At 35.5% G+C, this 65,624-nt stretch overlaps 1 protein-coding gene across 1 annotated transcript; it reads right to left on the bottom strand.

Moving 5' to 3' along the window:
• Nucleotides 1-38,530: 38,530 nt before the first annotated feature.
• Nucleotides 38,531-64,337, bottom strand: LOC108680992. Its single transcript, XM_018169926.2, has 5 exons — nucleotides 64,117-64,337; nucleotides 55,123-55,232; nucleotides 51,726-52,716; nucleotides 41,151-41,249; nucleotides 38,531-38,760 (listed from the first exon to the last, which is right to left on the bottom strand). Exons 1-5 carry the CDS (start codon nucleotides 64,217-64,219, stop codon nucleotides 38,531-38,533), a joined length of 1,533 nt encoding a protein of 510 aa, XP_018025415.1. The 5' UTR covers nucleotides 64,220-64,337.
• Nucleotides 64,338-65,624: the final 1,287 nt, after the last annotated feature.

Raw genomic sequence — 65,624 nt, 5'->3', positions numbered from 1 at the left:
ATAGTATAGTATAGTATAGTATAGTATGATTTATTTGATTAATAACAAAATTAACGATCACTCCATAACTTGATAGTATCAAAAAACAAATGAAGAAATTTTCATTGAAAATAACAATAATTAATGCCCTAGAGAGGAATGAAGACGAGCTTATGAAAGTGTTAAAATGATTTCATAGGCTGAGGTAGAAACTTAAACTTCATTTTACTGCTCGTCCCTATGTTTGGTTTAAATGATTATCAACAGTTCAAAAAAAGCTCCTACGAAGCAGAAAAAATATAAAGACTGTTCTGTTACGAAATATTTAAACAAGTAAATTCAATATTATTATATTATGTATGATATTCAAGAATCATTATAAAATATGAATTCTTAGCAAGCTCTCCACATATGCGCATGCGACGTCAAGCGCTTGCAAATATAATAATTTTAAATTATGAATAAAAGCATAAGTTCTTTCCTGCGTCGTATTTTAAACAGAAATTTCACAGACCCATCTTGCACTTTATTTATTCTGCCGCGCGAGATAACATTGTCGTTGTAGTGGTTTAAAGTCTTGTAGAAATAACTCAAAAGACGCTAAGGTTCTGAAATAGTTTCCCCTGAAGCCGGGCCTTACGGCCGTATTTACGCCGCTCTGCGCAGGTGCTTTAGCACCACATGCATCAGTGGGACTGGGACCGCATGCATCAGTGGGACTGGGACTAGAGGCATCAGTGGGACTGGGACCACATGCATCAGTGGGACTGGTGTAGAAATAACTCAAAAGACGCTAAGGTTCTGAAATAGTTTCCCCTGAAGCCGGGCCTTACGGCCGTATTTACGCCGCTCTGCCCCCGTGCTTTAGCACCGCATGCATCAGTGGGACTGAGACCGCATGCATCAGTGGGACAGGAACTAGAGGCATCAGTGGGACTGGGACCACATGCATCAGTGGGACTAAGACCACATGCATCAGTGGGACTAGGACCGCATGCATCAGTGGGACTGGGACCGGGTCATAAGAAGGTGAGTAAGTCCTGAATTACAGCTGCCAACAACTGTACACTTCACTTCAAGAGAGCTGCAAACTGCGCAGCTCTTGAAATATTGCTGCTGCTGCTGCTGCTGCTGCTGCTGCGAGGTCGGCCTTATGACTTATCGCGGCGCTAGGCAGGCTACAAAAGCAGTGGCTGCATGGGAACTCTGCTGATTTTAAGGAAACGGTATTTCTGTTAGTTTCCTCAGCGCTTCTGTCATTTTTCTCAGTGCTTCTGTTATTTTACTCAGTGCTTCTGTTATTTTACTCAGTGCTTCTGTTACTTTCAACGGCACTTCTGTTACTTCACGTTTTCGTCGTTTTTGAGAAAATGCGCTCTCTGTCACTCACTGCAGTGAGCACTGAGTTACATTTTTTTGCACAATACTTCTGTTATTTTCCTCAGTGCTTCTGTTACTTTTCTCGATGCTTTCGTTCTTTTTCACTGTGCTTCTGTTATTTTTCTAAGTGCTTTTGTCATTTTGTTCAGTGCTTGTTATTTTTCTCAGTACTTCCGTTGTTTTTTACGGGAAATCCTGCACTTCAAAATATTCCTGTTTTTTACAGCACTTCTGTTATTTTTCACGGTAATTCTGAAATTTTTCAAAGTACTTCGTTATTTTCTACAGTATATCTTTTATTTTTTTAACAGTACTTCTCTTATTTTCTTCACAATACTTCTGTTACTTTTCACAGAATTTCTTTTAATTTTCACAGTACCTCTGTTATTTCTCATGGTATTTCAGATAAACAGCTTTTATAATATATTTTGGAATCTTCGGTGTAGTTGGAAAACGAGCTAAATTAATTAACATAATAAGAAATTTGTTCGTGTTGATTTGAATAAAATTGTAGTTGATTATTTGGATGAAATACTCGGTGTTGATATTGAAGAAGTATTTGAATGATGTGGTTGCTGGTTATAAGCATTAAATTGGTGTAGGTGATCATTTGGGTTAAAGGTTTTATTCAGATTTGGAATTTGGAATGAAGAATTAACTAAATTTAGAGCGAAATTGGGCAAATTCTTTCGGTTATCCAATACTTTGAATCTGTTGAAAAATTTCATTGATATTGCATTGATCTTGAATTGATCTTTGTATGTCTGTTAAGGCATCAGTGACACCCGCTGCACGTGTTAAAGTTGAATCGAAATCAAAAAGTTGATAAAGTTGAAGTAAAGTGTTCAGCGGGATATATTTTAGTTTACATTATAGCATGAGATTGTGGCAATTCAGAAGCCTTCAGGATTACTGATCAAACACGTAGGAACATAATCGGGAGAAGTCAATTGACACATGGGCTTTTCAAGTGAATTGATAATGCTTAAGTATTGTAAATTATTTACAATAATTTGAATGTGTTATTTCAATAAATTAATATAAATGAAATTGTTGCGAAGAGTAGTCTATACAAACATACAATTTCATAATTTCGTGTCAAATCATCCTGTGTTTTCAAATTGGTCTAAAAGATGGATCCAGTAGAATTTTGTTCAATTTAAACGGAATATTTCGTGTTCTCAGTGTAATGTTTAAAAAAGAATGGCAAAAAAAGCCTAAATTACGGTCCAATAGCAAACTGGCTCGGATAAATGAATGAATAATTAATGAGTTGCATTCATTCATCTACATAACTAATCGTGTTTTCGCAGGCTAAGCGTGACCGCAAACTGCATCCAACAAAAAGCCATTACGGCCCCAGCTTCATCATTTCCTGATTTGCTGGGAAATTGTGTTGTACAGGTGGAAGAGAAATGGGAAAGTCGGTCATCACGAGGCAAGTTTAAATGCTTCATCATTGCCCTGTAATGATCAAACACTTCAGTATTATAAGCTACGCATACCATTGTTCATAATTTGCAGTGATAACACGAAATATTTCTTATTCATAATTGACTTTCATTGCTCCACATTTAATTCTGGGACTGCTCTCCGAGCACGTTAAAAGATATCGAAATTTAATGCCTACTCTAATATCTCTATAAGTGAAATATTATCAGTGAAAAATATAGGCACATATATTACTTGTAAATTACTGACACCACCAACCCATTGATTTCTACTCCTAACATTGCGTCTAGAATAATTTAAAATTAGTTTTTTAAAGCATTTGCACCATGAAGTTTACAGATTAATAATTCTGCGGGACAACAAAGCCATGATTCATGACGACATGCGGGCTTAAGACTTTCTAGCTATTTAAAAATTTTTTATATTTATAGTCGTGCTAGCTTTGATTAGGCCATTGATCCTGTCGCTAGTTCTGAACATCGCGGAATTTTCGCAGCTTGTTGCGTGTCTCGAACATGCAACTCACTGCCCCAAATTTTGCTCAGCTTAAGCGTCCGGCCATCTCGCTGATTTTGAACTGAACTGTCACACGTAGCTGGGATCGAACCAGCAACTCACTGCTTCAATCCATAAACTCTGAGCTGTATTCCCTGGGGTGCCATACTAATAATAATAATTTTAAATATTAAAAATTTTAATTGTGGGTAGAACACGTGACTAACTCAGAGAACTGAGTGAGACTTTGTCTAAATACCGACGCATATTTTGCCATCGGGTAGGTCATCTTGATCATGTTTGTTCTGGTAAGAGGGAGCGTTAGTCCTACGTACGTATTCTGCTCGTGCTCAAGATAAGATGAAAGTTTCATTATTTGTATAGTAATACACATTCATTTTCCTGAAAATCAACATATCTCGACCAGTTAAATTTAATTAAATTATCGTTACCGATATTTGAGAGCTAAAAAACCTAGAATTTAAATTTTACAACGTAAATTTCTCCCATTATTCAAAGTTCTTACTTTACTCGAATTCGACAGAAATTTGCGAGTGGTCAGCAATGAACCCTCGGATGTTCGTTCCGCCCGAGCAGCGCAGGTGAGGGTAACTGCAATAAATATCGAGGCCGAAGTAACACATCAAGCCATTATAGAGGGGCGCTTTGCTCCCCCTAACTCTTGTTGCTAATGGCCGTACGCCGGCCGAAATAAATTATTGCAAGCGACCTCTACTTCGGTCTGATTGCGGCGACGGATGTTCGGAAAAAGATGGGTTATTCATGTTTAAGTTAGTATTTTTTTCTCAGTCAGGAAATAATGCTTACGAACAAAGAAGATCACAACGGAAAAAATAGTCATAAATTAAATTCGGGGGTAGAGGTAAAGCCAGGAAGTGAGTAAAAGTTTTGGCAAATGTTTTACTTTGCTCACTGTAATAAGTAGGCCGTTAAGATCAAGCGTGATCAGCTCTGACATGAGCGTTATTACATATTTGGTAGCTGTTAGTTAAGCTGCTGATCCCGGCTGGCGTATTGATTCCTGTCTTGTAGTATTCTAACTCCGACACGACTTAAAATCAACGTGGGAATGTCTTCACATTCTAAAATATCGTGATGTCAGTGAACATATAATTGATTTATCATGCTTAGGTATTTATTATTAGTTTTCTGTTTTTAGGATCACGTGCTTTATCTCATAACCCCCAGCTCTAGGTCTCTCTTTACGCACTAGATTTGTCACGGCTTTCTTTCGTGTCCGATTTGCTAGTAATTATTTTCGAGTCTCCAATTTATTAAATTTTCTGTTTTATCATATCGCATTCGTTACCCGTTCTGATTTGTCACTTTAGTAGTTGGCAGTTTACCTTTAATAAATTAACTTTAACTTGTCATTGGCGTTTCAAAACCCCTTCCAGCCTTATTTTATGGTCATTGGTAGACGTGAAGAGAGAACCATCCGAACTTTCTAGTTGACGCGACTACTAATCTGAATATTAAAGGATAGTTCATCACGACAATAATATCTCACCCTGCATACATACCATCAACTTTGCACCTCGATGTTCGTTTGACAACAGACCAGATTTGAATGAACTATTATTATTATTAAACGCGCGTCTATTGCGCTGCGTTGCGGATAAAAGCTGCGCGACTATTTCGGTACATTGCTAACAAATGAGCATCTATTGCGCTACACTGGAAACAAACGCGCGGATACCGTGCTGCACTGCCGACAAATGTGCAGCTATTGCACTGCATTGCCGACAAGCGTGCAGCTATTGCACTGCATTGCTGACAAACGCGCGGTTATTGCGCTGCATTGCCGACAAACGCGCGGCTATTGCGCTGCATTGCCGGCAAACGCGCGGCTATTGCGCTGCATTGCCGGCAAACGCGCGGTTATTGCGCTTCCTTGCCGACAAACGCGCGGTTATTGCGCTGCATTGCTGACAAACGCGCGGTTATTGCGCTGCATTGCCGACAAACGTCCGGTTATTGCGCTGCATTGCTGACAAACGTGCGGTTATTGCGCTGCATTGCTGACAAACGCGCGGTTATTGCGCAGGATATTGCGTTCGCCTATTATTTGTGCACAAAGCTATCGCGACCCATTATTGTTACATGCGGATCCATTACGGTAGAGTAGAGAAGGAAGTTTTATGGGTCGAATTTAATCAGCATAAAATGCACGTGGTAAAGGGTGAACGTTCGTACCCTTCTAAGTACTTTGTTTGTGACCAGCGCAGATACTTTCCTTGATGGTTCGGACCATTACACGAGTGGACTGCGCGCCCACACTTCGCAATTATTCACAAACACTTCATCAAGAGCCCGTACGTGTTTACCGCGTCTGACGAGACATGGATGAAGGAAAACTAATTGATGGCTATGAGCCTTCACTTACACGATTTGTGCTATTGCCTCAATGGCAGACTCGTGGCATTTGGCATCGATTGCAATCGCTCAGTTTCCGGCAGATTGAGAGGCAACGCAATCAGGGGCCCGAGCTTCTCGATTGAGTTTCACGAGAATCGCCTCGTTCAGTGCCTCTGCCTGATGCTGGGGATTTTATTTTGCGTCAGCCAGAATCGCAGTTGCAGAAGTTCAGCTTGAAGCTCAAATTATTTCTGGAATTACTACGGCAAAATCTCAGATTAACAAAATTGTTGAAAATTTTTCTGTCTCATGTGCAAATCGATCGTTTAAATTGTAGGGAATAATAGGGTAGTATTTTTTTAACATTTCCGCTAGAAGCGCTATATTTTTCACTGCTTAGAATTTTAGCTACAGAAAATTGTTCATTATGCGCCTTTCGTACATCATTCACAGGCAACGTTACAGTATGCACCAGTACCCAGTCTCAGCATTCCAGTAGTGAACAGAGATTCTCTAATCAACCTCAGCATTCCAGTAGTATTCAAAGGTCCCTACATATGCTCAGAATTTCATTTACATTCGAAAATTCTACGAGCATTTCCGTCGCAAGCAATGCACACATTAACAACATTAGCATTTCAGTCACAGGCAATTCAGTTCTGCGTCGAGCTTCAGCATTTCAGTCGTAGGCAATTCAGTGTTGCGTCGAGCTTCAGCATTTCAGTTGCAAGCAATTCAGTGTTACGTCGAGCTTCAGCATTTCAGCCGCAGGCAATTCAGTGTTGCGTCGAGCTTCAGCATTTCAGCCGCAGGCAATTCAGTGTTGCGTCGAGCTTCAGCATTTCAGCCGCAGGCATTTCAGTGCTGCGTCATGCTTCAGCATTTCAGTCGCAGGCAATTCAGTGCTGCGCCGAGTTTCAGCATTTCAGTCGCAGGCTATACAGCGCTGCGTTGATTTTCAGCATTTCAGTTGCAATCAATTCAGTGTTACGGCGATTATCATCATTTCAGTCTCAGGAAATTCAGTGCTGCGTCGAGCTTTCAATCGTTTGGAGAAAATAGAGCTTTTAAAATAATGAAACCTTAGAGTTGTTTAAATGTCGCATGATCTAAAAGAAAAGATGTTTTTAACAGAAGTTTTCAAATAGTTTTTTTAGTCATAATAAAATGATGTGTTTGTTAAATGACATGTGGAGGCATACATTTATTTTTCCTGTAATGGCAACACACTTAGAATACATCATTCAAACGAAGCAAAAGCTTACGGAGAAATGTTTACGCGGCCGTTTTTTTAGTCATAATACGGTCATACAAAGCGGTAATACAAAGCGACCGAGAAATATCTGCGCGACCTTTTTTTAGTCATAATACAGTCAATACAATTTTTTAATAATAATACAATTTTTATAGTCATAATTCATACAAAGCGGTCATACAAAGCGACCGAGAAATGTTTACGTGACCGTTTTTTTAGTCATAATACAGTCATACAAAGCGGTCGATGAGGGTCGAGCAAGCAATATCATGAATATCGACGGCGATATGACTCAGTACCAAAGAAATATTGTATGGCTATAGCAGCTGCGGCAAGCCATGCACATTAATTATACAGCTCCTATAGGAATGCCGTCCTTTGTCCTGTAGGAGCGACAGTTGGCTCTATGCAGCACCCAAATATGTGCACATGGGAACACTTGCCGCCGTATTATATTCCTTGAGAAATTCGAGTACCATCTAATGATGATTATCATATTATTGTTAATAAAAGAAAGACTGTACTGAGATTTTTTAACAAAGAAAATGTTATGTCATCCTGAGCATGATTAATTATGTTTTTTTAACTATTAATTCGTTGTCTTTATCAAGATATCATTTCATGCGCCGGCACACAAGTTTTTCATCCGTCAAACTTACTTACTTATCCGTCAAACTTTTTCATCCGTCAAATTTACTTTAGCCATGGTCATCGTGCGAGAATGATAGTCTTTAGCTTGTTTATTTGCATTGCTCTCCAGGTTTTCTAATTTTGTTATAATTTTATTTACATCGCGACATATTTTTTCTAGGTTTAGGAAATTTCTTTGACATACAGCGGATTTTCTTTTGGACTCATTTTGAAAACATTTTGACATCGTATCCAAAAAATATTTTTTAAGACATGATGTTTACATGATAAACTGACTGCAATAATTTGAATCAAGACGATCTTACGATACATCAAGACCAATTTTGACGACATCAAGGTTTGTCTTCTCGATAAAGAAACAGCTTTTCACAAGATCCATGTACAGGTGTTCTCGACAAAAGAATAGCTTTTCTCGAGATATATACAGGTGTTCTCGTCAAAAGAACAGCTTTTCTCGAGATCTATGCAGGTGTTCTCGTCAAAAGAACAGCTTTTCTCGAGATCTATACAAGTGTTCTCGACAAAAGAACAGTTTTTCTCGAGATCTACACAGGTGTTCTCGACAAAAGAACAGTTTTTCTCGAGATCCATACAGGTGTTCTCGACAAAAGAACAGCTTTTCTCGAGATCTATACAGGTGTTCTCGACAAAAGAACAGCTTTTTTCGAGATCCATACAGTTGTTCTCGACAAAAGAACAGCTTCTCTCGAGATCCATACAGGTGTTCTCGACAAAAGAACAGCTTTTCTCGAGATGCATACAGGTGTTCTCGACAAAAGAACAGCTTTTTTCGAGATCCATACAGTTGTTCTCGACAAAAGAACAGCTTCTCTCGAGATCCATACAGGTGTTCTCGACAAAAGAACAGCTTTTCTCGAGATGCATACAGGTGTTCTCGACAAAAGAACAGCTTTTCTCGAGATCGAGACGAGTGTTCTCGACATCAATATGGCTTCTCTCAAGATCGAGACGGATTCTCTGAAGATCGAGGCTGTTGGTCTGGACGCCATAAAAGTTTGCAGGGGCTTTGATGGTCCAGGTAAGAGGTCCTATTCGGTCGCAGCGCTGCGAAAATGATGATAGAAGTGAAACAATAACCATATGAAGAGCCTTGCCCACGTATATCCTTTGTGTCTGAGCAATGCAAGGGCGACACATATGATTCCATCTGATGTGTGACTCGCATGTGGGCGCGCTACGTGTCTTTGATACGCCATCAATGTTGTGCTACTGACAGGTACATTTGCCCTGTGTTTGATATGTGCGAAATTTTGATGGAATAACTACAAGTTTTTTATGCGTCGTCAATGTTGTTCAGAGGCCTGAGTCAGTGCCGTGTTTGATGCAAATATTTTATGTAATAAGAATTTTCTATACAAATTGTTAGGAAAAGAAAAACGGTAATGCTTGTTGAAGCCTTTAACGCACGTGGCTGAGTTGAGAAATTTTAATGAAGTCTCGAACTGATCATTGTCGATTAATTACAGATGTTACAATGTCTTACAGTAGCCTTGTTGTCGTCATATCATTCATTTCTATATTGTAAATGTACATTTTCTTCATTTCTCAAAAGATTTAATCACAGATAAATAGTTCATGATTTTCACACATGGCTCTAAATACTTGGTTATGTCCATAATTAGTATGCAGTACCAGCTTAGTCATTTCTTGATTTTCAAACTGAGTTCAATGCTTATAAATACAATCTATTTATTAATATATTGCGTTTTTGTATAAAAGTTATTGACAGTTTCATTCAAATATCATACATACATCTAAGAGATGTTAGTTTTTGATAACATAACCCCAGTTAATAAAAATGTAATGCCAGTGAATGCCGGGGAACGTTTTACATGCCCAAATTGAAAACATTGTGAAATATTTTCGCGTCTAAATTTTCAATGTTATAAATTGTTGTTTATTTGTGCATCGATTATCGCCAAATAAGTAACATAATTTCCACGCTCTTCACTTGGCGCATTTTTGTGGCAGAAAAAAGCAATTGGCCGCAAAGTTCGCACGTCCGCCCTGGAATGATGGCCATCAGCGGCCAACTTCTGGAGGATGATGGACGGGAAGCCATTGATGGAAGGCACTGAAGACTTGCAAGTGTCCATCCCTGTCACTCAAATGTCCATCCCTGCCACCCAAGTGTCCATTCCTGCCACTAAAACAGTGGCAGAACAACTCTTTAATTTCCCTCGAACGGATTGCCAAGGGACAGAGATTTAATTATTTCCTGCTGAGAGAGTGACAAGGAAAAGGGCTCAATTTACCCTTTAATAGAGTGGCGAGGCAAAGGGCTTCAATTTCCCTTTTAGGGAGTGACAAGATAAAAGGGCTTAATTTACCCTTTCATAGAGTGGCAAGGAAAAGGGCTTCAATTTACCTCTTAGGGAGCGACAGGATAAGATTGCTCAATTAACCCTTTAATAGAGTGGCGAGGTAAAGAGCTTTAATTTCCATCTAAGAGAGTGACGGAATATAAAAGGCGATATTTACCTTTTAATGGAGTGGCAAGGAAATGCACTCCGATTTCCCTCTGCTGGAAGAGTAAGGAAAAGTTTCAGAATTACTTTCTAATGGAGTAGCACAGAGAGTGCTTTACTTACCACCTAAGGGATTTCCCTCTGAGCAAGTTACATGAAAAATGTCGAAATTACCAAAAAATGTATATTTCATTTAAATTTAAATGTCACTCGAAGAGAACTATAAAGTTTTCAGGTTCATTTTCTTCGAAAAAATTTGCAGAATTTTTGATAGATTTTCTTATATTAATGTTATGTGTAAAAATAGTAGTTGGAAGTGAAACGATTTTTACGGATTTCCAAGAACACATTTTATATAATAAACCAGCAGGCAATGTCAGGTCGAATCAACGTTGAAACTATGAAACTCACGACGTTGAAATATCGTTGAATATTAGTTTAGAATGAAAATTGAATGAATGTAATTTTTCAACGTTGTACATTCGACATTGTTTCAACGTTGAAATCGCTTTAAATTCTGACTTAAAAATCGCATATATTTATTCGCGATCTTACCGTTGGATGTCAACGCGATTTCAACGTTGAAACAACGTCGAAATGTACGACGATGAAAAAATGACGTTGATTAAATTTTCATTCTAAACTAATTTTCAACGTTTTGTCAACGTCGTGAGTTTTGTTGTATCAACCTTAATTCAACCTGACATTGCCTGGTGGAATATTTAATTACTGCAAGAAAAACCTGCATTCCAATTTTGCATAACATTTTTTCGAATCATATTTGTATTTCATGAACAGGTTCACTAGCAATAAACTGAATAAACTCCACGGAGATCCTCAGCCTGGTTTGCGAGCTACAAGTCGCAGACCGGATTGAAAACAGACACGTTGAATATAGACGAGAAGATATTCTGTAGAATGGCTTGCTATGATCCGTACACAGTCAATTTCAATATTGAAGAGATCGTACAATTCTATGGAAGAGAACTAAGAAACTTTACCGGAGTTTTGTTCGAGTTCTTCAAATCTGGTCTACTTGTTTGGTCCAATAGATGACGACTTCCGTCTATAGCAAATAGAAATATAATTTCTCATTGTTCATTGAAAATATTTTACTAACATTCGCACGCTAATTTGATGCTTATAAATTTTCAAGTTAATTATAGTATGAAAAATCAAATCAGAGTCAATTTTTGATAAACAGTTTGTAATTAGCGAATTTTTCATTTACAATTTGCCATACCTTAAGCAAATACGAATTTGGCGGGAAATTGAAGCCCTCAGTATTTTTATGGCAATTGCATTTAGTTAAGATAAAAATTTATTATAGGAAGAATCCATCAGTTTGATTTAATTCAGCACTCCCTCTTGATATTAAGAACATGCATCCATGAAAATGATCGCTATTTTTGATTGATAATAGCTTCCACTGCAGCAGGTATGTACTGGAACCAAACGCACAGCTGGTCCAGCATTAGGCACCAAACGCACAGCTGGCCCAGCATTAGGCACCAAACGCACAGCAGGCCCAGCATTAGGCACCAAACGCACAGCAGGCTCAGCATTAGGCACCAAACGCACAGCAGGCCCAGCATTAGGCACCAAACGCACAGCTGGCCCAGCATTGTGTTTAAGTTATTTATTCTGAATGCAATACAAAATAAGCGCTAATTCTACGTAAGCTCGCCCATTTAATTTGCTGCTTTGAATTATTATAATCACATTTACATTTTAAGCGTACCATTTTTGTTTTGAAATTTCAAAAAATTGCGCCTTTATGGAACGCGATTAAATTAACATGTTAAGAAATTAAAAGTAACATTTTAAAATTCAGATAAGATAATTTCAGCTAAGTAAATCGCATTATCATCACATTTGAAATTAGAAACCTGATATGTTGCGCAACATGGTAATTAAGCGTGATTATTAAAAAAATGAAAGTGAAGACAATATGTTCAACATGGAATGCGTGAATGATATTGTCAGAATTGCTAGCATAAATGCTAGCAAGAAAATACAATTAATTTTTTAATAAGGAAATAAATTTTTATCGTGCATAGGACAAACACAAATATTTCACTAGATATTGCAAACATCAACGAAGTTACAATTATCAATGTTCCCGGAATTCGTCTCCCAGCTTAGCAAACTACGCGCAAAGTTCATTTACGTGTACCGTGTCCGTAGCATCTGCATATATGCGCTTACGCCATTGAGATGTTAATGCACACAAAAGACTTTCCATTCACCCGGGACTTGCGTGCATAATTAAGCGTTCGCCGAAATGTCCCTGCAGTGACGGCGAAATGAAAGTAAGCGGCTCGTGCGTCGTCCACTTACGGTTTGTCTTGCCCAACCGCATGAAAAGATGGTGACTTACGAAACTACTTCCGGTGAATCTTTCTTAGCGTCTGAGGATGCTTGATTTTGAGAGATTAAAATGGAAACTTTTATTTATTGTTGCTTAAAACTACTTGTAATACTTTGAACAGCATATATTCCGCTAATTTAGAGTGTTAACGTAAAGATGATGACTCACATAGTGATGTCGGCGCTGAAGTGTAGGCCTGATGTGGCCTGTCGCCCTTACGAAGCGACTTCCGGTGAATCTTTCTTAGCGTCAAGGACTGAGGATGCTTGATTTTGAGAGATTAAAATGGAAATTTTTATTTATTGTTGTTAGAAAAAACTACTTGTAATACTTTGATTGAAGATCATATTTTCCTCTAATTCAGAGTGTCAAGTCAGTTAGTAAATGCATGGAAACTTTTATTTATTGCTGTTTTTTGAAGAAAACTACTAGAATAAATACTTTGATTGAATAGTGAGGATGCTTGATTTTGAGAGATTAAAATAGAAATTTATATTTATTGTTGTTTTAAACTATACTTGTAATGCTTTGATTGAACAGCATATATTCACCTAATTAAGAGTGTCAAGTAAGTTAGTAAGAACGACGCGATGTATTCATTTTTTGGTAATAAAAAATGAAACAAAAAAATTTTCTCGAAATCATAAATGATCATCATATATTAATTTTTCCAACGTTTCATCACAAATGACTCCAAACCGTTTCGAAATTATGGCGAAGCGAAAGCAAAATCAAATATATGATGTTGAAACACAAACAAAGTTTCGAACAAAGTGTACTCGTATATGATACGATAAGTCTCAACCTAAAACCCAAAAATTAGTTACCGTTGTACGAAGCTACGAGAAATTTTCAATAATCATTTGGAAGCACACATGGAAGTTGACACAAATGAATTGCAATTTTGAGCGAGTTTTCTGGGAATAATATTTTCCTTTCAATAATGCAGCTATATTGCCTGAAGGTACAATGGAATGTTTTCTTTGCTCGCGACTTACCTTTGTTAAAATGGCTCTATCGCATATTTTGTCTCCCTGATATGAAAAATATCAAAAAAGAAAAATTTTCCAAGACGAAGGCAGTGAATGGAAAGTTAAAAAAAAAGTTTTTGGAGAGAATTGGCAGGATGAAATCATTCAACTCATTAAAAATCTTATATATTACGCGTTTCACAATATTGTCAATGATGAATTAGTGTGGTAATAAATATATACATCACGGAGACAAGATGGAACAGAAACACTTTCCTGGAAAATCTCGCGGTCTCCGCAAAGGATACCGAGCTCGTTGCCGCAAGATGAAGCATCAGTCATGCATGGTTCCAAAAGAAGAGCATAATGCGCCAGCCTCGTGACAATATATACTTTTTGGGCAAGACTGGGTGCGCAAAAAGTCTCACAGAGAAGGAATTGCAGAAGCCGTGCATTCATTATGCATGACCAGAATTTTTAGCCGCAAGGTCCTAAGAAAATAAATAGAATGCATTCTGTAGAACTCATGCTGCTGCCATGCGGAGGTGCGACCATGTTGCAACGCCGCAATATAATAAATAATCGGCCACATACAGTGAAGGGAACTAAACAAAGTTAAAACATGATAGATTATTTTTCTAGCACCTCCATATATATTCATTAGCAAAAATTCAGACTCAATAATTTTGCATATATAATTTATTAATTAAGAATAATTAGGACTAAGAAGTTTCATATCAATTTTATACACACAATTTGCTAATAATTGCGTAAATTATATAACTCGGTATTCACTGCGGTGAGTGGCAAAGAGCGCATTTTCTCGTCGACGAAAACGTGAAGTCACGGACGGACAGACGGACGGACGGACGGGCGGACATGGATAGTACAATGGCGCCTTTTTTTATATAAGTGAGAAAATGCGCTAAAAATGGAAGTTCATGAATATTTAGACTTCAAATATTCGGATTAAAAGGCTCACTACCTTTACCAGTACTAAAGAGCATTAATTTAAAGGCTACAACATTATAATATTTCTGCAGAACATTAAACCTGATTAACGAACAATTATCCTTCAATAATCTGCCTTGTCGACGCCGAAGCAACACGTCAACACAGATAAGAAGCCACATTCCATTAAGGCTGACAAGCGACAATCTATTCATGAGGACAATGGAAACGCATCCAGAAGCACAAGTGCGCCGAGCTCTTGCGATGTTCGGACACGAGAGGGCGCTTTGAAATGCAGCGCGTTTGTTGCTTTAGTTTAATGTCCGTGAATGTTGGAGTTATGTAGCGGCCAATGGGTGGCCAATCTCGCCCGGCATTTGGCTGGCATTTGGCCGGCATTTGGCCGGACTGCCGGCATTTGGCCGGCCGTCCATGATTTAACTTCAAAATTATGATCAGAGGTCCATGATTTAATTTTAAAATTATGGTCCAGGCCGAAAAGGCAACAGGCCAATGGCCATGGGCCTTTTTCTTCAGTGCCGACACTTCTATTCTAAAATAATATTTTATATATGAGTTAGATTAAGGACGAATTATAGGTGTTATCAAAGCGATAAGCAGCACAAGTTGAGAGAAAGTTGTCATTTACATTTCATGCTTCCGAGCATGAAAATAGCGCTATAATATTTATAGGATTTTCTATAGGCAAGCATTCAAAATTTTCATTTCAATTCTGAAGAATATTAGGGTAATGCTATATGGAGCCATGAAAATTATAAAGTAAACTGTTATATATTGATGAATGACCCTTGAATTAATAATATATAAGACGTACGATTATATTGACAAATGAATATGAGAATAAATATTACCAGAGTCCTACCACATCGAAAAATTATGCAATTATTAGAATTGCTCAAAAATAATCCTAAAAAATTCGTAAACAAAATTCTTTGATAATGTGTTAAATTATTACAAATTGAATTTATTGGTTACTCTTTGACAGGTCGGCGTACTATATCATATATATAATTCCTATAACAAAGTATAATGGTTCTAACATCAAAGTGATTTACGCCTTCTTTCAAGACAAAAGGACATCTCATCTTAGAGTCATCGATATGAGACTCGTGTTATGTAGAATTGATATACGGATCGTTACTGTTGAATTGTTATGAGAATGGAGAGAAACAACAAAGCACCTAAAGGACGAACTGCCTCATGCGTCACAGCTGCACGAAGTTACAAATGTGCCTCTAACAACTAGGGATAATAGAGGAGGATATTCGTTATACTAGGATGCACATCGGTAGCATTCAAGCAGGATTGGAAATTTCCTATGATATTTGAGGTAAATTAGAGACTGTTTTTAATAATAAGACTCGATTATATTTAGAGATTAAGTCTGATTATATGCATTCGATCCCTTCGTATTTAATTTTAATGGATATTTTCAATAATTTTTGTCAAATTCTCAAGTTTTTCAAGTAGGAAAATTTGTAATTGAAACAAGTTATGTGAAAAATTGAAAACAAGTTAAAGAAAACGTCGCGCTGACGAAAAATTCACAGATATTGATGAAATATTTTAAATGTTATTGCTATGTCGTTGATACCCAACGGAAGCACGTCAGACCATCAGCAAGCACTGATCATGAGAGAACAATTTTTATCACAGGATGGAATTTTATGGATTTTTTTTTCGCAGCCTCGCGCCTGATATTAGGATGTGATGTTTTGCGGACTCGAACTTGCAATCAGCAGAGTGGCAGAACGCAGTCCCAGCAGACATGGAGTTTTTCCTTATGACGCCAACAACATTAAAGTTTTGCTAGCTTCTGATGTTCCTTATAGTGCCCCGAATTATTGACATCTGAGGTATGGCAATGTACATGATTGTGTGGATGTTAAGATGGTTTTTGCCCAGCCTGATGTATTTATTGGCTGCAGAATTTTAAAATCGCAATTATAAAATGTTTGGGAATTTTTGAAAAGTGTTTCAAAGATTTTCTTTGAGAATGCATCCAGTTTCAAACATATAGTTATACCTTACCAAAAAATTAGAAGAAGTTGTGTGCATATCACTTTTAGAATTTAGCATGAGCTTTTTTCATTCTTGAATCATTGAAAATGATTATTTAAAAATCATCTAAAATATTTATGATTAAATAGTTAAGGAAGTTTCATCGAATCTTTGAGTTGGAACAGGTGGAAGTCGTTTCGTTGGCTGGCCAAACGTCCATTTGGTTTAGTGAATAGAATAATCCGCTGTGAGTCGTGATTGCGACTCATCACACGAACTGGGAACTAAAAAAATGTCTGGAGAAATGTTCGGATGTCAGAAGGCTTGGCGCTATAAAATTGCCGTCGAATAACGTCTTTGTGAAAAAATTCGAGTTAAGACTTGCAGTTTTCTGTTGTAAATCCCTTACGAGTTTCCGGGCAATTCATCGAACTGATTTGCAGCATCTGTCAGCTTGGGCACTTGGTTCTGATTATAAGGTGCTGCTGAGACCGAGACGGCCGACGAAATTCTGTCGCCCTTAACACTAAATACTTTTAAACTACGACAAAAATTCTGTTGCACACAGTGCTAAAGGGCTTCAAGTACGAGAAAAATTTTGTCGCCCACAACACTAAATGCCTTCAAACTACGACAAAAATTCTATCGAACACAGTGCTAAAGGGCTTCAAGTACGAAAAAAATTTTGTCGCCCACAACCCTAAATGCGTGCAACCTAATTTATAAAAATCTGTCGCCCTCCGTCAAACGTTCTTTTACGAAGCAGCAAAAATTCTCACACTCCATCCTAAATGCCTCGAAATTACATCTGTCATAAAGCTCAAAATAAGCAAAAAACGCAACTTCAACTCAAAGCACTGAAATGATGTTTTGCAGCTGGCAAACGCAATTCCAAATCAATTTAAACAAATGTTGATATCTGTAACAACAGTTATTGATATCAGATTATTTCAACGAATATGCATGCTTAGAACGAAAACAACGAAAATGTCAATTAAATTGATTAGATTTTTATCAGTCTAATCAAATTAGGAAATTAATTTTTAAGGCTCTTATCAATATTCTCAAATTGTTCCTTAGGTTCATAAATGAACATCTCTGCGTAGGTTTTAAAATTCGTGTAAGAATTTCAGAAAAAAAATTATTAGATAAAATAAGAAGTTCTGACAATAAACATAATATATCTGGTAGGCGCACAGCGAAAACAATTTGACTGCAAATGCACCTTGTACTGTATTGTTCAACATTAGGTCGGAAGCCTAGAGAGTAAAAGAACGCGAATTTAATTGATGTTAACAAGCCACAAAAAAATTATTATACACTATATAATTGTTCGGATCTTCTTTTTGTAAAATCATATTTTAAATGAATTTTGGAGAGAAATACATATATAGATTTATTGTTTCCGTATGTATATCTACTGATAATTTTTTAACTACTTAAAATTATTTTATATAAATGAAAAAAGGCGTAATTGAGGTCAAGAATTTTCGCTCACGAGCTGGAAAATGTAGAAAACTAATGAGCCGTAATGAGCGTTCGAGTACGTTGATCTTAATTATGCTAATCAAAAGTAGAAAAGGAGAAATATGATTTAAAAGGTACAACTCAAAATAAAAATAAGCAACACTGCCGTACGGTTATGATATTTTGGCATATAATAGGTTTAAAATAATGGACACATTTTTCATGCTGTTTCTACATCTTTGAGAAAGCCTCACGATAAAAAAATACATAAAAAACCTCTGACAATAAATTATTAAATTAGAACAAAGATGAACAACCAACTTTTTTATTTCAAGGAGCTTTCAGGTGAAAAAGTTTAGTTTTGCTTGGAGTTCCGAGTTGCGACTTAGAATTGTTAGGTACGGAGTAAAAAAATAAAATGGTGTGTTCTTGAGGTTTAAGTTGTGAAGAAACAGAAGTGTAACTCAAATTAGAGAGAGAAAAATCGGATGTAGTTTTGTACAGAAATACTGCTGTCTTGTAGCCGGTGTTTTGGAGAAACTTAATTTTTTTAATGAATGGAAAGAAAGAGCAGTTACGATTTTCCTGTGGGGCTGTGAACAAAACTGCCACATTTAAAATAAATAAAAATCAATCATTAAATACAATGAACAATATACAGTCAAATATGCAGGAAATTGTAGTCTTGCAATTAAAAACAATAAAAAATCGGAGTATAAATCACTAGAAATATATTGCAAATGCTCTTATTGCATAAAAACTGAAGCAAAATTTAGAGAAATGTATATCTTAAGTCTGCGTTAATATAATCTTATGATCTTCCTCAGCGGAAAATGCATAGAATCTTAGCAAGATGAATATGTCTGAAAATCATTTGGTTATGAATCTTTAAATATCCATCACGCAATATTTAGCCAGGTTACCAATTTAAATATAACGTTGGAATTCAACTCAAAACTTCTCTCGAAAAGCCGCGATTAAAAATAGCGCATGAAAGAGCATGAATAATGGCTCGAACAAAATCAAGCATATCTTTATTCATGCTGAATTCCTTTCGACGGTTCGTGTTAATTCCGAGTTATAAGACATTTATGGAAAATAATTAACTCGGTGATTTATTTCAAGCATCAACAGCGAGCTCGAATCTAATAAGCAGATGTACGCTGGAATTTTGAGTCATTCCCTGAATTTTTAAGCGGACTTGTTGCAGCCCAAGTTTACCTCATAAATTTTTATGTGTCAAGATTTCATCAACTTCAAATCCCTCATAAAAATCTGGAATTTTCTTGGCGCGTTCTTTTCTAACTTTGGCAATTAATCGAAAAGTCCTCAGGCTTTGCTCGCGCTGCCCGCTGATCTTCTGGCTGCCATTCACGAACAAAGGAATCTCAAAAATGAAGCAAAAAAGTTTAAATTTTAAGGATATTTTTTACTAACACATTTTTAGCAGGTTTCTAACTATGTATCCCATAAGATGGACGATATTATTCGCAGGAGAAAAATTTAACATCCGTACTTGATTCTATTGAATACTGAGAAAAATATTCCTCATCTAATAGTTCTCGTAATCCAACTTTTTATATTTTATTTGAAATCTCTTTGTCTCTCACTTAGTGCCCTCTCACCATATTTCTCTCTGGACAAATTATCCTCGTGTTTCTCCTGCAATGCATAATCTATATACTCATTCCTCAATGTCTCATGTCTCATCCTCCCATCCTGTAATTTTTCCATCACTGCTTTTTCTCCCGTGCCTTTCACTCTATGCCTCATCACAGTGTTTTCCCTCTATGTCTCATCACAGTGTTTTTCACTCTATGCCTCATTCCTGTTTTAATTTGTAAAATTTTTTCACCAGGCATGTTTTCTGCACGCATCACTCATACGTCACCTGTGCTTCGCCTTTTCTATACATCCTTCTCATATTTTTCCCGAAATACGCCTGTGTCGTATTCCTACAATAACCAATGAAACCTGGTCCAACAATTGCGGGTTTTGGCGCTGGGAGCCTCGTATTTCTTCCCGCACTCTGTGCGGCGAGTCATTTCCCGGCCCCGGCGCGCGGCGCTGGCCGCCCGTATTTGACGCTGGCCACCCTTAATTGGCGCTGGCCGCCCCGTATTTGGCGCTGGCCGCCCCGTATTGCTCCCCGCACTCTGCGCGNTAAACTAAATCTCAAGTAAAGGAGAAACACTGAAATCGCAGTAGCTATTTTGATTTTTTATTACCATTATTGTTGCATTTCTGAACTTTGAAGAAACGGAGTTGAGAATTGTAAAATATTTGATGTAGAGCAGGAATTTATATCGAAAAAAATCGTTAAAAATCCCAACTTGAAGCGCTTCGTCGATTTCATAGGTTAGGTTAGATTAGATATCATTAGATTACAGGTTAGATTAGATATCATTAGATTACAGCGCGCAATGCGCGGCAGCTTCTGATTCGAGTAATCAGAATCTGCGACGGCTCTAAATTTTGATTGAGCATGTTGAGCAAAACTCCCGAACCCAACCCAGGCACTATGCTATTGGGATCTAACTTAAACAAATTATACTTCATTTGTTATTCTTTATCCTTTATTCTCATAGGAGAAAACAACACGTAATAAATGAACAAAAGGATCAGGGAAGTGACAAAAAGATTTCCTAGTGAATGCCCATACAAGCCAAATATGTGTGTCCATACAAGCTTCGCGGGCGAATTATTAACTGACAAAGCGATCATAATATATATTCATAAAATCTGATGATAACATACATAACATGTATTTAGTATACATATTAAATATGTAAATATGTACAGCAACAGTGTTCTTGCTCAACTTTGATTACATCAATGCATTTTCTCTCCATGAACGAATGAAGTCAAAATTCAGTTCTTTCGGTGACAGAGTTTACTCGCGTCAAATCTAATTTTTCGTCTGTCAAAAAATAAAGTTCTATTGTCTTCAAAGTTTGAATTCTGTTCCTGAAAGTCTGAAATTGAGACTTTTTTCAGCAGAGTTTTGCTCTCGTAGCCGAAATAATGTTCGTTCTTAAGACACACGAAGACGGCCACTGTACGGCTGGGAATTGGCCGCACTTCATTTAAACTTTGCCTTCATTTCTGTGATTGCTCGCGCCGCTCCCAGCAGCTTCGCCTAAAACCGAAACTTTTTTCGCAGTTGTCCATAGTTCGGAGCTGGGAAAAAGGTTCTTCTATAGTATAAAAAATACAATAAACAGAAGGCTGGAGAGATTCTTGAGCTCAGAACGTGGGAAGAATTGGTGTTTTTCTGAACTTCTCGTTATGGTTGAGTGATTGTGATGCTATGGTGAGCTAGCGTGGCGAGTGAGTGATTGTGATGATATGGTGAGCTAGCGTGGCGAGTGAGTGAGTGTGATGACTTGGCGACAAACAAATGTGATAATTTACAGACCAATTTTGGCGTTTCAGTGACTTATCATGATAATCTAGTGAAGCAGAATGAAAATCTTATAAAGTAGCGTGATAATCCAATGAAGTGGATTATTACGGTGGATAATCAATATCTTTGACCAAATGATTTCAAGATCTCGGTCATGATTGATACTGAAAAGTTGTAACCTAGTGATTATGTGTCCCGGAAAATGAGAAATTTTTTGAGATAGTTGAGTCTTCATCGATATAATTATTGAAGTTATTAATAGATTTTAAAGGCTGGATGATTAAAATAAGAATTATTGACGCTCTTAGTGGATTTAAGAGTCAGGATGATTAAAATGTTCAACATCAGTCTCGCTGGGGCGTGGTTGTCACTGGAGCCCACACACTTCACTCGGTGCGAACGATCGACTACACGCGGTGCCGGCCTTAATTATAATTGAATGAGATGGCGGAGTGATAATGAACTACGGATCAATTGATGGGAATTGATGCGGTTTGATGGAGTTGTTTTACGGTCCTGATCAATTATTCATCAATCAGAATGATCAGCCGGCCAGTACAGGTGCCTTTGTACATATAGTTTTCACCATTAAGGCAACAATATTTTGTGAACGAGGAATAAACATGATGAACTGGTAGGTCGTTTCTATTTCAGAAATTTTACCCGTATTATCATTTCTGTGTTTAGAGAACTTTTTAAATTGTTCATATGTTTCTTCAATTGCTTTTTAAAATTGTCAATAGTGATTCTTCATATTTTTGTGCAATTGTTCATATTGTTAATTGTTATTCTCTCATGTCATGGCATGAACAAAAGTTGAAGCAATCCCCCATATAACCGTTAATATAATCATTTAAGATGTTAATACCAAAAAATATCGGCAGACAAATAACTTCTGAAAAGTCCATTGATTTATTCCTATTTTACCTTACCTATTTCCTCTAAGCCGGAGTGGAAAAGCTTTCCAGAACAGAAAAGCGGTCATGCAAGATCACAGTTCATGGCTGAGGGGAAAGTCGTCAACGAGGGAAGGCTAACACCACGAGTTCAATCCCCAAAGATCGGTAGCAATTAAAATATGCATAGTGGACAGACAAACAACATTTCTCAGAAATACTTTGATATAACATCGCAGTTGATTCAAATCCGATGATTGAAGTTCATGCAATTCTTTAAAATTCTCTTGTATCTCGCTAAGTTAACATGCACAATAATGTAGGAGATAAACTTATCAAAGCTCGTTTGTTTACGTAACTAGCGTCTTTTCTTTTCACTCTGCAATTTATTTTTCTACGTAACTAGCGATAATACGTACCCGTTCAATGCATCCTACACACTGTTTATTTTTTCAAGACCAAGAAATGCTGCATGTAGCTCCACCTTTGTTGGAACGGATTTTTAGCTCCGCTATACCAAGCCCAGAAGCTAAAGCACTCAAGCTGCGCTAGTTAAGACACATTGTTTTCCGTCGCTGAGCTGCATAGGCAGCTACCCTAACTTCAGACGTCCGCTTCAGTCGATACATTTGCATGAAATTGTGCAACTTCTGCTGGTTGTCGGCCCGTGCTCCCTGGAGAGCCGATATCACAAGTTGTTTCCTTGAGAACCTCGCGTCGCAGGTTCTTACGTTTTCGTGGAGCTTTGTGATATAATCTGACAACTTTGCTTAAACTGAACCTTGTTTTAGACTTGAAGTGAAAAGATCCTATTTTTTACTTTTACTATCAATTTTCGAATAATATGAAAGAATTTTTGATGATTATAAGTTTACACGCGCGGTAGAAATTCTATTCAAGGTGATATTTGATCAATTAAAATAAATTATTTCATTTTATTTTTGGGGGGAGGGAATTTCAAAGCGTACCACTCTAGATGTGAATATATTTTTAAAATAACCGTGATCGGATACCGCTACTTTTCAAGTACTGGAGCTGAATTTAAACCGAAAATGTTTGACGACTGCATCGTGTATTTCTATTAAGCTTCAGGCTAGGATTTTTTAAATTGGCTCAATTCATCAATGAATATTTTTCACTTATTCTATTAAATCAAATGAGGATCTCTTAAATCTGATTATTTTCCGGCTTCAATCAAGAGTGTGCAAAAATTACACGGTAACCACGTTTAAATTAACAAAATATTACACTAATACTGGAATTAAACACAGGTTACTTCATCTCAACATATTCATACTATACGATAACAACGTACGTTGTCAAGACTACAGTTTCTTTATAGATAATTGCTTGGTTTTTAACAGAATTGCTGTACCTGTAAGCAGACTGTATTATTCATTTCAATTCTAAGTAAAACGCTTTACTACGAGATAAATAAATTGTTCAGTAACTCGGTTTACGAAGAAAAAAAAATTTGTTACTGTTAATTACGCGAATAAAAGAAATAATCTAAGTTAAAGAACCTGATACCATCAAAGAGAAGAGAGATCCAAATTATTTGAATCGTATATAAAAAGAAAACACTCTGAATTAATATACTTTACATTATTAAAAATTTGCTCGCTTATTAAGAAACTTTTTCATTATTATTCCTAAACGTTGAAAATAAAACATTACTAATGTAATAAACATAAATTTTCCTTCTTTCACGTAAACTATCATCTCGCAAAATGACAATCTGTTAGATTGTCAGAAGATTCAGTGTTGGATTGTCAGAAATGTTAGATTCAGAGATCATTGAAAACCAATGAACAAATCATCTCCTCACACTGAATTTTTTATCTAATGGAGGTGCAATGTCATCGCTCATTAGAGAGCAAAATTGAATGCATTAGCGAGGGGTTCCCTTATCGATCTATGCAGGCAAGTCAAATCAGCGCCATTCACCGAGCTGCAAGATCAGCTCGTTTTTTTTTCCAGCTCAGCAATCGGCAGGGGCGACGATTGCTTCATTTGATGTAGCAATCCGGTATCGCGCGCCACCGGCACGCTTCAATCTCAGCGTGATTGTAATCAATCTCTTGATTGATTAAAATCACGTTTTTTAATTGAAGCTTATTTAATAATTGTCAATTATTTGCGAATTTTAGTTACTTATTTTTAATTCGGTAGCCAATTAATTTTTTCGTTTGAATACGAGGAAAAACTGAAAAGCTTGGTTTGCAATTTTGTTTTTGAAGCCAAATTTTGATTAGTATATTATTGAGTACACCGACCTTATGCTGGATGCTTCATGATGTAAAAAGCATTAAAATAATCTGCCAGCTCAATGATTTTTAAAGAATAACTTAACTTATATGTCTTTCAAAAAATTCTATTTCAAGAAAATTTTGAAATAAAATTTTTTTTGGAAAAAAAATATTTTCATAAAAATTCGAATTAAAAAAAATGTCAGCAAAATTTGAGCGAAATTACTGGCTATCGTGTCTTTTGAAGTGCTCATCTTTCACCAGAATGGCGTATAAAGTTTGCTTCCTTTACCTTGTAAAAGCTCGAATTATTCACCTCACATGCGTTGAAAGGCAGATGAAAACGTCCACAAACGTGGCCTAAAATCCGACGGAATTTTCCAGCCTAATTTCCCTCAAATACATATTAACCTTTTAAATGATTCAAGAGAAACTTGAGTGCGATGTTAACAAGATTATGTTTAGAGGCTTGAATGGAGCTTCGCTTAGAAAAAAATATTTATTTCACTTTGGATGAGCGTTGAAGCGACTTCTAATATTCAGGAGCCGTTTATCAAATGCGCGTGATAATTTCAGCTGTGAATGGTAGGTTAATCTGCCTCGATAGGATTAAGTCTCAATTAATCTCGAGTGTCTATGATAAGAAGAACTTGAAATATCATTGGGTGTGGGCTCAATTAGCGACCTGTGCAGATCTTTATAGCCAATTAGAAGCACCATTGCTGCGAGTGCGATTCCTTCATCATCCTTCCAGGATTTCACTTTGTGCGTCCGTTACTTTCCCATTATTTTGGATCCTGAAACGGAATTTTGATTTCAATTACAATTAAAATGAATAAAAAAACAATATAACTTATTATTATAATCGCATTTTGACAATTGTATATTTACTCCAGAAGTCATTTGAATATAAAATAAGTGCTTAGTTTGTAGCAGAGCAATTTGATGTTTCTGAACTTTAGCATCATGGGTGGGCAGAGTGGTCCAGTAAGTACAGTTCAGAGTATCAGGATTGCAGCAGAGAGGCGCGGGTTCGATCCCAGCTCTGTGCGCCAGTTTCTGGTCAGAATCGGCAAGGAGGCCGGGCGGTTAAGCACAGCAGAATTGTAGCTGAGACAATTAGAAAGATTACGAATCAACTCCAATGCAAGATCCCAACACCCAACACAAAATATCCTCCTTTCTATCCTCGACTGAATAATTGTACTTTGAGCATTGATTTTATTGGCATTTTTCTTAATTGTTAGTTGAATTTTATCAACTTAAACCGAAATATGTGCATAACATAGCATTTAAAATATTACTCAATATTATTTAATTAATTATTATTAAAAAATATATTAAAATCCTTTGTTTAGTTCACACACCGAGTCAGACTCATCGAATAAAACATTCGAATAGAAAAGCGCTCGTATATCACATAACTTGATTCAGCTTTTGTTCCTTAATTTCAGAAGCTCTGCTGTTGGCATGGAATTCGCAAGCCATCGATTTGAATAAACATTGGCAATATAAAATCCTATAGAAGAAAGTTCAAGGCTCAACGAACTTTTTTTGCTGGATCATAATAAAATTTTATTGCTTTATACAACGTAAATTATATAAGTGCTGGCTGGGATGTTTTGTGTTTTTCGGTATAATGAGCGATAAAAAAATATTTTTGCTAATCTTGCCGTGGTTGAGAGTGAAAATTCAATTCTCGGAAAGGGAACATTTATGGCCTAAATCTTTTTATTTTGAGATGCCAAAAATTTTACTCTGAAGACCCGAAATTAAGTAAATAATTTGCCAGTTGCTGATTAATTTGTTAAATTAGTTATAATCATTTCATTAAACTAATTTATTTTCATTTATTGATTTTAAAAGGGTTACCCCATCAAAAGAAAAAACTGAATTTTACAGTTATCGATAGAATTGTCTTGCTATACTACCTAAATTTTGCCTATCGCCCTGGCGTGGAGGGATTAATATAACTAAGAGAGCTCTAAAAAAATCTCTTGTTGTTATCAGAAAATCCTCAGACTAGAGCTTCTGTTCTAAAGGCTTCGAATGCAGTTAGGAAACAAAGGAAACGTATAAATTCTGCCGCCTGGAATTACTTCCGAATGTCTGATCCATTCTAAATTTTATGTTCAGGCATTCAACGTAAAGTGGAAAACCCTACATAAATTCGTTAACATTATGTACCGTGCTTCACTGAACACTAAGAGAAGTGAAATGGGTTTTTTATCTACCACAAGATCGCTCTGCTCTCAATTCAATTTGCGTAAGTTGTTCACATGCATGCCTGTTATAGAGCATCGGTTGCGTTTCAAATTTATTAGAGGAAGGTCGCTTTAAGCCGTTTTAGCGATATCACTTTAGGTAACACTAAATATTCTAATTATGATTAGTAAAAAGGAAGATGAGTATAAATAAACTTAGAAAGTTTTGACAAGGTTCAAACTTATCGTAACACATGTGACTTATCCATGACAAAGTTGAAAATAGCACATATAAGCAATGAAGTATAAGAGACAAAATATTCATGTGTTTAAACTCTCGCAGAAATAGCCTTACAAACTGTGCTGAACCCGAGGACATTTCTTCCAGGAACTTCGCCAGAAATAGACTTATTAAGTCGAGGCGATTTTAAGACGGAACTCCTGCCCCCGGAACGACTGTCGCTTGCGAAGATTAAGCCGCGAGATGTAGCGCTAAGCGTCGCTCCAGCGCTCGTTTAAGAATGCCTGGGACCACATGTTTGTTTTCGGTGTTCGGGCTAAAGATGGACTATTACGGGTTAATACAACATTAAAACAGACTCACAATACATGCAAACTGGTCATTTAATGTTACTTCATCGAATTGGTAGCATATGAGTAAGTGTTTAGGAATTTTTATCAGCAAAATAAGATAATTTCATTCCAATTTTCTTTCTAGTCACGAGAAATGCCACAAATAAAAGGAGCTCAAAGACAATCTGAAACACTTCAAAAACGTATCTGTATGATAATTTTAATGGTAAAGTAATCCAATTTAAATTTGATTCACGCCAAAAACTTGCAATTTTTAAAGGTTAAAATCATTCACACCGAAAATTTTAAAATAATTCCTTCGAAGGCGCCTGTCATTTGACTGAAGCTTGTCTCACTAGCATCACGAGTTCCTACAAACGCGCGTGACTGGGAATAAATGCGTGGGAATATTGTTGTGCATTCTTCTACAACATTTTTATTCTTCAATGGAAAATAAAATGTTGTCCGAAAGTGAAAAAGTACGGAAGCTAAATTCGAAGTCCGACAAACTGTTGGTTTTGTTTGAATTCTGATAGTTTCAATATTTTAAAAATTATTCAGGTGGTAAAATTTAGCCTACTCAGATGATTCATTTCAAATAATTACAGTAAATGCAGTTATCAGAACAGGATAGACAGGACCGAGCAGCGATAAAAATATTCTTAAAATAAAAAGGCAATCAGCATTTTCACAACGCAGATACGGGTAGGGCGGGAAATAAATTAATCAAGCTAATAATATCCTTTCAAACTCGCGAAACAATATCCTCGCGAAATATTTCTATTTGATTTCTTCCCTTCAGTCTACAACTTCTTAAAATTATTTTCTTAATGCTTTATATTTCTCAATCGTCTGCAACCCGAATCCGAATTAGCGAATTCAAAAATTAAATTGACAATGATTATTAATAACTTGACATCCTGTTCTATTCAGTCAGTTTTTATTTAAGTTATATTACATACGACATATGTATTAATATTTTACCTATTAAAAACCATTTCTCTTTATTATCGTTTCAATGACTGCAGATAAGGGCAGATATTTGAAAAAAATCTCCTCCTTTTAAATTTATTCCTACGGCTGGTTATCAATTGGACAACCACTCGTGGAACCGGCCTGGAACTATTCACTCTTATTGGTCTGAGTTACAATTTAACCATAAAAACCCAGAAGCTACCTCACAGAAAATTCACAAAAGAAGGGAGAAAAAACTTTGATATTTAACTTCTCAAGTTGTTCTTTCTCTCGTAAGTTAATTTGTCTCGTTACTTTTACCCGAGTACTCTGAGAAGTACAATTTGTGGGATAGAATTACTTGCAATTTAAAACCTCGTACAATGTCTAAGTAAAATATATTTTATCTCACACGACCCAGACTAAAATTACAAGATATTTCACGCACTTTGCACGCATCACAAGACAGCTAGTGAGGCTGCTATAAAAACATTGTTGAAAATTTGCCACACTTGAAGCGTCTGAGAGAAATCTATCTGAAACATAGAGCATATACGCTTTCTGAAAAGTGTGGCTTGGACTACAACTTTATTCTCGTAACGTGTTTATCGGTCGGAGTAAAACGAAGTTTAAAAACAGTAATATCTCTTTATAAACGACGGGAACTACAATTTCTCCACTCGTCTAGCCTGAAGAACACGTAGAGTACGAAGCCACAACAATAAGTGTTTCACAACAATAATTTTCTCTGCCTGGCGAGGCGTCATTATTAAAATGCAGGCAAGGCGTCAATTTAAATTTTCTACTCGTAAACCGGACATTTAAAAGAGTAAGAGTGAATATACGGACCGTAAAGCAGAGCGCAATGCGAATACAGAGAGTCGACACCAAATGACGGCCCTTCTGGGTGTCATGGAGTCGTGGAGCGTGGGTATTGTTTTATTTGTGAGCCGGCGAGCGTATCGTGGACACAGCTTCTCTGACGAGCGTATCGTGGACACAGCTTCTCTGACAAGCGGATCGTGGATACAGCTTCTCTGACGAGCGGATCATGGATACAGCTTCTCTGACGAGCGGATCGTGGAGACAGCTTCTCTGACGAGCGTATCGAGGAGACAGCTTTTCTGACGAGCGGATCGTGGATGCAGCTTCTCTGACGAGCGTATCGAGGATACAGCTTCTCTGACGAGCGTATCGAGGAGACAGCTTCTCTGACGAGCGGATCGTGGATGCAGCTTCTCTGACAAGCGGATCGTGGATACAGCTTCTCTGACAAGCGGATCGTGGATACAGCTTCTCTGAAAATCGGATCGTGGACGCAGCTTCTCTGACAAGCGGATCGTAGATACAGCCTCTCTGACAAGCGGATCGTGGATACAGCTTCTCTGACGAGCGGATCGTGAATACAGCTTCTCTGACAAGCGGATCGTATATACAGATTCTCTGACTAGCGGATCGTGGATACAGCTTCTCTGACAAGCGTGTCGTGGATACAGCTTCTCTGACAAGCGTGTCGTGGATACAGCTTCTCAGACGAGCGGATCGTTTATACAGCTTCTCTGACGAGCGGATCGTGGATGCAGCTTTACTTCAGAGCTGTGAACGGATCGTGGAAACAGTGTTTACTTGGGAGCTGTTATAGGATCGTGGAAACAGTGTTTACTTGAGAGCTTTGATAGGATCGTGGATACAGCTTTATTATGTGAGGAGGTTAGCGAATCGTGGGTATAACTTTGCCAGTGAGCTGGAGAGCGGATCACGGATGCTGTTTTATTTATTAATTGGTTTGCTTGCTTACAGTTTAATACCAAAATAACTTTATTGCTTGCCTTGTGTATCTAATTAAGAAAATTAATGAATATTTCTGTACTTCATGATTTATTCGTTTCATCTTTGAGACTTTTTTATGTTACCTTTGTATCCGAGCGAGGATTTCGAACTGAAGTCTCTCCTAATAAATAAATATAATTTGAAATTTAGTGAAAAACTTGGGCCCATTTAATGATAATAAATATTAATCATCACTTCCGAGGCCTTTCATCAAACTTTATTTCATTATTCACTTATTAGTCTTTTACTGAATATACATATATGCATTGTGAATCATTACTAGTGAGGCTTAGCGTTGTAGAAATGTTTTAGTTAGTGTTCAAATCGAGATTACAGAATGTGAACAGGAAATGAGGAGCATGAACAAAGTTTTAATTGCGTAAGCGTATCGTGTCATGAGAAACGTTGCCTAGTAAACAGTAGATTTATCGCTGTCCGTTACAAAGTTACAAGAGAGTGAGCAGGTAGTACATTTCTTTTTATACGAAAGTCTCAATTTAATTTTAAATGAGGTACAAAAAAAATTGTAATTGGAACTTAGAGGCAGGTGTTGGATTCAGTGACATGACTGATGCGAGGATTGAAGAATTTTCAATTTGAATGTTCCAGACTGGAAATTACATTCTTCAACTTCCTGCATAATTTATTGACAACTTGTCTTCAGTTTTTTAGTAATTGTAACTGTTTAAATCCTGCGCCTATTGAAAGTTATTAACTCACTATTGTTCGTACTCAATAAATTTATTACAAGCATACTTGAAATTTGTATTAGAATATCATGTAATTCTTACATGATACTATACCATCAGTGTGCAGATAAAGTGCAAAAGATTTAGGAGGGAAGTAACTTTTAAACGAATTGAATGAAAACAATTGCCTGGTCAATTCTACCTCGATTTGTGGCTTTGGCTACAGCTGACAGATGTCAATCTCACTGAAGTGCTCGGCTTGATATCAGTCGTAGGGGATGAAACAAAACAGCAATGTCACCATCCGACTCGTGACTATCATGCCAGGAATACGGGAGAATGTCTGTTTTAAACAAACGTTGCATGTGCGAGCTTACGTTCCTCTAACGACTCGCGTAAAAACAAAGTGTCATTCAAGTTCCGACATTGGGAAGCAAGAGTGCTGTTCAAACATTCCAGTGAATTTAATTACGCTTTCAAGTGCTATCTGTACCCGACTGAAAATCGTGGTATGATGCTCGACGGTTTACCGTCGGAAAAGAACCTGCCGGCGAATACCTAGGCAAGATATTTACATCAGGATATTGAGAGCACCAACGCTTGCTTGATCTACTGCAGGAAACGAATTTTATAATTGATCAGTTTAATAAATTAACCTTTCTTGCAAATAAAAGTTCAGTTGTACACATTAACCTCTCTTGCAAATAATGCTCAGTTGTACACATTAACCTCTCTTGCACATAAATGCTCAGTTGTACACATTAACCTTTCTTGCAAATAAAAGTTCAGTTGTACACATTAACCTTTCTTGCAAATAATGCTCAGTTGTACACATTAACCTCTCTTGCACATAAATGCTCAGTTGTACACATTAACCTTTTGCAATTTAGCTTGTGAAGCATCTGTGCACATTCCCTACCCAGTAAAAATTTACGGTCGCAGCAGCTTCTGATTTGGATTACCAGAAGCTAGGGTGACTCTAAATTTTGTTAGGGTATGTCTCTCCGTAAAGCCTCTCTAAAATCCTCCGCTACTTGACTACACTTTGTAACCGGAATTCCACTATGAAACCACCCGAGAATTTCACGGGTGTAAAGTTTTTCCGTTTATGGTTTAGATTTTTTTATTCAGTACGTTTGAGTTTATTTTGTAGATATTACCCGTTTCTCATCACTAATGTAGGCACACAAATTTAGAGGTGCGCCTTGGTTATGAGAAAGTAAAAGTGATTTTAGTTAAACTCTGTTGAACGACTTTAAAGCGCGGTACTTGCGAAAATTAAAACATTTGTTTTCATGTATTGAGCGAACTTGCAAACTAATTTTAATTCCTTTCACGTGCTTAGTTTTTTTGTATTGTATTATTCTTGCAATCAGTGAACTTTCTTCTTAGAAATAATATAATTTAGCTCAGGATATTACTATAGATCTATGAAATAGATGATGGTAGAACTACAGAAATTTTTAAAACCACCATTTAGAATATATTAAATGCTAAGAGATGGGAATGCCAGCAAATTTATTTCATCTCCGTTTTTATTATAAAAGTAAAACATAGTTCTGTTCAATGAGCGTGTTGTACGTATGATATAATTACCTATTTGATATGATGTCCACTACCTAAAGCTATTTAGAAAATTGTTGAAAAGGTCATCAAACTAAAATGTTATTTTAATGATAAGTGACAAATGATTAGGAGCAGTGCGAAGTGCCGGCACAATAACTCAGAGAAATATGAAGACATTGTCCGAACATGAATAAACTTTTTTCCTTTGTGTTAGTCATCCTGAAGCAGTTTAGCCCGTCAAAATGACGTATCAGTGCTACGTGTATAAGTAAAAAAAGCTACTTGACTAGAGTGTAGAGTGTCTGATGATCAATGTTGAGATTGCGAGAAGGTTACTGTTATTTTCTTGACCTGAATTCTTTAAGGTCGAACCTGATTTTATATTAAATGGTGATATTTTTAGAGTGCAATGGCGTTGGAGGTACTGTAGCGGGCCAGATATTGGTCCCGCTTTGTGTACTAGATTTGAAGCCGCCGCACTACTCGACAGATGACAGCAGAGAAATATGTGCTAGACTAACTGTCGTCGGATGTAGTCTGTCTCTAGTAGCTAGCCATTTCTTCATTCCTATTGTTGTGTACATAACGATTTTCGCCACCTGTACCTTTCAAGTGTTATTGCATTTTGCCTTTTCAAGTAATTTCTGCAAATCTCTTGAGTAAATATTCTCCTGACTTCGTCCTTAGTCGTTTCAACCTTCCACGAACCGTAGGGCCCGCTGGCAGAGACCTCAAAGTTTTTAAATGTAGTAGTTTCCCGCTACAGTACGAGAAATTGCAGAGAATGAACCTAAAACAGAAAATTTTGATATGAAATCTCGATGCATTAGTTGACAAGAAATAAAAATTATTGATCAACAAGTAATAAACAATATTTCAATCGTTACTTCATTCATTATAACCTCCTCAGAATATGCTGATATAAATGTGAAAAAGTTTCTCTCATTCATGCTTCAAAGAATATTACTGTATAATCAAAGGTTAAATCTTTCATCGGGCACAGTTTTTACAGCGAGTTTGTGCGGTGGTTTGCTCACAGGTTCTGATCCTATCAACCGTTGCTGCCTTGAATGCAAATATCAGTTCAAGAATCCTTTTATAATCTCGCTGTCCTTTTAAAAAGTTTCGAGCGGTTGTTCTAATGAAATCGTGTTTACAAGGAGTTTTGAAATTTTCAAGTTTAGACCGAATATTTCACGAGGCTGTTCCTCTTAACTTTAAAGTCAGAATATGTTGATCTCAATTTGACTGACGGACAGACAGACATGGCGAGCACAATAGTGCATTTTTTCCATAAATGAGAAAATGCTCTAAAAATTAGATGCACGACAGTGAAGAATTTATTTTGGCAGCCTGTATCTCTTATGAATATTAAACTTTTATAAATAAAATTTCGTTCATTGAATTCTTTGAGAAATTTGCTTTTCTGGCAACTGATATAAAATTAATATTGTATTCAAAATTCAAATTTACATCATTACATCCCGGCTTGAGTCGAAAAATTTCTTTTCCATTAATTAAGCGAAACAAGATTTTTATTCCTGAACTGAGAATGGATGAGTTTATCACTAATTGTGAAATTATTTATGCATAATAATTGAGATTCATCTCTCGTTGAGGCTGTGCTCGCTCACATAATTTATGCTTCCATTAGAACAATGCAAAAAATTTCCATGGGAAATTTTCGCTATTTTGCAGCGTAACAATAACAATTTTTACCTCGTAACAATTTCTTTTCAATGTTATAAAATTTGGAATGACAAAAAGTTGATTCACGTATTGAATGAGAGCGAGGGGCAAAAGTTGATAATTGAACACGCAATATATTGTATTAAAAACTTAATGCAATACCAATAACAAAAATTGATTTGATATGAAATAGTTTCAAGAATCATTATCGCAAATGATTGAAGCACGTGAGTTTTGATTAGCCTGATAAATTCATCGAGTAATGAATTGATATAAGTCGACAATGAATAATTGATTTCTTTGAATGACTTTCTTCATTTGTTTGAATGATGAAAAGTGCAGATGCTCGTTGTAATTTTTTTTCCTCTTCTTCTTCACAAAGAAATTTCTTCCTAAGTGCTGCACTCCATATCGGAAATGAAAAGTTCAAAGAATTTTCTTGTATTTACTTCAGAGTCAGCTATATTTTCACATTAATTACATTTACATTACATCCGAAACTTATTACAATCTACCAGGAGAACGATTCGTATTGGAAAGGTCTCTAATATCGTAATGTTGATAAACTCATTTACATTCTCCAATATATAATATTTCCTCCGTATATTACATATTTTCAATACGCGTAAACAACCTTAATGTTTAAATAATGGTTCATGAAAGCTGGACACATTAAAAAAACATAATTTGAATTCAGAAAAATTTATTATTTAAGATTTTTCGGATATGTATTTTTGACCAAATCACGTCATTAATTGGTGAGATTAATCTGATTCCTTTTATAATTTTATTCAAAATGATGATTAATAATAAAATTTAAGTACTAAATATACATCAACAAATTAATCAATCAAATTTACATATAATTAATGCGTTGACTGAATTAGCTTTTATTTTATAGCCAAATCTATTTTCGTCATAAATCGCTATGTCAAGAAATAGTTACAGTAAATAGTATTAATAAAATAAAGAATTGTGACGATAATACTGATATATATTGAGATGATAAATTTGAGTCACTAACAGTTTACTTCTGTTTAAATTTGAGAAATGTTACAAATGTCTTCAGTTTACCAGCACAACATTCTTGCAGAACGTCTTACAAATATTCTGGTATTTACACAACACAAAAAGAATTTAACAATACAATACTGATGCATGAATGCCGTGGGAGCAGAGAGAAAAAGAGGTCTAGAAATTCACAAAATACAAAGTCTGGCTAAAATTAATTCAACTTGTTTCATCAAAATTGAAAAAAGTCTTTTATTTGTTGTCTAAGATTTATCTAATGAAACTGTCAAGAAAACATATGGAGTATTTGAATAGCTGTAATGCATATTTATTAAAACCTCTTCGAAAAATATTGTGCCTGTGAAAATAGATTTCATCTTCAAGACATGAAGTTACAGTTTTATGTGTTGTTCACTCGCAACTTCACAATTCCCGTTTAAAAGTGTAATACCATTTGTGAACTTCAGTATAGGAATTGCTTCTCTGCGGTGAATAGAATACTCGAAAGGAATTTGAAGAAGGACTCATAAAAGTTTGAAGGAAAAGATAGAACCATGTTAATGTTATTTCTGAAAGCTCATTGTTTGGTTATGCCACTGTTGTGGGAGACTACGCTGTTACTGAACAAAAATTGAAATGAATGTTCATTTGAACACGAACTTCTGCTACATCTGATGCATCACTAACAAATACCATAAATTCAGCCGTAAAAGCCAAGCCATAAAAATATTCTAGTTTTCTTCCAATTTGGATTTAAGAATAATATACATATATCACGTGAATATTTACATAGAATCTCACATATATTTCTTCTTACAAGTACTTCTTGGACTACTAAACCTTATCACGCATTCTTCTCACCTCATTTTTTTAACACGGGTAACTGAAAGAACTCTATTCTAACAATGATCCACTAAAAGGGTCCTGTCATTAAATCCAGAAATACTAAAAACCCTGACAAAAGCCCTCTGGGTCTGGTCGTTCGAGCCCTTCTGAAAGAAGCCGCTTTGAGCCTTTGGAAACCCTGTAAAATTCAGCAACATTTTCCTGCTTTTGCGCGTCATTGAGGCTTTTATCGTAGCTTGCTGATTCCGGAGGATGGATGTCGAAGTCTGGCGGCTCTCGTGGACAATTCCGACACCAGAAGACGATTTATTCAACGTGCCAAAGGAATCGGGTCTTTGGAACGTTGGTGGCATGAGGGGTGGGGGATTTAGGAGGCCTTTATGTCCGGCCGCCGCAAACGCGGCGATAACAATGGCTGTCAATATCGGTGTCCAAAATACAGAGATTCTGGTGGCATGGCTGCCTTGCTGCATCGCGGCTGGACGCTCGTCTGTGAGTAGAAAAAAGAACGAATGTGAAATCATGCAAATTTTTATGATGCGACGTTCTCTAGCGACGTGGAAATATCAAGAAATTATTAATTAAGAATATTTATAGCAAATAACATAACTGCAGATTGACTAAAATTGCCAAAGATATATAAGAACACAGTTTTATAGAGTGTTTCGGTGAGAGCTGAGAAGTGCGGTCGACATGACAAGATTTGTGACTGTGTGCCGAAAAAATTTGATGAATTTCGTTGAATGGTAGAGCCGACAATTTTATTCTATATTATATAAAAAATATAACTCAGTACTCACTGCAGTGAGTGACAGAGAGCGCATTTTCTCGTCGACGAAAACTTGAGGTCACGGACGGACAGACGGACAGACAGACAGAGAGACAGACGGACATGGCGAGCACAATAGTGCATTTTTTCCATAAATGAGAAAATGCGCTAAAAACGGTAAAATTCCTCTGTTATTAATTTATTCAGGATTAGTATAATATACCGTCCGACTGTTATTATAATAATGCGCATTTTAAGAAATAGTAAAAAATATTGGCCTTTGTCTGTTAGATATCTTTCCACTGGCATGCAGCTCTGATATTCCCGATTTTTAAATTAAACACACCAAAACAACTAATAAAGGAGGTTATCGGATTAGATTAAGTATGATCTGATTATCTTGTAGCTAAAAAAATTGATATGTGTACAATTACGCGGGTTAATTACGTTTTATAGAGCAAACGGGAGTTTTTTTTCATGCATTGCTGGTATTGGTTTTTACTCCAAATGAGTTTACATTTATTCATGAATAAAAAATATTAACATTAAAAGACAGATTCGGAAAACTCTTTCCAAATGCTTTCATGGTAAAAAAGATAATCTCATTACTATGACGCTATTTCAATTCCCTTGGCAAACTCGCCTGATTGAGCGTTATATATGCAAATAAAAATTTTTCCAAAGCTAATATTTTAAAGGAACTAAAATACGAGTGCAAATTTCAAAAGATAATCCTGATAGCGCTGAAATATTTGGTGTTCTCGGCAAGAGGCAAAAGTGTGAGGCTGTTAAACGAATTTACGTTTGTAGGCAGCAGTCGATGTCATTTGGAAACAAAGGCTTTCTTTGCCGCTATGTTCAGAGCTTCCATAAACTTTCTTAATCCAGATTTTGGAGCACGTAAATGGCCTCGAAAATTTTTTTAAGGACCCTGAAAATCTTCAGCAACAACAAGGATTCAGAGGCGAGTACTGCAGCATCATACCGAGTAAACATCAAGCTATGCCGCTGCTTCAACTCTCGCAATTATTCCTTAATTGGTTGTTAGAAACCTTCGTTTGTATAGTTTAATTTGTTGGCTTATAAAAATACTGCAAGTGAAACTATACACTCTGTGTAAGTCTAAATACTCAAATACTCACGGAATTAGCGGCGGAAACGTGCTTTGAAAATATGCAAGACCGAGGCACTCAGCTCAGTCTTATCTAATTAACCCATTGAAGCATAATTGAATTACCAAATTAGGGTGACTTTATACACACAGAAAAATGAATGGGCCAAACTGAGTCAGAATGACCCATTAAAAGGCAAATAGTGAATCACTTTTTGGACAAAGTCTTCACTCATTTCCCTAATTGTACGTGTACTTCAGTATGATAATCACACTTTAGATTAAATGATTTCTAAGAGGCTTCCGGGAAATTCATTCAAATATTAAATGTATATGCGTATATTATCATAAAACAATGAGGGTTTTGAATTAATTGAAATACAGATCATATATATGCGTGTTTATTAAAAATATCAGTTTATTTTTACCATATGATACCGTTGAATGAAGCGAATATTTTGGTTAATTAGGAAGACTACAGCTTTTTAGGTTCATGCAAGCTTTTTCGCCGCTAAAAAATTCATAGTTAATCTTAATATAATAATTGAACTATCGACAAATAAAATCACTGAAGCTTGAGCCGTCGAAACTATTCAACAAAATCTCGTTTTTTCAGCTCTCTTCTATTAATCCATTCAAACGCAAAGAAAGCCGTATGTAGTTAGCAGTGTCGTGTAAGTACTAACTGAGTATAACATGTCCGTAGACTATAGCCACGCTGCCACATGACTGTAGTAAATGAAATACTGGGTTTAGAGTCCGTAGACTTGAGAAACGCTGCGTGATTGAACTGATAAATTTTCGTTATTTCCCGGTATATAACAATGAAGAGAAAGTCCGCCATATTTAATAGAGGTGCCGCGGCCGCCAGAGGGCTAGCAGGTGTAGTTGGCAGAGTCGTGTTGGTACTGACCAACTATAACATTGAGGGTGACAGAGGTGCCACGGCCGCCGGAGGGCCGGCACGTGTAGTTGGCAGAGTCGTGTTGGTCGGCGGTACGGAACACAAGTTCGCTTTTGCCCTCAGCGCGCGTCATGACAGCGATGCGTCCGGCCGAAGCCTCGTAGTCCACCAGCGACGTTCCTTTGTACCAGAAGATGAAACCTGCCGGAGTTGTCGATTACAAATTAAAAATTTGGTGTAATTTATAGACTTGATTTATAAAAATTGAGCTTCTGCCAAATATTGGTTTGATCCGGCAGAATGTCATCAAATTAACATTTTAATGTGTTGCATAGTTCCCCATATTTTTTGTTCGTCATCATTCAATATTAGTCTTTTGTAGTAGAGCGCGAAAAAACTGGAAAGATTTTAATAATGGTAGGAAGTCACGATTTTTTCACTAATTTAAGGAGAGCATGATAAAAAATGTTAAATAAACACAAAAATCCCACACAACGGGTTCATGAGTGAAAATACTGGTGGCAGTTATTATGGCCCAGCGATCACTTTAATGAGTCGCTGTTCTATTAACAGAGATAATTATACTGATTATACGCCGTGCATAATACGGGCATGCAAGGCTGTCACGGCAGCCATTTTCGTACTTAACGACTTACAACTCGTACTTACAACATCCTACAAATCGACACATATTACGCTTATAACATAAGATCTCTAATGAAAAATTTTATAATGGTATACATTTCTAAAAATAAAGCAATTAAAAATTAATTTTTAAACCATCATTGTTGGAAAAGTTTCTTCCTTTGAGAATCCCTCCACACTTTTTGCGAACTTACCGCTCATAATTTTCTGTCTAAATTCAACCTCAACATGAAAACTTGATTTTGAACACGGCCTTTCAGTTTCAATAATTTAAATTATCCGCATTGTATTGATTTTGAACACGGCCTTTCAGTTTCAATAATTTAAATTATCTACATTGCAACATCATTTAGTGAAAATAATGCGAGAAGTGAGGCCACAAAGTCAAACCGAGAATGAAATACAGGATCTGTTGTCATTTCTGTAGGAAATATATGTTCAAATTATAATGCCTATGTGAATATATAGGCGCCAACAACGTATTGCTAACGCACGTCTGTGGACAGGAAGCTCTAATGTATATGGCATCGCGAGTGCTGCTCTGTGCTCTACAGATAAACATATTGAGGTTCAAATAATAGCATAACAAATGTTCATAAATCATGTAATGTTGGGAAAATGGATTGAACTTTTGCTTTTATTGCCATAAGACATCAAGGAACTGTAACATTGAATTGTAACACAAGTTTTTTGAAAACGAGATAAATCCTAATATTGCGATTCTTGGGTATCGAGACTGCACGCATTCTCGACGTTTTATGTTTGGAATACATAATGTAGTTTAATTTTTTTCCTAACTTTCATCAAGGTATTGCTTCTTATAAAGTTACTGTCATCTTTTATCAAGTTACTGGTACATTTGATTCAACTGAAAAAATGGAGCGAACTTGTAATTTATTCAATTCTGTTCATCAGAGTATATTAAAGGCAATTAATTGTCTCCAAGTGGAATTATATAGAAACACAATTTGAATTAATTTCTCATTAATTATAGGTGTGATTTTCTAATACCTAATGATACTCGGTAATTTTTGTCGAATCTTTTGAACGAGTACTGGCAAGCATGACTATTTTTTTTCTACTAAAAAATTTCAATTTTTCGAAGAAATATACTTCGAAGCCTAAACTGCATGTTCTTTTAGACTAAAAACACGCCGTGAGAGAATAGGTTCAATTCTTCTGCCCATTTTCTTAGGAGTGACCGTCATGCTGTAGCTGAAGACTCGACAGTGCCCTCTCAGGCACGTTCTCCGTGATAAACATCGCTAGTAGGATAGGTTCACGTGCTGTGATACGCTGTATTGGGAAATCCCGGAAGCCTTCAGCTTACGTGTACCCAAATGACCTCAGTTCCGTGCTATTATTTGAACCTATTTTTAATTAGTAAGTCTCATTTATTTTTGTTTAAGCGGCATTTATATCATTTTCACATCAAAAGTTATTATATAGAAAAAGGAAAATAAATAATACATATGCTATTGGGGGTAAGCAAATTGATCATTACCGTGTTCATTGGTAAACAAACATGGCTATCATGAATCGGGGAAAAAAAATTTCAGACTATTTTCCCAAGTATTAGAAAGCGTTCTTCCTTTAATTCGAAAGTATTTCGACTTGAAATATGTACATAAATATTATTATATTATAAATATGCAATTATTTTTCCTATGCCGTGATTCTGCCAATTACCTTTGCCGAAGAAAGCCTAATTGGTTTGCTTCCTCGGTAATTTTTATTGAAATTCATTTCTCAATTTCAATCATTCAAAATAATCGTTCACTTCCCTTGCCAACTGTATTCCAGAATTAACTTCTCAATTTCTATCATTTAAAACATTGATTAAGACCATATGTCAATTACATTGAAATTAATTCCCCAATTACCACCATTTGAAGTATCGTTGTTCATTGTTATTATATCTTATCATTTATATTTTACCAACATACCTGGCAAATCGGCCGAGTGTTCCACTTGACACACCAGCGTAACAGGCGTACCGGCCTTCACGAAAAGCTCGTTTGGACCCAAAATTTTCGCGACCATATCTGTCATGACACAAATGAAGACAAATCAGAAAATTCCTCCGCCTGAGTTACATTTATTTTTTAGCCCTAAATTCTTCCATCGTGGTTCACCATCCGTAAATGAAACTTGAGAAAAACTAAGCACGTGATGAGAACTCCAAATCTCGCCAGAGGCGAGAGGAAAAATTCCCCCATAAATAAATTCATTATTTTTTAGAAATTATTTTTCCAATTAGAACTGAATTCGTCAAAGCCACTTCAAATTCATTTAAAATTGGTGTGAATTGACATTTGTTACATTTCTGGACATTAATTGAGAACTAGAATTTTCTCAGTTGCGTACGAACAGAAATCTTCTGTGTCGAATGTTTCCTCCGGAATTATTTTATTATTAAAGTCCCATACAGAGATCTGAGGGCTGTCAAAGTTTCAGCATGATTCAAAGCTCATTGAAAGTCCATGGTATGCCTGTAGCATCTGTCGTCTTGTTGTTTGATTACTATTGTAAAGCCCGACAACTTTTGCGTTACTATGCGAGCATGAACTTTGAAAAGTTAGTTTTGTATTTCTGGGCCTCTACCGACGACAAGTCCAACGTGACTTTTTCCTGAAAAAGTGACAGTCGCCTCCCATTATGCATGATGACATAATGTTGAAAGTGATTATGTAATCAAGTTTGCTGTCAAATTCTGTCTGCTGTCAAGTTTGCAGTAACAAATTCGGTCGCCACAGCGTTGACAGCACGTTTTTGTCATGGATAAAAAATGAATTAAAAAAGAAATAGACTAAGAGGGGCTTTGGTAAAATTATTTAGTACCGTTTAAAATCATATGTTAGAGCTGGAAGTTTTATATAGATTTGAAATTGATAATTTTTTATCTGGTATCTACAAGCTATTATGTGCTGAAAAATTTCAAAGGGAAACATTCCTGTTATTTATTTGGATCATTTATATGCATTGTAAAATCTCGTGATTGGTAGTTTCAAGCAAGAAAATATAACCAATCCTATTGAATGCTATGTTAAAATTAATCTCAGAAACTTTGTGAAAGTTCCAGCCAAACTAACATAATTTAGAATGGGTATTTGCAAACTCTCTTCTTTCATTTCTTCATATTAATTTAATCGAATTCAGAAAAACTGATTCGCTCTGGATTACATCTGTGTTAGCTCCGTTAATCCTGTTTTCCGCGTACCTTCCTCCGAAGCAAGCTCTAGCGTTGAAATACTTCACATATTTACGTTCCATCCTTAGTATTCACTTGGGTCCGTTTTACATTCCAGCAGCTTTGCGCGAAATTCCGGCACGAACTCTATGATTTACTGCACAGCTAGCGAGGTCGAAACGCGAGCCTTACGTCGGCAGCTCAATGAACTCTTCGCTCCTCAGCTGCGGAAGACTTCCAGCCTAGCGGACGATGCTGAAGTTTGCAGCAAAATACTGAAGCTGATTTTCTTGAGGTGAATTTGTTGGAAAGTGAAAAAGCTGTGAGACATAATTGTTTCTACTTTGTCTGAACCAGACATTTGAAAAAATTTGTTGGTCTGAATCGGTCTATAAATGTTCTGCATTCAATGGTGATATAAATTGTCTCAGACTAATATAGCTTTCAGGCATCGGATCATAAATATCTTTTAAGAGTCACGAGGCCTGAACTCTATTACGGCAGTGTGTTTCAAAATATATAAATTGAACAATAGACACACGAGTAAACTCTCGTTCTTAATTTATTGTCGTAATAGATATAGTTTAGATGATAAAATTATTTAAAACAAACAAAATTTTTTTATTGCTTTCTAGGTTTATTCAAGCCTAACAAAATCTCGTTCGTACATCAAAAACCGCAACACATTCAGGCTTCCTTCAGTTATTACATCACTGATTGATTCCTAGTAAGAGCCATAAAATTACATTGTATTAAAATTCGATTTACTGCAGTTAATAAATCAGTTTTATTATTTTAAAGCGACTTTTATTAGGTTTCATTCAAATACTATGCCACAGTTACATGTCGGCATTGAAAAGCCAGTCAATGCTTGCCAAAGAATAAGCGAGTCTTGTCTAATTTTCGATGCATTTCCTACCCTTTTTGTGAGTCATCCCGACTCAGTTAGGCCTAGCAAAAAAGCATATCAGTTCTACTGTCGTTCTCTGCTCGTGATGTGATTAAGAAAGTGTGTCACTATTTTGACAATATGACCCTATATTTTTTCACAGAGCAAGCTGAGCCTAGGAGGCGCTTTGGGGGCGACTGCTTCAATTAACAGATCGCCTTCACTGTCTCTAACTTGCTTAGCAAGCGACACTTTGCTGTGCTCGTGGTATTTTTATCTAGCCTGAGTTCTTATAAGTAAAAATTTAAAAATTTTGACGGTTCACGGCTTGCAATGTTGCCGAGAGACAATAATTATCATATCACACAAAGAAATGAGTGTGGCATTTCTCAAATAGCTATGTACTTTCTACCCTAGTGTGGAATATGCATACCCAGTTGAGCCCGGCAGAAGTGCGTACCAGTAATGCGTGTAAAAAGTGGGTTGCAATTTGGACAATGTATTCCGTTCATATTTTTTGGCGTAAATGTCGCAATTTTGTTCAGCAAATGCCATAAAATAAGGCTTGTACTTAACATGGATATAAATGTACAAGTCATCAGTGTTTTGGCACATGCAATGCCCTGCTGGAATCAATATAGTCCAAAAGAAAAAATCGAAGAAGAAATTGAATAAAATCTGCACAATAAAAAACCTCTATACGAAACACAATCGCTTAAAAAGTCCAAATTTGATTTAGCACTGTAACCAAAAACACATAAAAAAAATCCCACACTCGTTTCACCACGTGAACACACAACACTTCTTCAATTATTTTTATTTAAATTTTTTACGAAAGTGTGTTGTAAAATTGAATGAAATTCAGCGCAAGTTTTTAGCGCATAACGTTCAGAATCACGCTAGCGCACCCCGGTCACAACGACTCTAATTTATCGTACAGCTTCGGTGCTGGAGCATACAACTTATGGACCGTTGCTGGTCGACAAGTTCTTTTTACTTAACTAGAGCAAAGTGCCTCTCAAAGTGCTTAGTTTGCCCTCTATGTTATCACTGAAACTAGGTACTAGGTTATAACAAGATTCTGGTATTAAGAATAATAATATACGTTTAAAAATTACTTTTTAAAGACAACACTTCTAAAGAATCCAGTGTAGAAACTAGGTACTAGGTTATAACAAGATTCTGGTTTTAAGAATAATAATATACGTTTAAAAATTACTTTTTAAAGACAACACTTCTCAAGAATCAAGTGTCTCCAATGTTAAATATGTACAATGCATTTTTCATTTTATTATTGAATATTAAAAAAAGTAATTTTTCAATTTTTTAAATAAATTAAAATTTTTATCAAAATAATTTATTCTGTCAATTAATTCATGCATTGCCTCCAATTTCACACAAGTGTGCAAAAGTTCAGATTAATTGGGCTGGTAAAAGTGTGTCAAATATCAGTTATAAGATTTGTAGCTGACAAAATTATTTTTTCAAATTTTTCAATATTGAAAATTTTTTTTTACCTTTTTAAAATCATTTATTTTGTCATTTGATTCTTGCATTGTCTCCAACTTTACGCAAGTGTGCAAAATTTCAGATCGATAGGATAAGTAGAAGTGTGTTAAAATTCGATTATAAGATTTGTAGCAGACAGACAAACAAACAGACAAGAAGTGAAGTTAAAGAGAAGTGTTGTAAAAATGGAGGGAATTTAGTGTAAAAACATAAATTTAGTGTAGGCAAATCTTGAACCTTAATTAGCTGAAATCATTTAGTTTTTTGATATCCAAGATACAAACACAACAAAATTCCCCGAATCAGCAAGCGTCTCACCTAGCGATTGGTGAATTTTGGGAAATTTAAATTAACTTGTTTATAAATACTGTTCAAGATTTTTTTGCTGTCATATTCAATTATTTGCACAGAACTCAAACAATTTAAAGAAGAAACTTCATTCATATAATTTATTCCTTATAATAATTTATTCCATCCCTCCTCGCGACAGCGACCAGATAACATCTATAGTTGCCTGCTCCGATCTGTTCCCGTTCAAAATTTATTGTGGAACCCTGTGAAAGTGTCGTGTAATTAATCCTGCGGTTGTTTAAAAATTTCTGCATTCTGCAAGCCAGTAATTATTATGACTAGCGTAAACCCAACCAACGTATTATTTTTAGAGAAGTTCAATCTAATTTTTATCGAATTCGAATTGCATTAAAATAAACAAGACAACAAGCCAAAGCTATTAGTAGATTCTAATTGCAGTAAAAGAATCCAGACAACAAGTTACAGCTCTAGTGCAATCGAATTGCATTAAAAGAAACAAGACAATTCAAAGCTATTATAGTGGAATCAAATTGCACAAAAAGAATCCAGACAACAGTCCAAAGCTATTAGTAGAATTTAATTGCATTAAAAGAAATCAGACAACATGATAAAGCTATTATAGCGCAATCGAATTGCATTAAAATAAACAAGGCAACAAGTTAAAGCTATGGTGGATCCGAAATGCATTAAAAGTAACCAGACAACTATCCAAAGCTATTAGTGGAATGGAATTGCATTAATAGAAACCAAACAGCAAGTCAAAGCTATTACTGAATCGATTGGCATTAAAAGAAACCAAGTAACATGTCAAAGCTATTAATTGATTCGAAATGCATTAAAAGAAATAATTGCAACAAGTGAAAGCTATTACTGAATGGAATGGCATTAAAAGAAACCGGGTAAAAGTCAAAGTTATTAGTGGAATCGAAATGCATTAAAAGAAACTGTAGTGTTACACATTTTGCTAGTCTTATTTTGTAATAAATTGTAACTTTTACTCTACCTTGGCAACACCGTTTAGGAAGTTAACGTCGCTTGCACAATTTACTCTTTAGATAGAAAGCCAAGGTTTACCTGTTTGCCGGAGAGATGGCGAACAGTGCAGGGCAGTCTGCTCGTCTGGCCCCGGAAGGCGGTCACGTTTCGATCTGCTGGCCTCTCAGCAAACTCCGGCTGCGGCACCGCTGTTGAAACGAGGCACATAATATCCCAGCTTTAGAATCTTAGTCTTTTATTTTACGAGCGAACGATTGTAATAAAATAATTGTGAAGAAGTATATGCGATTGGAAATATCTGAGTTTCATTCTGTTACTTAAATTGAGAAATGAGTTCAGACGAAGACAAAAACAAAATGAAAGTTTTGATAATTTTGAATTTATTTTTTATACAAATCTTTTATTATTTCTAATGTATATAACTTTAGGAAGTAATATTATTTATATATGTTTATTATTTGATATTTTCATATTATTTTAGAGTTTACCAGAGACACAGCTAGTGCTGAAGGTTAAGGTTAGACGATTATTGTGTAGTGGATAGCTGGAGCGGAGATATGTGCTATGCAAGGCTGTAANACATCTAGATGTGTATAAGAGACAGATTGTATATACCATCACAAAATTCCCCACAACTGTTCAAGCCAAACATAAAATGAAATACAGCATTATTAGGATAAGAGGTTGATCAAATTCAAATAAACGATTGGGAGATTTTTGTATTGTTATTGCGCGTCTACCCCTCATATTTTGTGGTGTTGATACCGCAGTAACATATAAAACATGAGTAATCAACCGATAACATCTAACGAAGGCAAATAATGTGATTCTAATTGGAAGAAAAACATTTAGTGTTGACGGCTTTTTTTTTCACTAAAACATCACACAAAATATATATTTAATAAACGAGCACTAGAGTATTGTAATCTTGATGGTTATGGAGGGAGATTTGAATTAATTCAGTTTACTAATTATTTACATTTTAGCGAAGAAAGATTCAGTTATGTAATATTAAGGTACACTCTTAATTGCAGCGGAGTTATTGAGAGTTATTATAAGTTATGATAACTGTGGAGTTATTATTAGTAAATTGACATAATTGATCAGTATATTATATCAAAGGCTTTGTGCGAGTCCGCCCAATATTGCAACTAATTAAACAGTACGTTCTATTGTAGTCTTGGATTAAATAAGGAATATCCATCATAGAGGTGGTGACGTGACGTATACAATATAGGAGTATAGATAAACAGAAAAAGGACAAAATTTGCAGGACCCTCGGAGGAATTACTATATTTAAAAGAAAACCTGATAAAAGATGATAAATTTAATATTCGGACAAAGATTTTTCGACTCGAGAAGTATGTAATAACTTGGACGTTATAGAGACTAAAACATATTAGTTTCCAAACGAGAAGGCGTATAAAACAATTAAACGCGTTTGTAACGATCGTTACTAACCCTAACAAAATTTAGAGGCTGGCACGACTCTGCATTAGTTGCCGCCTAGGACTCGGGGAGCGCGTACATCAGCCGCTATATGTCCGCTTCGGCTCAATGTAATTAAATGGCAGCCGATGGGCAGCTTGCAAGCAGTATGACTCACCTTGGCCAACTCTTCTCATACTCTCAGGCGACTGATTTCGATCGGGTAGCCGAGCAAACCCAGAATAGTTCGCAGAATGCAGTGACTATTCGGCCGAAGCCTATGCGGTCCCCGAATTTTGATAAGGAAACAGGGTTATTTAGCAGGAGCAAACATGAATCTGAGAAATTTTTATCAATCACTATCAAATATTATTCGTAGCATTTAATATTTTTCGTGTAGCGGTAGGAAAAACATCAGAAAGCCTCTTAGAAAAGCATTTTTGCAGTCAAAACATTGTTAACAACACCAGCATTTTTCGTTATGTCGCTGATTTTGAAATGAAATAATTGCTCGATTTAGTCGCTGTGTCAGGACCTAATGAAGTAAAAATAATTCCAAAGAAATTTAATCACCAGCATCTCACAGTGGCAGTGTCTTTTTTTTTCGGGAGAATTGTTAGCGCTTGGTGTCACTTTCAATTTTTTGTTTGCTCTACGGACTAAGCAGCCAGACTTTCACATACAGTTGCCGGTATACGTTGCAGATCTGAATTGCCATTTCTATTTACACAACTGAGCTAACGTTGCATGCGGGCAGCGAGCATCTGCTTCGGAATTTAATTGGAAACGACGTTTGACCTGCCAAATATTTTCCTGATTGGATGACGAGATCAAACGCAACAGATTTAAGTCACAAAACGAAAACGCTGACATTCAGTGCGTTGAACTGCTTGAATTCGTATAGTGAACCGAAACTGATTTTGTCAACATTAATACCGTATACGAATCTGAATTCAAATTTATACTGGTATTCTGGAAATAAAACATAATAAACGTAATTTTTCTTTGTTTGAAGACGATTAGTGTAGACTGCTAATATTCAATTTTTGCACTTCATGAAATGAAGTAAAATGATTTCACATGTTTGTAAAGGATCAGAAATAGAGATGAAATGTTACTCATGGAGCTATTGTGAATTTCTGAATATGTTAAAATCCACGTGGAAATAAAATAAAAATGAATTTTTAATGAAAGGGGATGATATGAAATTCCTTCAATGGCTATATAGGCTGAGTGAAGCGTGTGATTTTCCTAACTTTAATTGAAAAACATAACCTTAACTTCAATTTAAAAGTCTAATTATAGTTTTCTTTGTGGTCAGGAATGCTGAATACGATTTCACAAATGGTATAAATTTAAGAATGGAATAATGCTTACAAACTTCGATTTAGAACATTTTTGCGGGTCAGATTCTATCTGACCCGCACCTTACATAACCAGATTACATTAAACACTAGATTACATTATATTATGTAGATTATATATAAAGGCGTAAGTTATCATATTTATTTTGGTATTCATTGGACCAACTGCGGGCATTTGCTCTTAGCTAATTGCGAATATCAAGTCATATACTGGTTCATAAATAGGTCCATTATGTCATTTCAAAATTAAGTGTTGCAAAACCTCCAATTCCTTAATTGGTGATGAATCTTGTATGTTCGAAGCGTCGCGAATTAAAATGCTTTTGGTAGCCTGATTTTTGATCTGCCACGATGGCAAGAAACAGCGTTCGACATATGGCAAAAAAGAAGAAAAATATTATTATTAATAAGAATTATCTAGTCTTTAATCAAGCTTGCTAAGTAAATGTATGCCAACATATGTGAATACCTACATTAATGGAAGGACCACGCTATAATTAGGTGTACGGAGTTGGAATGATAACTTGGAATGATAATGTCCCGGGGGTTGCGACCAAATTCTCAGAACATAACATAACATAGTGATGTCGGCGCTAAAGAGAAGGCCTGATGTGGCCTGTCGCCGAATCTTGAACATAGAATTTACTGGTCTGGTGTCAGGTTGTTGGTTTAGTAATTAAAGAGCTTATGAGAATAGCGTAAATGGTTAATTCTAAAAGTAGTGTAAATGAGGCAGATTCTTCAATGATTGTGAATTTAGAGCATGAATGATTTATATTAATGATTTAATGCTCACCGAAGAAGCTCATTTCCAATCTTTGTTACATTGCACCGGAATGACAAAATACTTACCTCAATATTGAAAGAGGCACCGTGCATGTTAGCGATATGAAACAATTAAATGACCTCAGTAGCATTGAATTCACGAACTCCACAAGGATGACCAGGTGATAGTTCAGATTGCGTTCGTCAGGAATGCATCAAATGATCAATCTTGCATCTGATCCGATTGCATTTCTTGATGATCAAGCAATCGCAGCTGAGTTGATCTGAAAATATTTGTTGGGGAATGGCGATCGCTGTAGCTTTTATAGCTGTGAAAAAAATCCAGATGGCTGGGTTGGGTACAGATTTAAACAGGCAGTCCAATTCCAAAGCCGAGGCAGCTCTACATTTTGCATTAACTGCAAACTCAATCCTAGATCGATTCTGTCACGCACAGATCAAAGTTACTGGGGTTTTTCGGCGTCTAATTTCGCACGCCTACTCGAGTGGCTGCTCACGACAGCAATATTGCAATATGAGATCACATTTATGCTCAAAAAGTATAGAAGTTCTAACAATATAAACACTTTGATATGAAATAGCTTCATTGCTTGAAAAAATATAGATCTTAGACTTATTTATATATATGAATTGGATAAAATTAGGTTTAAAATTAAAATAATTATAAAAGTTTTCAATTATAAAGTGGATAAAATTAGGGTTAAAAAAATATGAAATTAAAGTGAAGAGAAAAATTGGCTGAGTGGATAAGACAACTGTGATGTGCAAATTTGGATATAATTTGAGGCGTCTCAACTGGATGAACCCAGAGTCGCTCGGGATATAAAAAATACCAGTGATTGGAGAATCCCGTTATCTCGAATTTCGTAATATAAGATCTCTTTTTCCCGAAACCCATTACCGTTTATAATGCTCCTAATTTTAAAATTAGGCAATGTTGATACGGTAAAAGCAGTTAAAATCACGATTAAAACAGATTTCTGTTTAAACCGCCGTTTCTAAGCTTTCCATTGTTCTAATGCATTTTATATGGAAAATTGCAGTACAGTAAATTGAATCAAATTTAGTATTTTAATTTCTCATTCTTATTCCTCGTAGACATTTTGATTTACTTAACACTAATATCCCGGTCAAGTAATGCCTCATGATACAACCTTTGCAAACGAAATTTCAGGTCTAGGTAATATTCAAGCAAGCACACAAATTTTCACAAAAACATAATAACAAACATACAGGCTGATGTAGTATTCACATGGAGGTGCTAATACTATTTATATATCTACAATGAAATAAATTTGTCAATTGCTAAAATGTTTTTTATTCCCAATGTCAACGTAGTTTGAACTCAGCGTCAGTAAATGTTTTAAAAACTTCACTTCGTCCAAATTTTTTTCTGTTTGAGCTCCAATCATGAAGCTAAAAGTGCCAAAATTTCGATAAGTGAGATTTGTTTCAGAAATAATTCGATCGCAGCAAAATGGCTGCCATTGATGATTTCGGCAGAAAAATAACATATTTTCGGCTATTTAGGACTGAATTTGAGCGTAAAAGTAAGCAGGGCGACTCTAAAGGTTACAGTCGAAGTTAGTCGTACAACTTATGAGAGTTAAGGACGAGTTAAGAGCAAGATGGAATGTACTCCCAAGAGCACACTTTTGAAGTAGCGGTCGCTTGCGTCGAGACTTTAGTAGTATAAAGATGGTCCCCCATAAAGATCTAATTTTCCTAAGAGGTGCCTTTGAGGGTAATATTTAAATGTCAGGGCTTTGGAAATGAAGTCAAGTTGTTCCCGCGAAAAGCTTTTAGATAATCAGGCATTGTGGACGAAAAAATACACACAGTAAATTTTATTTCGTCCAAGTAAATGTAGGCAAGGACCATGTTATGAAAGTTTTCTCCATAAAAATCATCAACTTGACACATAAAAACTGAGCACCACAATGTGTGATCATATTTTTTCCCAATATAGTAACCAGTAATTTTTTTAAATACAAGCCAGTCGATTATTTCTGACAAAAATACGAAGGAATATTAACTTAAGACTCACCTACAACGGTGAGCGTGATGGTCTGTGCCGTCTTAGGTTCGGTGTTAATTTGACACACGTAAGTGCCAGCGTCTCCAGGCTCTGCAAACTTTATTTGTAGAGTGTAGTCCTCAGGTTCCCAAACGCCTTCCAAGTAATTCGGCGGCAACAATGAAGACGATGAAACGGCTGACAGCCATGGCTTTCGTGCCCTGTCCCTGTCAGAGTTGTGGGGCGTAGAGGCATCGCTTGGGACTGGCTCAATGGGTCGCAGAACCACCTTGGAGAGCCGCGCCAGAGTCAAATTCCGCTGAGGTGCGTTTAATGGCTTCGAGTTCCATCTCAAGATGGACACGTTCGGAGAATTATTCGATTTTTGAGATGGATTCAGAGCAACGGAGACTGAATCTGCGTTCACATTTGGGTCGTCTTCTTGATAGTTGTAGTCGTAGTTATTAATGGATTTGGGAACAGAATTAACTGGATAACGGATATCATGGTATCGGTACAAATCCTTTTCTCTTGTATCAAGAAATTCAGCATCATGATAATGTTTTCTATGGCCGCCCCACTGATGAAAGATTTTATCAGTATTTGGTTTAGAGCCGTTTTGAGATTCCTTATATTTTGGCTGTGGTTTCCGGCGTCGTGTGTGACCACTGGCTCTGTTATGGTTTCTTTTTGATCTTTTCATACTCGACCGACAATCACGTTTGAATTCAAATTTCCCATCTCGACCATCCGTTAGGAAGTAATCTCCGACGGCCGCTCGAAGTTTTCGTCCGACATTGAGGAGTTTGTCGGCTTCAGAATTTCGCGCTCGACACAGTTTCTTTGGGTTTGTTTTCTTAGAATTATCGAAGACTGGATGCAAGGTTTTTGCGTTATCGGACTCGAGGGAACGCCTCGTTCTTCTTTTCTTGCCTGGTAGAACGGAAATGCGAGCGTCCGTTGCAAACGTAATTCGACCAGAAGATAGAACGGTTAAATCGCGAAGTCTTATCCATGAAACCTGCACAAAAGTTATGGTTCTTCGTGAGTGAGCACAATTTTTGTACACTTTGATGAAAGCATTTCTTAGGGGAAGCATCGGATAAGTTTTATATAAAAAAAATTTTTTTTATATTTTAATATTTTTAATTTATAAAATAAAAAATTTGAATAAGTTTTATATAAAAAATTTTGTTAGCAAATTATTTAGAGTAAAATAATGAATATCATAGCAGCAAAATGAAGACACGACAATTCGAAAAAGATTAATAATTTTTTATCGCAATTAAAAATGATTGAATGAAGGACAAGGATTTAAATTTATATGAAAATTAAGTTACAATAATAACGCAAAAAGTTTCATTTCAGTTGTGTTTTTTTCTAAGCAAATAAAATTCTTTATTGTGCTGAAGATTATCCAGCTCCTGCACTCAAATGTTAACAAAAATAGAGTAGGGTTTGCTTTATTTTGTAAAAGCTTATTGGTAATGCTTATTTAAAAAACACACAATAAGATAAAAGTGAATTGACGAGAATATTTTTAGCACTGAAAATTCAATTAAGAAATGATAAAATCTAAAAAGCGATCAAGATATTTTTGAACTGTTGGGGGCAGATAGTTTAACAGGAACACCAGCAGGCTGTTATATTTTACAATGAATGGATATCAACATAAATTTATGCACATATTTACGAAGACTCGCTCGTCACAAACAATTTTTAAATCTGTAGACAAACAATCTATATAAGTGCCAATGCACCTTCTTCCATCTCAATACAACTAATAAATGCCAAAATATCTTCAACAATTAAAACTATCGAAGTTATTATAAAGAACATAATCGAAAATGACACTTTCATTCTCTACTCCGAACAGCTTTGTGCTGGTGACTCCAAATGAACTATGGTTCGAAATAAATGAAACAAACGGCAAGGCTGATATCCTGGCAAAACTTTGAGCCTCCCAGTGATGAGGAGGCTTCTTCAGGGCAACCTCGGCAAAGAATGATAATAGCGCGGGAAAAAAGGACTTCTCTTTGCGCCGAAGGACAATTTTAAAAGGAGTTTACTCTAGGATAAGTGCCTCATTGGTCTCTGTCGAGGACACTTTACTCTCTTGCTGGTCTCATGTAGGGAATTCAGTTACTGGGTAATGCGATTCTGAGAACTGACATGCTTTTGACTGGTGCCTCAATGGAAGACAATTTTTGGGACCAAAATGTTTACCGATTTGATGATGTCGCTGAATGTTTAGTTATTGAATGTTGAATGAATATCTAAGAATCACTCCCTAAAATATATTCGATTATAAATTGTTCATATAATGAGGTTATGAGGTATACAATGAATTAAAGAATTAAAATATTTCTAGAATTCCAAACTGCAGGGCTAACAATGGAATTATTACAACATATGCATTAATTTTGTCTTTAATGGTATCTGAGTAGTTTCGTCTCGTATGCTGTTGGCCTTATGTAGCTTCACTAATTGGGTATTGATTTGACCACTGATTGTAAAACGGTTACCGAAAATACTGGCGTTGAAATAATTTTTACATTGATCTAAGCCAATATTTGCTAATGGGGCTTTGCAATAGATCTATTGTTATTATCACAACCAATTACAAATGTTTAAAAATTTCTGCATTCTGCAAGCCAGTAATTATTATGACTAGCGTAAACCCAACCAACGTATTATTTTTAGAGAAGTTCAATCTAATTTTTATCGAATTCGAATTGCATTAAAATAAACAAGACAACAAGCCAAAGCTATTAGTAGATTCTAATTGCAGTAAAAGAATCCAGACAACAAGTTACAGCTCTAGTGCAATCGAATTGCATTAAAAGAAACAAGACAATTCAAAGCTATTATAGTGGAATCAAATTGCACAAAAAGAATCCAGACAACAGTCCAAAGCTATTAGTAGAATTTAATTGCATTAAAAGAAATCAGACAACATGATAAAGCTATTATAGCGCAATCGAATTGCATTAAAATAAACAAGGCAACAAGTTAAAGCTATGGTGGATCCGAAATGCATTAAAAGTAACCAGACAACTATCCAAAGCTATTAGTGGAATGGAATTGCATTAATAGAAACCAAACAGCAAGTCAAAGCTATTACTGAATCGATTGGCATTAAAAGAAACCAAGTAACATGTCAAAGCTATTAATTGATTCGAAATGCATTAAAAGAAATAATTGCAACAAGTGAAAGCTATTACTGAATGGAATGGCATTAAAAGAAACCGGGTAAAAGTCAAAGTTATTAGTGGAATCGAAATGCATTAAAAGAAACTGTAGTGTTACACATTTTGCTAGTCTTATTTTGTAATAAATTGTAACTTTTACTCTACCTTGGCAACACCGTTTAGGAAGTTAACGTCGCTTGCACAATTTACTCTTTAGATAGAAAGCCAAGGTTTACCTGTTTGCCGGAGAGATGGCGAACAGTGCAGGGCAGTCTGCTCGTCTGGCCCCGGAAGGCGGTCACGTTTCGATCTGCTGGCCTCTCAGCAAACTCCGGCTGCGGCACCGCTGTTGAAACGAGGAACATATACCAGCTTGAAAACTTATTCTTTTATTTTACGAGAGAACGATTGTCATGAAAGAATTGTGAAGAAATTTATGCGATGGGAAATATCTAAGTTTTATAGTGTTATTTAAATTGAGAAATGAGTTCAGACGAAGAGAAATACAGTACATAATTAAGATTTTGATAATGTTGAAGTTATAAGGGAGACAAATCATTTATCGTTTCTAATGTATGTAACTTTAGGTAGTAATATTTTTATATATGTTTATTATTTGATATTGTCTAATTATTTTAGAGTCTACCAGAGACACAGTGCTGAAGGTTAAGGTTATAGCCATATATCCTGCAGCCATATGTCCAGCAGCCATATATTCTGCAGTCATATATCCAGCAGCCATAAATCCTGCAGCCATATATCCTCCAGCCATATATCCTGCAGCCATATATCCTGCTGCCATATATCCTACAATTAGACGTTTATTGTGTAGTGGATAGCCGGAGCGGAGGTATGTGCTATGCTAGGCTGTAATGTGAATATTAGAATAGGGATTCTGAATAGATGTGTGAATATTTAAATTTTATCTTCCTCAAAATATTTATTTGCATAGTTTATTTTATTTGTTTATTTGTGTTTATTCGGATTTATTGGGAAAGCCTCATTTGTCAAGCCTCAACCGAAAACCTGAATTCATGCATCCGCGCAAGCAAGATGAAAGACACCCATTTAAATGGCTCACGTTTAGAAGTGTGCATTCGTCGCAATAGTTTACCGAACGTTTATAATTTAATTTGTTTATTCGAAAAATTGTGTAACAAAGTATTTAAATTATTATTCCTCAGTTACACTTAAACCTATGCGATAATATAAACAAGTAGGCAAGTTCCTTAAAGCCCCTACAAGTATAATAACTAATGACCGCATGGTATGTGAAGAATATCATGCTTTATTTTGATATACATTCACGAATATTGAAATTTAATGCAACTTAAGAAATAACACTTCAATTAAGAAATTCGCAACGCATTTCTTTATTAAGATTGGACAAATTGGATTTTAAGTTAAATGAGTTATGGCAAAGAAATACTAATGAGTGTCAACAATAATTAATGTGCGTTAAATGGGATTAAGCAATATATTGCTTGGATAAAAACATATTCATACTATCATAAAAATATATACAATATGATGCAGCATTAACCAAAAAGATGAACTTCATATTAAATAAAGTTTACAAAAATGGATGAATTTACCTTAGAAGAGTATTTTTAAATTATTACTGATTGAAAAGGAAACCTTTTATTCGGATTTATTGGGAAAGCCTCATTTGTCAAGCCTCAACCCAAAACCTAAAGTCATGAATCCGCACAAGCACAATGAGATGAAAAACACCCATTAAAATGGCTCACAATTAGAAGTGTGTATTCGTCATAATAGTTTACTGCACGTTGATAATTTAATTTTTTTATTCGAAAAATTGTACAATAAAGTGTTTAAATTATTATTCATCAGTTACACTTAAATCTATGCGATAATGTAAGCAAGTTGGAAAGTTTCTTAAAGCTCCTATAAAGTATAATAACGAATGACCGCATGGTATGTGAGGAATATCATGCTTCATTTTGATATACTTTCACGAATATATAAATTTAATTCAACGTAAGAAATAACACTTGAGCGAATTTTTCTTTATTTAGATTAGAAAAAGTGGATTTTAAGTTGAATGAGTTTTAGCAAATCGTTGCTAATGAGTGTCAACAATAATTGATGTGCGTCAAATGGAACAAAAACAATATATTCCCTGTATAAAAACATCATCATAGTATCATGAATACATCTACAATATGATGCAGCATTAACCAAAATCATGAACTTCATTTTAAATAAGGTTCACATAAATGAATGAAATTTACCATAGAAGGGCATTTTTAAATTATTCCTAATTGAAAATGAACACGCATGACCAAAAAATTAAAACAAAATTACATCACCCCTAAACGAATTCCTGTGAAAATAGAAGTTATAGAAAATAAAAGAATTGTTAAAAATAAGGAAAATAAGCAGAGCGAAAAATAAACTGATTAAAATTGATTTAAAAAGAAAACTAGTAATTCATTGAATGTGCATTAGAATTTTACACCTGCTTTTCAAATCTCTGACCGAAAATTGAAGTTCACGCGTCCGGTATCCACGGAACGCTCAGGCAGGAGCGGTACGAACGCTGCTGCACTAGCGTTTGTCAGCGAGAAAATATTCCCATAAATTTTAGGTGCAATTTGTAGACGTCGTTAACTTCGAACTTACGACGATTCATTCAGTTCGTACGAGGGTGTCGAGGTGAAAGTTTTGGCGCAACTCTTGTAACTTGAGCGTAGCATGCAAATTCTAATTATTAAAGGGATCATATTTTTATTTCAGGTAAAAGGAATACCAGCGAAATTGAAAAGAGCACGAGGCAATTTGGTCTAACTTACTATATAGTGAAGATAAAAGTGAAATAGTTAATACAGAACTCATCTGCTGACTGGCGAAGCTGAGATTACGTATTTCTTCACAAGCTTCATCAGACGTATTGTATATACCATCACAAAATTCCCCACAACTCTTTTCCGAGCCAGACATATAACGAAATACAGCATTATTAGGATAAGAGGTTGATCAAATTCAAATAAACGATTGGGAGATTTTTGTATTGTTATTGCGCGTCTACCCCTCATATTTTGTGGTGTTGATACCGCAGTAACATATAAAACATGAGTAATCAACCGATAACATCTAACGAAGGCAAATAATGTGATTCTAATAGGGAGAAAAACATTTAGTGTTGACGGCTTTAATTTTCACACAAAAAATATATTTAATAAACGAGCACTAAAGTATAGTAATCTTGATGCATGGTTATGATATGAGATTTGAATTAATTCAGTGTACCAATTATTTACTTTTTAGCGAGGAACTGATAACTGTTATGATAACTGTGGAGTTATTATTAATAACTTGAGACCATTGATCGGTTTATTAAATTAAAGGCTTTGTGCGAGTCCACCCAATATTGCAACTAATTAAACAGTACGTTCTATTGTAGTCTTGGATTAAATAAGGAATATCCATCATAGTGGTGGTGGCCTGACGTATACAATATAGGATTATGGATAAACAGAAAAATGCCAAAATTTACAGAACCCTCGGAGGAATTACTAAATTTAAAAGAAAACCTAATAAAAGATGATAAATATTTTCGGGACACGATTTTTCGACTCGAGAAGTATCTAATAATTTGGACGTTATAGAGACTAAAGCATATTAGTTTCCAAACGAGAAAAACAATTAAACGCGTTTGTACCGATCGTTACTAACCCTAACAAAATTTAGAGGCTGACGCGACTCTGCTTTAGTTGCCGCCTAGGACTCGGGGAGCGCGTAGATCAGCCGCTCTATGTCCGCTTCAGCTCAAGGTAATTAAATGGCAGCCGATGGGCAGCTTGCTAGCTCAGTATGACTCCACTCGGTCAATTCTTCCCATACTCTCATACTCTCTTCCCATACTCTCCCACACATAATCAAATTATGCATGCAATACATAAAATCAAACCGATATTGCTTCAATTTTATGGAGTATTTTTTTATTCAAAACAAAATGATATCCTTCAGTACATAAATACTTTCGGATTGCTTTCGGATCAGTTTTTAAACATATTCTTTTATTGTATTTATAATTTTTTCACTTCAACTTACAACAAATCGTGCGAGTTCATATAGAATCTCAGGCGACTGTAAAGTCTGAAATGAGATTCTGACCAGACACTGATTTCGATCGGGTAGCCGAGCAAACACAGAATAGTTCGCAGAGTGCAGTGACTATTTGGCCGAAGCCTATGCGGTCCCCGAATTTTTATAAGGAAACAGGGTTATTTAGCAAAAGCAAGCACGAATCTGAGAAATTTTTATCAATCACTATCAAATATTATTCGTAGCATTTAATATTTTTATTATTAATAATAAAAAAATATCAGGAAGCCTCTGAGAAACGCATTTTTGCAGTCAAAACACTGTTAACAACCTCTGCATTTTTCATTATGTCGTCTGATTTTGAAATGAAATAATTGCTCGATTTAGTCGCTGTGTCAGGACCAGAAGATTTTATTTTTTGCGTTTTCTGGCTACTTTTATTTGTAGGTTAGAAAAAATTTTGTAGCAAGAGCAGTATTTGTGCGGGACAGAGCTAGGGCCAATATAAACGATGAGTGTCAGTATATTGTGTTAATTATATGCGAGTAAACTAACGAATAAATGTTCGAAACAAACAACGAAAATATTCATCAAACGTTGTTTGTTTCATGAATATTTGTAATTATTCATTATCATTTCTGCCAGAAATTTAATTGCAATTAAATTTATCCTTTAAAAAAATGCTACGAAAATTCTCCACAATTCAATCGAAAACGCTCGAGAAACAGTTTTTGCTGAAAATTTCTGTGAATTTTCATGGCAGTTTTTTTTTAATTTAATTCTTTATTATTTTGCAATTTTGGCAAGCAAATGCTACAAATTTTTGTTCAATTTAGAAAATTGGTACATTTATATTCCTAAAAGCCAGAACCAGAATCCAAAATGACTGTTTAATGACTGTCATTTTAGACGCCAAGTATTTTTACAGGAATAGCATTGACGACGCGTGGAACATGCGAGGAACAGGAGTTGCGTGTATATGTGTTTCATTTGATTATTGGATTGCTTTTTAGCGCATTTTCTCATTCATGAAAAAATGCACTATTGTGCTCGCCATGTCCGTCTGTCCGTCTGTCCGTCTGTCTGTCCGTCCGTGACTTCACGTTTTCGTCGACGACAAAATACGCTCTCTGTCACTCACTGCAGTGAGTATGGAGTTATATTTTTTCTAATTTATCAATGCGTTTGATATGGTTTTTGGACGGCTTAATCCAAAAAGTGTATTCTGAATATTGCTAGTTATCAATGTCGCGATGTTGATGATGCAAGAAGGGTGATAACTGGTTGCGAAATTGATATGAGAGAACATTAAAATGTGGAAAAAACCATGTAGGCTTAATTATAAGGAAAGTCGATAGGAAAATCTTATTACTTCCATAAATCTAAATATGCCTAGACTTAAACTGGAAACTCATTTTAAAGATAGATGTGAGATTAACTAGTTTAAAAATACCATAGTTTACGATCAAAAGATTATAAATTCATAGTAAAAACAACTGATTCAGGGTTAGATTCAAACGACATGTTGCCCCAAATTTTCTTCCGAAACACTGAAACTGCCCAATAAAGTTTGGCTGAGGCATGTTCCTCGTAATAGTAGTGCAAATCGAAAGTTTAACCAAAATAATGAATAAAACTGGCAAGATTTCTAATAATGAAATATAACCGGTTAAATAAATTTTTTACATGCAATGAAACAGATTAGTTAAAACGAATCCCTGGGAATGACGAAGATATAAACATAAATAAAACGAGCCGAATAACGAGTATAAATAAAAAGAAGCTGAAGTTATGTATTATTCACGACGAAATAATTCACTAACATTGCCTATGTTATGAAATTGAGCCCTTTTAGAGACTAATGTAATGACTGACTACGATACAATACAATCGATATACAACGATGCGATACGATACTATATAATCATCAATTATTATTTGGAACTGCCAACGAATCTTCAAATATGATCACGTTCGGCTCTGAACCATGCATGAAGTTCTGTTGTTTTTGTTAAATTTTGTAACACAAACTTATCATAACGGTTAGATTTACTTTCGAAAAATCATTCGATACTTCGTCCTTAATTTATGAAAGAACTTTTCATTGTGGAGAAATTCAACTACTGGATTTAAGAACAGTTTTTCGTAAAAAAAACTGCTTCCATTCCATTAGGAATTTTCTCATCAAACACCCGGACCTGACACGATAAATAAAACTTTATAACTTTATAATAAAACTTTATAACGATATTGAATTTTATGAAAAAATCAATTTAAAAGCTAAGATACCACAGAATTTGGTTTGCATCTTTCCCACGCAATCGAAATGCTCACGCAACTCGCGCAGCAATCGAAGTAAGCGCGCCAGGCGAGCCTCACAAGAGAGCGGTCCACCCAGGGGAGTTCACGGGATATTGCCTTTGTCCGGGGCTCAGATCGACCGTAACAAAGCTACGTCTTTGTATTCTGGATTTAATCTTTGGGTCACTGCATTGTAGGCTAATGCATATTATGCCAGTATTGGAGTATTTTTAGTGCATTTGACTATTTAGTGCAAAAATGATAAAGACTATAATGTAAATAACCAATAACCCACTATATAACACTAATAATCCACTAAATATCGTAGTCGTCTCCACCAATAATTTTTTTGGGGAAATAACCAGACCCGATTTGTATACCCGATTTAAAAGATACGAAGTATCTGTTTTTTAAGCCACCAAATAAGCATATAAAAGCCTATGCAGGAAACACGAAATCCTTCTCTTTCATTTTAGGATGTGGCGGAACGGCGTAAATAGCTTCATCTAAAGCGCACTCAAAACTTTCAATATTTTAAGACAAGACTTTAATCATGCCGCGGAAGATTTTTTTCACTCGCTGATTGATGTTTATGAATCGCGAGACTTGCGTGGGATTAAATATTCTTGTTAAAACTTGCAGCGTTTGTGTAGAGGTGAGATTAATTACTCCAAATTTACATTGTTATGGTAAAATGACTTCTATCGGATTAAATAAAATGTGAATGGGATGATATTAACATCAATCGTCTGAAAAATTATAATTATCAGTAAAGTTGGTGATTAAATGCAACTAAACTTCACGCATCGTTTACAATTATTAAGTTTCGCAGTTTAACATATATTGAATACCAGCTGTTAATCTCTATGCTGCTCTGCAATTTTTTGATCTAGTTAATGTTACTCAAACTAGCATGCTAATAAAGAATGACCCGTAAGCACACATTTTTAGCGCATTTTCTCATTTATGGAAAAAATGCAATATTGTGCTCGCCATGTCCGTCCGTCCGTCTGTCTGTCTGTCCGTCCGTCTGTCCGCGACCTCAAATTTTCGTCGACGAGAAAATGCACTCTCTGTCACTCACTGCAGTGAGTACTGAGTTACATTTTTTAATCAATATGGAGCTTTGTCACGAATAGAAATTGTATATAATTTTTAATTCAACTTGAGGCTGTAATATTTTTATGAAATTGTTTATTAATCGAAAAGTGTGTTTTCATTGCAGTTTTAGAGTTTACCGGTGGAAATGTGCGGAACGCGATGGTTCGGTGATTAATGTTGCGTGGAAAGCCAGAGCGGAGGAACACTATATGTGCGAAGTTAGGATTTGATGTGAATTGGAATAGTGGATAGATGTGTCAATATTTATATTTTTTATTAATAAACGTTTCTTTGTTTAGCTTAATATTAGTTTTTATTTTTTTATTCGATTTATTTAAGTAAGTGTTAAATGCCAAGACACAAATTTTAAATTTCAAAAAAATTACTCAAATACACAAAAAATATTATATGCGGGAATTCCACGCACGAAGAGTCGCTGGTAGATGTGTTGTGAATTTTGTGAGTTGATTTTAGGATATTTCTTTACAGAAAGTTACGAAATCGACGTCAATGTTTTCCGAGTTTCTTTTTGTGAATTTTTTTGAATAATTGGTCAGACATATATTGATCGAAATGAGCTACCGATACATAATAATTTAATCGAAAAAAATATTATACAATTTTAGTGACAAGTTCCACCCGTCGCTAAATTTTTTAGCCCACAAGAATGTTCTATAGTTTGCACAGTAATAATTTTTTGCGGATTAATTTTATTCCAAATTGAGTTATGGTTCGTGAAGATAATGATTTTTTCTCTAAAAATAGCATCAATTATTTATTGCATAGACATTTTTAAAGTCAATATTATGGCCATAAAAAAGCGTTAACGTAAGGCAAGCTTGATATTTATATAGAGATTTAATTCTGCAGGGCTTTAAAAATTATTATTGCAATGTGAACAAGGTTACATACGCTGAAGAAATTCCTGCCTTTATTCCAAGATTTGCTGGATTGAAAAATATAATAACCGTGTTGATTTATTAATACTCACTGAGTAAAATTCCTACTTTCATTCCAAGATATCCCAGTTGGACTGAAAAATATAATAACAGTGTTGAGTTATTAATACTCACTGAGTAAAATTCCTACTTTTATTCCAAGATATCCCTTCTGGGTTGAAATTTTAATTAATACTTACTGAGTTGATACGCAGGCACGGCACTGATGCTGTGATTACATAACATTGGTCGAAATGAGTTACCGATACATGATATTTTAATGGAAAAAATAGTATATAATTTAGTAACATGTTTTACCCGTCGCTAAATTTCTTAGCCCACCCGAATGTTCTATAGTTTGCAAAGTAATAATTTTTTGCGGGTTTATTTTATTTTAAATTGAGTTATGGTTCGTGAAGACAATGATTTTTTTCCAAAAATATCAACAGGTATTTCTGAGACATTTTTTTTAAAGTCAGTATTATGGCCATAAAAAAAGCGTTAACGTAAGTCAAGCTTGACATTTATATAGAGATTTAATTATGCTGGGGTTCAAAAATTATTATTGTAATGTGAACAACGTTACATACGCTGAAGAAATTCCTACTTTCTTCCAAGATATCCCTGCTGGATTGAAAAATATAATAACAGTGTTCAGTTATTAATACTTACTGAGTAAAATTCCTACTTTTATTCCAAGATATTCCTGTTGGACTGAAAAATATAATAAAAGTGTTGAGTTATTAATACTTACTGAGTGAAATTCCTACTTTTATTCCAAGATATCCCTTCTGGGTTGAAATTTTAATTAATACTTACTGAGTTGATACGCAGGCACGGCACTGATGCTGTGATGTGTTGTCATCATCAATGTGCACCACCACAGCAGCAGCGCTGGGCACGAAATCCACTTTTGGATCATCGTGTCACAGATTTCAAAATTGTTAAAATTAAATTTTCAAGAGTAATCAGAGTTAAATGTGAGTTTAATGACAGCAAGTCTGGTAATATTTTTTTTAGTTATTGGTTGAATGCACGGGACAAAGTTTGGGCTGAAATTGAGTATAAAATTATTTAACTTAATATTTCATTAATACTTTAATAAATTTCACAAGCACACTCTATTTCGAGGATATGCTTTTAATTAAAAAAATTGTATAGGTAAGACTTTGATATGACTTCCCTATAAATAAATTGATAATTATTTGCATAGGCTATATACGAAAATTAAACTTTTATCGATAAATGCTATTGCATACATAATCATATTATTCATGCAATACATAAAATCAAATCGATGTTGCTTCAATTTTATTGAGTATTTTTTCATGGACATTCATGAATTAATTACCTCATTAAACAATAGCCCAAATACGTAAACTTATTCAGTATACTTCAAAAAATATCTTTATTTAAGTAGTTTTTAAAAATTTTTCGCTTCCTCTGCTCGAAAGTTACAAAAGTAGCTAAGTTAACCAGAAAAACACCAATGCACTATAATTAAATTTACGCAATTTCCCGGTTCTTCGTGCTTTCATCTTGAGCAACAGCCTGCAGTTAACATTAGCAGTGTACGTGCTTTGCTAAACTTTCCTAAAAAATGCTGCCAAGCCCTTTTCGCTATCTTGGAAACTTCTCACGCAGACCAGAGATGAAACGATGAAAAATGCAAGCTGGATCGGAAATCGCAGTAAAAATTTCATTGTTATTGATACCATTGAAGCTTTGATGACGAATCATAAAAAAGTTCTCATCTAAAAATGACTTAATTTTTACAGAAGAATTATTTCTCAGAAGTTCCATTGCTGATGCGAAGTTATGAGAGAACATATCAGATTTTTTTCTTTTAATTTCTAACATCGTGCCTGAATAAATAACTATGGCTCAAGTTTTGATTATTGAGTAAATTTTTTCTTGGTAGTTGGGAGCGTCAGTTGAATTCTGATCGTTGTTATTACAGCAACTGTTTTTTTTTATTTCTTGCACACGAAGAAAACGAGGGCCATGTAAAATGCAAACTTTGATTCAGCTGCCCCTCTTCAAGAATTGAGGTCATCGAATCAAAACGCTTGAATACTGAAACTCGCTCTAATTATTTGTTACAAAAACTTAGTAGTCCTATCCAATAATGACGAAGACTTGCAGTTCTTCATTAACTCTAATGGTATTGATGGAAAGGTGCTCGTTTAATAGCTTTAAATATTTCATATAAGGACGCAAACAACTTTCATACAAATATGACCTCCATGCACGCAATGAGTGTTAAATTCGAAGTTCGAAGCGATCAATGAATATTAAAACTAATTTATGGTCTTCAATCGAACTTA

Source organism: Hyalella azteca, unplaced genomic scaffold, assembly GCF_000764305.2.
Source record: "Hyalella azteca isolate HAZT.00-mixed unplaced genomic scaffold, Hazt_2.0.2 contig8627, whole genome shotgun sequence".
In the NCBI taxonomy this organism is placed as follows: Eukaryota; Metazoa; Arthropoda; class Malacostraca; order Amphipoda; family Hyalellidae; genus Hyalella; species Hyalella azteca.
The sequence above is the reverse complement of the archived record's forward strand: the minus strand, read 5'-3'. Positions and strand labels throughout refer to the sequence as shown.

Excerpts from the sequence above, each read along its gene's own strand:
- LOC108680992 (XM_018169926.2), bottom strand. The coding sequence starts at position 64,219 with ATGATCCAAAAGTGGATTTCGTGCCCAGCGCTGCTGCTGTGGTGGTGC. Across the intron at positions 52,717-55,122 it reads GCCATCTCTCCGGCAAACAG|GTTTCATGGATAAGACTTCG; the intron begins GTAAACCTTGGC and ends ACTTTTGTGCAG. Across the intron at positions 38,761-41,150 it reads ACACTCGGCCGATTTGCCAG|GTTTCATCTTCTGGTACAAA; the intron begins GTATGTTGGTAA and ends CAACTCCGGCAG.